The sequence below is a fragment of the Tenrec ecaudatus genome, chromosome 18, assembly GCF_050624435.1.
Source record: "Tenrec ecaudatus isolate mTenEca1 chromosome 18, mTenEca1.hap1, whole genome shotgun sequence".
In the NCBI taxonomy this organism is placed as follows: domain Eukaryota; kingdom Metazoa; phylum Chordata; class Mammalia; order Afrosoricida; family Tenrecidae; genus Tenrec; species Tenrec ecaudatus.
Genome location: NC_134547.1, coordinates 15604239 through 15676327, shown reverse-complemented (window position 1 = coordinate 15676327; position 72089 = coordinate 15604239). Strand labels below are relative to the sequence as shown.

At 44.1% G+C, this 72089-nt stretch overlaps 1 non-coding gene and 2 pseudogenes across 1 annotated transcript; 1 reads left to right on the top strand and 2 right to left on the bottom strand.

Annotated features, from left to right (window-relative positions):
- Window positions 1–26254: 26254 nt before the first annotated feature.
- LOC142432854 (U6 spliceosomal RNA) lies at window positions 26255–26362 on the bottom strand. The gene has a single exon (XR_012780957.1). It is a non-coding gene; the product is annotated as a U6 spliceosomal RNA (small nuclear RNA).
- A 17204-nt stretch (window positions 26363–43566) lies between these two features.
- On the bottom strand, window positions 43567–45414 carry LOC142431609 (large ribosomal subunit protein eL13 pseudogene; annotated as a pseudogene).
- Window positions 45348–45464, top strand: LOC142432931 (small nucleolar RNA SNORA42/SNORA80 family; annotated as a pseudogene).
- Window positions 45465–72089: the final 26625 nt, after the last annotated feature.

The following is a 72089-nucleotide window of genomic DNA, read 5'->3' as shown; positions in this document are numbered from 1 at the left end:
ATGCAGGTCAGAGAGGCCTGAGAGCCTTAAAACAGAGGAAGTGGATGAGGGCAAGGAGGATACTACACACAACAAAGTGCCTTGCTTTCAAAGGTAGAAAGAGGGATTGCAGAAGGAGATTTAGAAACCAGACTAGCTTTTCCTGTTCCTGTATCAGAAAGACCACCCAATGCAGACAACCCACAGGGCTGTCACTCTGGTGCTTCCCCCTTTGAGCTGCTAAACAGGCAGCTGCAAGCTATGGGCCTGATCCCCTTTCGTGATCAGCTTGCTTAAATCTCTAGCTGATGCCTAACATCGCATCCCTGCAATTGGAATGCTTTGACGAAGGTCCGCCCCTCTCCTTCAGACTTCTCCCAATACTGAGACACAGGCTCGCTGGAACACACAGCGTGGTATCCCCATAGAGATAGATCACTTCACGGGCGCTGTTAAATTCGTCACAGTGGAAGCACTATTGCAGGTTACTGAACAAGCATTTTCACAGGTACTCGATGTTTGTGGGCGGGCTTGGGTAAAAAAATCATACCATCAGGAGAGAAACAATCCAGTTATACTGCTATACAGCAGCGGATGGATGAGTCCTATATAGATTTTGTGCCCCAATTAAGGCTGCTCCGCACAAAAGTGTCAGAAATTGCAAGCAGCAGATGCTGTACACCCATACAGGGATCTGGGCACGCTTTTAGACTATCTTAAGATCTGCAGTGGAATGGGATCTGAGACGTGCAAGGTGGACCTCCTGGCTGCCGCTATGGCCACCTACACCAGGCCTAAAGGGAAATGTTTTAGCTGAGGGGAGATGGGTCTTTTTCAGCGCAGGCCAATCAGCCTAGCCCGGAAAAGCTAACTGTGGTCAGCACCAGAGCATGGGCCACGACCGCCAAGGTCAGGTTCCCAAGAACCCGGACTTTGCCCCCACTGCAGGAAGGGAACTCATTGGGCACAAAGCTGCCACTGTAGATTCAGCAGTAAGGGACTTCCATTAGCAGATGCTACCCAGCAGGGAGATAGGGAACAGAGCTTGCTTGAAGCCCCACCCGGTGGCTCATGGGAGGCTCGGCTCAGACCTGACTCAATACAGGAATCCTTAAACATCAATCACACCGATCTCCCAGCCTCACAGCAAGGGGCAGGACCTAACCAAACTTGCAAAAGCCCAGCCTTTGTTCTCACTGCAGCATGTTTGACTTGCCAAGAAAAGGCTCAAGAGTCTGTTAATATGCCTAGAAAGAGCTTTTGTCAGGAAAATTTAACCCAAGTCCTCAAGGCATTCAAATGGATACTGGAGTTCTTCAAAGTTGTGAAGAAACGCTAAAGCCGTAATTAAACCAGAAATTATTAAGAGTGATACTTGGGGCCCACGACCTAAAAGAACCATAGGGCATTTATTAGGGAGATCTAACCTAAATGCTCAAGATGTTCAGATTGTTAATGGAATTATTGATCAGAACTCTGAAGGAAAAATTAGTGCCGTGGTTACATCTGATGTACCATGGTTTACAAAGAAGGACGATCACTTAAGTCAATTATTTTTGCTTCCTTGCATTTCTAGAGTTAAAATATGTACCTATCAGGAAAGAGCACCTGATGAGTCTGAGCACCCTATGAATCAAGGGATTGCTTGGAGTGCTGTTGTGGGGAAGCAACAGCGCCCCCACATGGAATTAGACATTGAAGGGAAAGGGTTTTTCAATTCTGGATCTGGGGTCACATCCTTAGGGCGTTCATGAGGGCCTAAGACTGGCCCACTAACTTCCCCCACACCCATCATGGAGGCAATAAGAGAAGTTCACTAACACAGAACATTGAAGAATGGTAAACTCCTAAACCGGTAAAAGGCCTAAAGGGAAATGCGACTTAATTAAGCCTGTGGTCACACCTGTAAACTTGGGGGAACAAGATCTGTTTTAGAAGTCAGTTTCAAAAACAGCTGGACAAATTTATTAAGAATTTTTTCAATCTTTCAAATTATCCTGAGTGTGTTCAGAAAATGCAGCCGTTCTATCTGATGTCCAGTTTTTTTAAGCTCCCTCTACAGCCAATGAGCTCTCTTGGTGCTCTGAGAGCAAGGAGCCAAGATTAACAGAATAATGCAGTCTATGACAAGTTTAACAGGTTTAACCCAAGCAAGTTGCCCGAGATTTCTTAGAGTGCCTTAAAATCTACATTGTTAAAACAGAAGGGGGAGGAACTGATGCCAGGGGCTTAAGTGGAGCGCAAATGTTTTGAGAATGATGAGGGCAATGAATGTACAGATGTGCTTTACACAATGGATGTCTGGATAGATTGTGATAAGAGTTGTATGAGTCCTAATAAAATATTTTTTAATAAAATAAAAAACAGAAGGGGGAGATGAAGAAAAATTAGATGTATGACAAACTTCAGTTAGTCTTTTTAACCAATTTTTTTCCTCTTTACTGAAAGCTTCTAACACAATTAGGACAGATAAACACATCTTCACTTCTACAGAAAAAGCTGATCCTAAAGAAGCCCCAGGAAAATGGAAATTGGGTTTGGATCCAGCTCCACTAATCACCTGTAGGAAGGGCTATTAGCTTATGTGGGGGGAGGCCAGATGCTCACAGGCATCTTCCCTGAAGGCAGTCCCTGCCAGACTGCTGTCTCCCCACACCACAGGGGTGGGACTGCTCCCTGCTGCTAGAGACAATGGATTAACACGGTCTCTATCAGTTGAGCCAGGGAACAGGTCAAACTGATCTGTGACATCCAAAGTTAGGCTGTCATCCTGTACCTAGGATCCGCCCATCTTGCCACATGTACACCCCAAACCTTCTCTCTCTCATGCTCTATAACCTTACTATGATCTTTACTTAATCGCTATACATTTGTGCCTACCAGACCCGTAATGATGTGTTAGGGGCTGGCTTCCCCCGACACACTTAGGTTTTGGTAAGAGAAAGCAGATCCACTCACCTTAGAAGGGTGAAACCACATGTGGAGAAAGATGAAAGTCAAGGAATGGATAAAGAAACCACCCAATCGTAACAATGATTACCAGCCCAAAGGGAGGGGCTATTTGTTCATGCCTTCACCTGCAAAGAAAACAAGTGGGTTTCTCTTCAGCCAGCAAGACCCAGAAGAAGGGCAGCTGATGCTGGGAACTGAAAGTAGAGAGGACAGCCCAGAGACCTCGGTCCTGTGGCTGAAGTGATCCAAGCGTCAAGAAGACCTTGGAAATACAGATTGCTGAGACATTTCTATCATGGCTGGTGCTGCCTCAGAGACGTTTGAACATTGTATGCAACCGTAACTGCACTACAACAACAGACTGTTCATTTGCTGAATAATCGGGCTGTGGACTTTTAACGTTAATTAATGGTTAATATGGAATGGAACATTGCAACTTTCCTGTAACCCTTATTTGTACAAGGTAACCTTACCTGTGTGAGTCTGGGTACCTTAGAGAAACAAATCCACAGAAACGCATATGTATAAGAGAGTTTTATATAAAGGGTGAGTGTATATTAAAAAAGTATCTCAACCCAGTACTGCCCAAGCCCATAAGTCCAACATTAGCCCAAATGCCTGACACCAATCTACAAAGAGCCCCCAATATCAAAAAACACACGCAATGACGCCGACTGCAGGAGGAAAGCCAAATCAGTGAGCATGTTAAGCATCTCAGCGCTGGCAGGGGTCTCCACACGGCTGCTCCAGCACCCAGGGCTGCATTGGGGTAGGTTCATGTGGCTTCTCCTCAGGGATGTCTTGCAGGAAGTGAGCCTTGGCAACTGAAGCAGGGAACTGGCTAAGGCAGCTGCACCCTGGTCCAACCACCAGAAAGCAAGAGATCTGAGAACTAGAAATGGGGAGGCTCACCAAGCCATTTATCCCTCCACCCTTCAATTAACCCCACATGTGTTTATAGGCCAGGTTGACTCAATAAACTTTAACTATCTCATTACCTCTCTGGGCTTTGATTAGAAAGATTTACAGAAATTTTTTTCGTTTGTATTTATAGGCATTTAAGGGAAACTTTTCCCTAGATGTGATTCAGCCTTAGTAGGGAAATGTTAATACATTTAAAGACAGGTTGAAGTCATCCCCTAGTTCTGATGTAATTAAACAAGTGGAAGATCATTTGGAAGGCATGGCCAAGTGCATGGTTTAATTTTTGCCCTTGCAATCCCAGGCTGCTTCTGTAGAAAGCTAAGACATGAAAGAAAATAATGTCGCCTCAATGGCTCTTTTGAATTTTATATATATATGGAATTTGTGAGGAGCAGAGAATGGGGTGCAGATGAATCCTTTATTCTCATAGATTAAGAAGCCTGGATGACTGGGTTTCTGGGGTTGAGGGAGACCTTCACCCTTGTGAGTTGAAGATGGGTCCTAATCACATTCTCATAATTAATATTGTTCCCCACTATATCCTCTCATAATAATGCTACCTTATAGTTACCTCTTACAAGCACATGGCTAATTGCTATCTAGCCTGCACCTTTAACTATAGGAGCAGACATGCTCTGAAGACAGCCATTCCCACTTACCTGCCTTGGGTGCTGGTGATAGGTTACTCTGCCTTTGTACTCAGGGACCTTTAGGGTTAGGGTACAGTCCACTTTGTTATGTATGTGGTAACCTGTAATTTTGGACTGGAGTCAACTATGTTAACATGAGTCAATTAGAGATTGTGGGCGTGGAGACTTCAGGGTCTTCATTTGCTGCTGGGCCTGACTCAAAATAAAGAGAAACAGCTGCAAAAATCTACTGGGAACTTGGGATGCGCAAAGTATGACTCTAAGAAAATTGGAAGTCGTCAAAATGAAATGCAATGGATAAAAATCCATATCCTGGGCATTACTGAGCTGAAATGCACAGTTATTGACCATCTGGAATCACAAAATCATGTGATTTCCAATGACAGGAATAACACAATCAAGAGGACTGATGTGGCACCCATTGCTGAAAGGTACACTGCAAAATGCACCCTGACGTGCAATGCTGTCTGTGATAGGATTATCTCTATCTATCTTCAAGGAAATTAAATCAGCACAACTATGATTCAAATTTATACTCCAACCACGAAACCGAGTGTTTTAGAGATTAAAGAATCCAACCAATGATTTCGGTCAAAAGTTGATCAAACTTGTAATCAAGATGCATTGATAATTATGGTATTGGAATGCAAAAGTTGGAAACAAAGAGGAAGCAACAGTAGTTGGAAATATGTTCTTGGTGAGGTAAATGAAGTTGTAAATTGCATGACAGAATTTTGCAAAACCAACTACTTGTTCAGAGTAAAATTTGTTTTTCAACAACATAAAAGGTGACTCTACATATAGGTTTGCACAAATGGAATACACAGAAATACAGTTGACTACTTCTATGGAGACAGACCCCAGAGACGCTCAATATCAGCAACTAAAACTAGACCAGAGCCTTGCTGTGGAAGAAATCATCAATTTCTCATGTATAGGTTCAGGATAGAGCAGAACAGAATTAAAACAAATCCATGAGAGCTTAAATACAACCTTAAGTCAATCCCACCTGAATTTCAAGGACACCTCAAGCCCAGATTTGACTCATTGAACACTCAAGGCAGAAGAAAAGATGGGCCATGCAAGGACATTGAAGCCATTATTCATGAAGAAAGCAAAAGGTCGTTAAAAACAGAGGAAAGAAAGAAAAAATGAAAGAAACTGAGTGTCAGATGAGACACTGAAACTTACAGTAGAACCCCAGACCTCAACTGACGCTAATCTCTTCTAGAAAGAGCTTAGAGATGCGATGCAGTCGAGTACCGAATCAATTTTTCCCATAAGAAACAACTGAAAATGGATTAATCTGTTCTCGATCACCAAGTTTTTGTCCTAACCTTGCCTTTTATAGAAAACATTACACAGAAATTTCAAAGTAAATAAGTTCAGAGTTAAATAATATAATTTAAATAAGAAACCCAACATTTTTAAAAGTGTTTAACAACTACAGTATGGCCCATACCTTGAGCTTGATGAGGATCTGGATTTGTGGACACAGATGTGGAGAGGAGGGATGGAGAGAGAGCCATTGTTTGGAAGGGGAATCCCCTTCTATAAAATCAACTGGTAGCTCTTTTTCATGAGATTTTTCCCTTCTTTGCCTTTTTTCACTAGGACCTGGCTGGCTTTCTCTAAAAAAATTTTTTTAATTAAAAATTTGTATGTATGGATTGTGATCAAAGTTGTATGGGTCCCTAATAAAATGTTTTTAAAAATTAAAAATTTGTCTAATATAGTCTGCTGTTGGCGTTTCCTTAACTGTTTTCTAAAAGGGTTTATTTTACTAAATTAGCATCAACAATATCGGTAACACAGTTAACCAGTTCTTTATCATGATATTCTTTTCAGAAAACTCTTTCTTATCACCCGTGGTTTGTATCTAAAAACAGTACAAAAAGCCACAAAGACTAAGAAAATTATAGCAAAACTCTTGAAACACAGCCACACAAGGTTTAAACAACTCTTACTAACAGTGCCAACTAATGCCTAGTGACTGAAACACGAACTAATTTTGTTTACAAAAATCACGTGCGTCAGGTCGGATTCCGATGTTTTGTTTGAGCTCCGATGAAAAATTTTCTGGACATTTCATGTCGAAATCCAATTATCTTGAATGCTGATGCAGTCAAGTACCAGGGTTCTACTGTACTCTCAGTTGTAGACAGGCTAAAGCACATAGGAAAAAGGATGAAGTAAAAGAGCTGAATAGAAAATTCCAAAGGGCAGTTGGAAAAGAAAAAGCCAAATCTTATAATGAACTCTCCAAAGCCCTAGAATTAGAAAATCAAAGGGAAGAACAGGCTCGGCATATCTTAAAGTAAAAGAACCCAAGAAAAAATTCAAACTTCCAATTGTTATCTTAAGAGAATTGAGGGACAAAATAGTCAATGATCCCTAAAGCATTAAGAAAAGATGGAAAGAATACACAGGCACTCTGCTAAAAAGGGCTAGTGGACAGTCCACCATTTCTGGAGGCTGCATATGAGCAAGAAACAATGGTGCTGAAGGTAGAATTCCAATCAGCACTGACTGCATTAGCCAAAAAAGGAGGCTCCGGGCATTGATGGAGTATCAACTGCAAGTTGATGAAGCACTGCAAGCACGTCCCTCATCTATGCCAAGAAATTTGGAAGACAGCTGAGGCAAACTGGCCAAAGTAACTCCATTTGTTGACTACGATTACCTGCCCCCTTTCCCTTCCCTTCTCAGAAACCTCCACTGTTGATTGATTTCAGAATGTACTCATGAGTACTTGGATACAGGACATTGCAATTAATCTTGCTATTCTTTAATACCGTTCCATTTTGATGTTTCTTATTTTCAGTTGTTTGGTTTTTTGGTTGTTTGTTTAATAATTGTATTAGGGGCTCATACAACTCTTATCATAATCCATACATACTTCAATTGTGTAAACCGTATATGTACATTCATTGCCCTCATCATTCTCAAAACATTTGTTCTCCACCTAAGCATCAGCTCCTCATTTTTCCCTCCCTCCCCACTCTCCTCTCCCTCATAAACCCTTAACAATTTATAAATTATTATTTTGTTATATCTTGCCCTGTCCGACACCTCCCTTCACCCACTTTTCTGTTGTCCGTCCCCGAGGGAGGAGGTTATATGTAGATCCTTGTAATCAGTTTCCCCTTTCCAACCCATCCTCCCTCTACCCTACCAGTATCGCCACTCACATCACTGGTCCTGAAGGGATCATCAGCCCTGGATTCCCTGTGTTTCCAGTTCCTATCTGTACCAGTGTACATCCTCTGGTCTAGCCAGATTTTTAAGGTAGAATTGGGATCATGATAATGGGTAGTGAGGAAGCATTTAGGAACGAGAGGAAAGTTGTATGTTTCATCACTGCTACATCGCACCCAGACTGGCTCATCTCCTCCTTGAGGCCCTTCTGTAAGGGGATGTCCAGTGGTCTACAAATGGGCTTTGGGTCTCCACTCTGTACTCCCCTCCTCACTCACTATGATATGATCTTTTGTTCTGATGATGCCTGATACCTGATCCCTTCAACACCTCGTGATCGCACAGGTGTGCTTCTTCCATGTGGGCTTTGTTGCTTCTGGGCTAGATGGCCGCTTCTTTACCTTCAATCCTTGAAGACCCCAGACACTATATCTTTTGATAGCTGGGCACCTTCAGCTTTCCTCGCCATATTTGCTTATGCACCCATTTGTCTTCAGCGATTGTATCATGGAGGTGAGCACACAATGATATGATTTTTTGTTCATTGATGTTTGATAACTGATCCCTTCAGCACCTCGTGATCAGACAGGCTGGTGTGTTCTTCCATGTGGGCTTTGTTGCTTCTGAGCTAGATGGCTGCTTGCTTACCGTCAAGCCTTTAAGACCCCCAGACGTCAGCTTTCTTCACCACATTGCTTATTCACCTGCTTTGTCTTCAGCTGTTGTGTTGGGAAGGTGAGCATCATGGAATGCCAATTTAATAGAAGAAAGTATTCCTGAATTGAGGGAGTACTTGAGTGGAGGCCCAAGGTCCTTCCACCACCTTAATACTAAACCTATAAATATAGGCACATAGATCTATTTCCCATACGCATACATAAATATATTTGCATATGTACATGCCTTTATTTAGACCTCTATAAATGCCCTTTGCCTCCTAGCTATTTCCTTTGACTTTCCTCTTGTCCCACTATCATGCTCAGCCTTCATTTGGGTTTCAGTAATTCCTCTTGGTTACATTACCCTTGATCATGCCCTACCAGGCCTCCTACACCCTCCTCACCACCAATTTGGATCCCTTGTTGTTCCCTTGTCCCTGGGTTTGTTAACACCACTGCCTTTCCCCCCACCTCCCCCTCTCCCATGTTCTCCCGGAACTGTCAGTCCGCTGTTTTCTCCTCCAGATTGTTCATCCAGCCTATCTTATTTAGACAAACCTGCCATTTTGATGTTTCAATTAACCCATTAATGTTGTTTTCTGCTTCTGTCCCTAACAAAAATGTGCCAAGTAACTTTTACAGTTTCAGTCTTCATAAATTCACTGATAATTTCATTTGGGGCTGCAGCTTGGGGAAACACTTTTTGTTTCCCGGCAGCCCAACTAGCTGAATAAAAGACTCTTCTAAATTTCAAGGCATTATAGTAGCTGTCATTTATTTGAACCCACAACATTTTGGTGAATTGACCGGGAAGCCACTGTATCTTGACGCCTCCACCCTGCTGCTTATCCTGGAAGCATGGCACCTCTAGAGGGATAGTCCTGATGAAATTCCAGGGCCCAACACTATTACTTTCCAGCCAGGATTGACGTGGGAATTCAGCTTTAGTCTCCTGCCTGGACCCTCCGGAGCTAAGTCTGGCTGTGGGACCAGTCCTTTGGTTTGACTAAGGAAGGGAAATGGATATGGTCTTAACTCTCCCCCAGTTGCTTCCCATCGGATGACACTTAAGTTTGATAACTTGTTAAGTTGGCTGCTTGTCTTTTTCAGGCCATCTCTTAACACGCTTAGTACCTTGGTTTGATTAGCCATGTCTGTTTGTCTTTTTGTGTAACTTGGTTAATTTGGTTGTATTTGTGTGTGTGTGTGTGTGTGTGTGAGAGAGAGAGAGAGAGAGAGAGAGAGAGAGAGAGAGAGAGAGAGAGAGAGAGAGAGAGAGAGAGACTTGGTTAGTCTGGTTATTCCTTTGTGTGTGTATGTGTGTATCCTTATGTCCCCACCACCACCACCCAACTCTTCTGTCATTTTATCTTCTTCCTCTCCTCCCTCTCAGTGAATGACTAGATGTTTGAAAAGAAAGCTTCTCTTAGTTGTTATTTTTTTATGCTTTTTATTGGCAGGTTTAAATTATTGGCTAAAGTAAATGAATTTCAGTGAGGATTAAACGCTTTTGTTTTATACCTTTGAGACCGCTTTGTGTGGTGTCTTTTCAGGGACAGTGAGTGGTTTTATCCACAAACCTGGGATTTAGACGGACTCAGTGAGTGAATTGTTGATCTAACCTACCAGGCTGACTTGAAGCAATTTAAGCCTTGGGAAGCGGATGTCTTTGTGCTTTTGTTTTTATTGTAAATATGGGTAACTCTTGCACAAAAGAAAAAGACTTTCCTTCAATATGTGCTGGGAAACATACAAGAAAAACAGCTTATACAGGAGAAGTCTGGTTGGGTTTTCAGTTTTCCTGGTTTTCCATTCTCCTGGTTTAATTTCCTTTTCTCCTAATTCTCTATTTCTCTCCCTGTGGTCTTTCTCTTAGCTGCCGGTTAGTTGTGCAGAGTGTACAACAGGTCAGAAACTGACACTGACATTGTCTCATGTTTGTAAAATGTGTGTTTTATCTGCTTTGCGGTGTTGGTGAAAATGGATTGCCGCCATTGTAAAGTTCTGTGTCAGAGATGTCCCCATCGTTGTTGCAGGACGTTAAGTGGTTTCACTCAGAGGTTTGGGTGCGTGTATTTTTGAATGGGTACCTGAACTTTGCTTCCAAGACACACTTTGTGATTCCAGCACAATGTAGGTGTTTTGGTGTTGATGTTGTTAGTCTTCTTCCCCTCTGGTAACTGTTATTTTGACACGTGTCCACCTCTGGTGTGGAGTAAAGCTTGCCCTGGTTTGGTTTCTGGTAACTGTTTATATTTTAACTTCTTCAAAGGGGAATTAACAGTTTATATGTTTACTTCTTTGGAAGGGAATTACTGTATATCCTCATGCATAAGTCATGTTTTTCAGCACATTTTTAATGCAGTTTTTGTGATAAAACTAGGTGCCTTGGCTTATATTTGGGTCAGCTTATACTCAAGTATATACAGTAACAGTTTCTATTTTCTTTTCTTCAAAAGGGAATTAGCAGTTTATACTCCAAAAACAAGCACGCGTGCGCACACACGTGTGTGTGTGTGTGTGTGTGTCCAATTAAAGCTCTAACTTGAGGTCAGGCAAGCACCTGAATAGTTTCACATTCATGGAACTCTTTGTCTGCACACCATACTGAGAGGGTGAAAAGTGAATTCCAATGATGACTCTTTGAAGTGCCTGTTTCCTCCTTCCCCTTGCAATGTGATCCCATTACTCTGTTAAATTCTCCGACTGATGGTTCCTGCCCCTAAGAAGGGAAAGCGTCTCCAAAAGGTCTCTCTTGGCTTGTTCTGTGTCTTTGGGGCTGTTAAGTATCTCGGACTTTCTGTACAATGGCTTTTCCATGCTGCAAAGCACTCTCTCTGTGCTTACTAGTTCTTTTGTGGTTCTTCTGGGTGTTCCCTATGACACCCTGGGATCCCTTTGTGAAATGGAGAATTCTCTGCAGTGGCCCCTAGCCCCTCCTGCCTGCCTTGCCTGAGTCTGTCTGCCATGGCCTCTGTCCATGCGCTCCTTCCTCCCTCGGGCAATGGGCCCCCTTTTCTCACCCATGGAGAAAGAGCTTCCGCAGAGAGGAGAACCTGGCTTTCTCTCCCCTGTAAGCCCATAGCAGGGCTCCACAGGGAGCTCCTGTTTTGCCTCCGAGAAAAGCACTTCCAGGGATGGGAGATCCCGGAGGCAAACCTGTGTGTGTGTGTGTGTGTGTGTGTGTGTGTGTGTGTGTGTGTACATCTCTTTTTCAACCAGTGTGTTAGTCTGGGTAGACTAGAGAAACAAATTCATAAACACTCATATAGGTGAATAAGAAAGAGGTTTATATACAAGAGCAACTGTACAATAAGAAAATATCCGAACCCAGTCCAGATCAGGCCCTTAAGTCTGATATTAACCCATATGTCCAATACTAATCTATTAAGTCCTCCTCAGACTCATGAAACACATGCAATGATGCCACATGCAGGAGGATCACAGGCCAGTGGGTGGGAAGTCTCGTGGATGCAATGGCAATGTAAGCATGTCAGTGCTGGCAGGGGTTTCTATGTGGCTTCTCCAGGTTCAGGGTTCTGGTTGCATCAGGGTAGGTCCATGTGGCTCCTCCTCAGGGATGTCTGGCAGGGAGTCAGCATTGTCAGTAGAGTCTCCAAGGAAATGAGCTGAGAGAGAGAGAGAGAGAGAGAGAGAGAGAGAGAGAGAGAGAGAGAGAGAGACTGTCTACCGCCTCCAACGAGGAAATCCAGCAGTTCCCAGAATTCTCGGGAGAAGGCCATGCCCACACAGAGGCCTCATTGGCTATGACCTGATTGACAGACTAGACTCCACCCCATTCACTAGTAATCCTCTCAAATTGACATCAGATTATGTAATTACCACAGCCAACAAACCGAGAAAAAAAAAACCTCAAGCTTTAATTGGGTTATTGAAATCTGTGTTCCAAAATCCTACTTGAAAGGATTGCTAACAAATACGCATAGTTTTATTCACAGCTGAAGAAAGAAACTCTATCAGCCAGGAAGCCCAAAAGGCTATTTGGGGGCTAACTGGTGGCAGTGTAGAAGGAAATAAAGACCGATTGGGAAAAGCATTTTCTAAAAATAATCCCCACTGGGACCCCAACACTACGGGAGGGCTTTGTGTGCTAGAAAATTTTCTCTGGTACTTATAGGCTGGGTTATAGGGGCAGCCAGGCATCCTATACATTTATCCAGAGTAGGTGATGTTACCAAGGATCCTCAGGAATCCCCCAGCCACTTTTCCAGAAAGGCTTCTGTACATATGATCCTCATTTAACCCAGGCAGTATAAAATATAGCTACAGGGACCCCTGAATATCCTGATCAATTCCCTTACATTGATGTGTGGCTTAACCTCCTTGAGAATCCCCCTCCTTGGTTAAAGAATTGTGCCAAACAGGCAAAATTGCATGTTATGTTAGCTGCAAAATCACAAGCACCGAGACATAAAGTTCCAGCGTCAGCTAGTGGGAGAAATCGTCAAGCTGAAAAGCAAGAGGGAAAGCACAATGATTGGTAATAGGTTTTTGTGTTTTGTTTTGTTTTTGTTTTGTTTTTAAAGAAGAAAAATAATAGTTTTGTCTTAAAGTAAAATGTCTGCTTGTACCAAAATAAAATAAATTAAATTACTAAATAAATAAAGCTTAGAATATGTAGTAAATTGTAAAAGGCTTTTTTAAAAAGTAAACTTTTATACCAAAGGCTCAAGTAGAAATAAAATGTTTTGAAAGGGGAGGGAGGGGGGAAAAAAAAGAGGACCTGATGCAAGGGGCTTAAGTGGAGAGCAAATGCCTTGAGAATGATTGGGGCAGGGAATGTATGGATGTGCTTTATACAATTGATGTATGTATATGTATGGATGGTGATAAGAGTTGTATGGGTCCCTAATTAAAATGTAAAAAAATAAAAGAGGAGAAAAAAATGATTAGGGCAGGGACTGTACAGATGTGCTTTATACAATTGATGTATGTATATGTATGAACTGTGATAAGAATTGTATGAACCCCTAATAAATTGTTAAAATTTAAAAAAAGATTAAAAAAATGATTAGGTCAAAGAATGTACAGATGTGTTTTATACAATTGATGTATGTATATGTATGGATTGTGATAAGAGTTGTATGAGCCCCTAATAAAATGTTTTTTAATAAAATAAAATAAAATACAAAAAAAAGAAATAAAATGTTTTGAAAATTATGATGGCAACATATGGACAAATGTGCTTGACACAATGTATGTATGTATGTATTGTGATAAGAGATGTAAGAGCCCCAAATAAAATGATTTTTTAAAATAAATTTTAAAATAAACTTTATTTGCCTTCATTTACAATACTTTCAAATAATAAAGTTAAAAAGAAAGGGAGAACCAATCTCGGGGATCTTACATGTAACCTCCTCTCTGGGGAATGGGCAACAGGAAGGTGGGTGAGGGGAGACAACGGGCAGTGTAAGATAAGATAAAATAATAATTTATAAACTATTAAGGGTTCATGGGGGGGAGGAGTGGGGAGGGAGGGGGAGGGAAAAAAAGGAAAATGAGCTGATTCCAGGAACCCAAGTGGAAGGCAAATTTTGAGAATGACGAGGGCAATGAATGTATAAGGGTGCTTAACTCTATTGATGTATGTATGGATTGTGATAAGAGTTGTATGAGCCCCATTAAAATGATTTTTTTTTAAAAAAACAATAAAATGTTTGAAGTTTTTTACACCTTAGATGCTGGAGCAACTCCATTTTGACTAAACCAACATTCTGAATTGGTACAGTTGCTCTGAAATAAATATTGCATTCCTCGTTTAAATCAAATAGCTCTTAGCGTCACCTGCACATGTCCAGCATGCACACAAGTTAAGTAAAGGTTGCTTACCCTGCCTTTCCAGGTGCTAGAATAGAGTGAGAGACAATATGCCAGAGGACTTCTCCTTGGTTAATGTCTTTTGTTATTCCCTTCTAAAATAAAAATGTAAATGTTAGGCTAAGGAGATAAAAGGGCCCCTTGAAAATCTCCTGAAGAAATTGTGGGTCCTGGTCAAGGTGTCTGATGAAGGTCCCTGCCCTGACTTCATGCAATCTAAGGCCTAAGGACATACTTCATATCAATGAAATTGTTTAAATAAGAATGAAAACAAAATAAATAAAAATTACGTTTAACTGTCTTAAGAATTAAGTTGAGAACCTGGCTGTACTAAGATTATACTGTTTGTTTTTGACTATTGTTATTGATACAGTGATTAATAAAAATAATTTATTGGGAAGTAAAAATAGAGAGTTTGTAAGCCTACTTGCCTTCAGTCATTAAAATTGAATCTTTCAAGGGGTTAGGATATGCCTGCAAAGAAGGCTCTGATAACGGTAAGCCCCACCTAGTGCCTTGAGCCCTCTAGACATTTGCAGACACTGGTGAAGATGGCTGTTGGCAGATTGAAGGAAAAAAAAGAAAGAAAGGAACCCTTTTGGCTTTTAAAATTTTTTAACAAGTGGTTTGTGCCTGAAGCTGGACAAATGTAGAGCAATGAAGGAACACTCCCCTCTAGAACTGAACGTTAAAGGGAGTCTTCAGGCAGCCTGGAATGCTTGTTTGGTGACCACCTGGATCCACTTGTTGAGTAGAAGTGGGAGAAATTCAACAACAATGAGACAGGTTGCCTCTGGCCACTGACACCCATGGACTCGGTGCACAAGAACTAGAGGGAAAGACAAGAGTGGGTTGGCTGGTCTGAAGTTCATGCCCTAGCCCAAGGGGTCTAGGGTTATTGAGAATTTGTGACGGTGCACATGGTCAAAAGGTGAGGCAACCAATGAGCCGCCTGATGGAGCCAACTAAGGTAGCCCACATTAAGGTGACTAGAGGCTGACCAGATGAAGATAAGATGGTTGAACCTGTGAATTGGTACATATTGCTGGTGACTTTACGGACCGCCTGTCCTGATTTGACTTTGCTTATGGATGCAGACGCATAAGGTGCCAACCAGAATGAAGATATTTCACATAAAAGAGCATGCTTATCTTCTCAGTATAGAAATTGGATACCCAAAATTGGGGGAATAAAGGCATAAGGTAGCTGGCTTGCAAACTTTCATAGACGGAAGAACATATTCCTACAATTATGCTGTAGGTGTCCACATAACAACAGCTGTTGAGTTTTAAATGTTTTATTTGTTTATAAAATATTATGTTTAAATAAGTTTGGCACATTTCATATTGTATGCATTTTAGTTTTATCCTGTTAGGACTATTGTTCTTGTTTTTTAAATTATATACATTGCTAAAGAGTTATGTAAATATGTCAAATTAAACCGACAACGACCCTTCCTTGTTCCAATGCACCTGTTGGAAAAAGATTCATAATCATGATTTGCTTAAGTCCCTGCAAACCTTACAGCTTGTCCAGCACCAACTCCACAAATCCTTGGGGAAGGCAGTACCCCAGCCACCAGCAAGCAGCCTCCCTGTGCACCCATTCCAACCCGGTGCCTGTGTCTCAGTAAAGCAGTTCATGTTCACTGGGCGTATGCCAGGTTGGAAAGGGGCCTCACGTCACCCTCTCCACGCTGACCGCAGTCAAGGTGAACGGACTTGCTGCCTGAATCCACCACTCACATCTCAAGGCTGCCCCGCCCAACGCAGAATGAACGATTCACTCTTGGGTAGAAGACCCCCTTAAACTAAGACTCTCTCGGGCTTCTTCATACTGTTATCTCAGTCTAAGTTTTCTACATCCTGTAATCAAACTATTGAAATATGTTACAATGAGTCACAAGTGTATTTTGTTTGTTTTAATTTTTTATTAAGCACTTATTGGGGCCTCATACAGATCTTATAACAATCCATGCATCAATTGTATCAAGTACACTTGGACATAGGTTGCCATCATCATTTCCAAAACATTTTCTTTGTACTTGAGCTCTTGGTATCAGCTCTGCTCTTGTCCCCTCCTTCTCACACCCTCCTACCCTTGTGAATCCTTGTTATTTCACACCTTACACAGTCCATTGTCTCCCTTAATCCACTTTTCTATTATTTGTCCCCCCCCCCCCCCCCCGGGGATGGGTGTCATTTAATATCCAACCTTGTGACCAGTTCTCCCTTTCTCCCCCATTCCCCCACCCTCCCCCTACCCTCATGGTGTCACCACTCCCACTACTCTTCCTGAGGGTTTTATCTGTCCTGGATTCCACGTGTTGAGAGTTCTTATCTGTACCAACCTGTACCAACTCCAGTCTAGCTGGATTTGTAAGATAGAAATGATAGTGGTGGGAAGGAAGCATTCAAGAACTAGAAGAGTATGGGTCACAAGTGTATTTTAAGGCTCCCCCACGCACACCAAGAAACATGGTTTTCTTGATTTTTTGGCCTTACTACCTGCTTCACTACTTATGTGTTTAATGACTAGGTGTTGCAGGTTCCACAGTCACAGGTATCTCTGCACTCATCACCCACAGTCATGACTCAAAGGGCCTCTCCAGAATAATTAATACAGATATTAACAGATTAGAAGCCACCATTTTAAGATTGTCAGAGCAAGTTGAGTCCTTAGCCAAAGTAGCCTTTCAAAATAGATGGGGTCCTCATTTACTGCTCCTTAAATAAGGCAGATTATGTGCTGCCCATGAAGAGGAAAGGGGGGGGGGGGGTGTGCAGGAAACTTCCTTTTGTCAACAAGAGTGTAAAGAACAGGCAGCACCCAAAAAAAGGTGTCTACAGGTAACTGGTATCAAAGATTGTTTAATTGGTCTCCCTAGGTCACTACCTTAATTATTGACCTTCTCAGTCCTCTAATACTACTAACACTAGGACATTAAATTGGGCCATGCATTATTAATGCCTTTATAAAGTTCATCCAAAACCGTAAAGCTGTAAAGCTTATAATTTTAAGGACCCAATATACAGCCCTAAATGCAGAAAGAGTTGTTGATGAATCAACTATTTGATTTCTAAATAAGGACAGTAAGGAATGAGGCAAACTAACCAAAGTAGCTCCAGTTTGTTGACTGCTAGATGACCTGCCCGCTCCCCTCTCCCATCTTAGAAATCCCACTGTTGGTTGATTTCAGAATGCACTCATATGTGCCCGGAATCAGGACGTTGTTATTAATCTTGCTATTCTTTAATCTTGGTCTTTTTGATGTTTCAATTAATTCATTAATTTTGCTTTCTGCCTCTGTCATATACAATGGCTTACGTCCCTAACAAATGAGCCAAATAATTTTTTGCAGTTTTTGTCTTTATAAGCTCACCGCTCATTTCACTTGGGGCTGCATCGTGGGGAAAGATGTTCCATTTCCTGGCAGCCCAGCTAGCTGGAAAAAAGACTCTTCTAAACGTCAAGGCATTCTAGTGGCTGTCATTTATTTGAACCCGCAACACAGCCACCTGCACAACCAACTGGAAGAGATCAGTATCTGTGCCCATTCCAGAGAAATGTGACCCAACCGAATGCTCCGCCTATAGAACAAGATGATTGGTAACTCGTGCGAGTAACATTTGGCTTAAGCTCACCTAACAACGGTTACAGCATGTGATAGTTAGGTTTATTGTGCCAACCTGGCCAATAGGAACATATGGGATTAATCAGTTAGCAGTTGGTTCGAGGGCAAAGACAGAAATGGCTCTGCAAGGCCTGCCCCATCTCCCTTGCTCTCTGGTGATCAGAGCGTTCTGGAGTGTGCTGCTGCTTTAGCTAGTTCTCTGCCTCAACCCCTGAGCCACACTACCAGGAGGTTAGAACAAAAGTGGGGAGATGAGAGGAGGAAGAGGGAACCAATCCCAATGATCAAAACATAACCACACACACCTCTCTCCCATACAGGGGTGTAAGAAGCCATGGGGGAAGGAAAACAGTGATTGGTGTAAGTCCGATATGAAAATAAACCATAATTTATAATTTATCAAGGGGTCAAAAGGGTGGGAGGGACAAAAGAGGAGCTGATACCCAGTGCTCAAATAGAAATTGAATGCTTAGAAAATAATGATGGCAACATATGTACAAATAGGCTTGACACAATGGATGTATGGATTGTTCTAAGAGCTGCTTGAGCCCCTAAATAAAATTATCTATTAATAAAAGATAAAAATAAACATGCAAAGTGAAAACAAAATAAAACAGAATCTTCAATCCAAAAGAAGTGGGGGGAATACACACAAAGAAAAGCTTAAAATTAGGGTTGGGGTTAGGGTTAGGAAAAGAAAAGCTTAACATTGATCCGAAGGGATAGCTGTTGATAATGCATTAAATTTTAACCTATACATGAGCATTGATCAACTTGGCAATGGACTCTGCCTGATAACAAGGCTATTCACACGCCTGGTCAATAGTCAGAGGGGACTCGACAGAGCCTTCACCCAGGGGGCCCTGTGCAAAGGGATTCTGGGCGTCCCCTGCCATTCATGGCCCTCTGCAAAACGGTGCTCAGAATTTAAGTTCTACTACAGTTTGCTCTTCCAGTGTCGGACTTTATCCTTTAAAATGTTTATTGTTAACCAAAGCACATAGAAAGCACAAAACAGAGAGTCACGAAGGCTACCAACAATGAAAATATACAACAAAGACACACAGAAAATATTGAAAACCAGATGAAGCACAAGGTGTTTTCAAAGGGAGATCAAATGACAACGCTTTAACCATTCAAGTCAGATTTATCATTTTAATCTCCTATACTGATCTCTCCCATACTCTGTTATCTGTGAGGCTGCTCCCATGCCTCAGTTACAGAGGGAACTCACCAGAAGCTTATTCCCTTCGTAGATCCTGAAAATGTACTTTGTCCTTCCACTATCACCCATAGCCTTCTGCACACCAGAATCTCACGATGTAAGTTCTGATACCATTCCCTCCTTCGGATTTCGATGAAAACGTTTACAATCTTGGATCACGATGTTGGTGTGCTTCTTCCATGTCGGCTTAGTTGATGTGGCTGCTGGTTTGAAAACAAACCTCGAAGACGCCAGATGCTCTTCTTTCAGATAGCTGGGTATGAGCTCATTTTTTCACCACACTTTGCTGTAGAATTCATACCTTCCGTGTCTCCTTCTTGAGGTTAAATATCAAGCAGGGCCATGTCATAAGAACTAGTTGTTCTTAGATTGGAGCTCAGATAAAGTGTGAGCCCAAAATCTGTTCCTGAATCGACGTTTCTTATCTGCCTCTGGTTTACCTTAGCGACATCCTTGTTATCTATGTACAGAATCTTATCAAGCACCACCCTGGAACATGATGATCTTCTATGTATCATTCACTAGCCCATGGTAACAATTTTAAAACTATGCTTTCCAATGGATAAAGGAAAGGTACAGGTAGAAAGGGGAAACTGATCACAATGATCGACATATAACCCCCTCTCATGGGTGATAAACAACAGAAAAGTGGGTGAAGGGAGACAGCGGTCAGTGAAAGACATAAAAAATAATAATTTATAAATTATCAAGGTTTCATGAAGGAGGAAGGGTGGAGGAAAGGGAGACATGAGCTGAAACCAAGGACTCAAGTAGCAAGAAAATGTTTTGAAAATGACGGCAACATACGTACAAATGTGTTTGACACATGGATGGATGTGTGGATTGTGATAAGACTCTAGGAGCCCCCAATAAAATGATTGAAAAATAAAAGAAAACGATACTATCATTGCCGACACTGCCCTAGGACATCAATTATCGACAACTCATCAAAACAAACAAATCTGGGCAAGGATCGATTGGGGAGTAGTCCTGGTGGGTTGTTCTGACCCGAGGACACACAGTTCACTGAAGCTGTCCTTCTCACCAGTTGTCTCCGGTGAACTAGCTGGCCTCTGGCTTAGCTTCTCATTCTCTTAGGGCTAATAACTGCCTCTTCCTTCCATACCGCCAAATGACCACTGCTTTCAAGAGTGTTCTTCACTCTGGACAATGCCCACGCACTGCTCAAAAACAAAACAAAATCAGCTCCTATGGAGAGCGCTCTGTTCCATGACCTGCCTCTGCTAGCAAGCCAAACCTCTGAGGTCGATCTCCAGAGCTGTGGGCTGAGGACTGGGGCCAGTTTCTCAAAGGGACAGTTCTCTTTAACAAGCACAGCTTTGGGCAAAAGTTGCCTCTGATCCCCAAGGCTTGGGTTTTCCAGTATGGCCATTTAGACCCTACAATCAGCATGGGCAAAGATCATTAGAACCTCAACTGGACTCTAGCCCTTTGCCCTTTCTCTAGGCCCTGAACTAAGGAAGAGCACTCCTGACATGGCAGCCATACCTGCCTGACATTTAGCCTCTGCCGCCCAGCTGGGATGATGAGAAAGGCAGGTGAACTGCCCTGTCAGTGACCTGCTGTTGTTCTTGATTGAGAATGGTGAACAGAGGCGACCCTAGCTTTGGACCAACACCCACTCACTGTAGACTGAGCTATGGGGGATGAGGATGCCATGGGTCAATTGCAACACGCTCATACTCTTCTTTTGGAAACTTGATAAGTAGTGTGGGTTTCCCCACCACACCGAGGCAAAACACTAAGGGCATGCAACAGAACAGCAAGGGGAACCGAGCAACGACATCCCAAAGGAATACGGAAAATAGACGTTGGGGCCAGGACATCGCACCCCATCAGACTCCACCGGAAAACACTCCTAAAGGTCAGCAAACAGACCTTGAACTATTTACAGGCTTTTCTTTTTTGTGTGTCATTGGTTTTTTTGTTGTTGTTTTGTCTTGTTTTCATTGTTGCTTTGTTTTGCTCTGTCTTGTTTTTGTGCATATTATCTCTGCAGGTCTATCTAGGTAAGATTGGTGGGATAAACAATCTGGAGGAGAAAACAACAGGACCGATGGTTCCTGGGGGACATGGGAGAGTGGGAAGTGGGGGGAAATAAATGGTGTTAACAAACCCAGGGATAAGGGAACAACAAGTGATCCAAGTCGGTGGTAAGGAGGGTGTAGAAAGCCTGGTAGGGCTTGATCAAGGGCAATGTAACCAAGAAGAATTACTGAAACCCAAATGAAGGCTGAGCATGATATTAGGACAAGAGGAAAGTATGAGGAAATAGAGGAAGGAACTAGGAGACAAAGGCCATTTATACAGGACTAAATACAGGCATGTACATATGTAAATATATTTATAGATGACAATGGGGAAATAGATATATGTGCCTATATTTATAGGTTTAGTATTAAGGTAGCAGATGGACATTGGGCCTCCACTCAAGTACTCCCTCAATGCAAGAACACTTCATTCTATTAAACTGGCATTCCATGATGCTCACCTCCCTGACTTGATCGCTGGAGACAAAGTGCGTGCATAAGCAAATGCAGTAAAGAAATCTGATGATGCCCGGCTATCAAAAGATATAGTGTCTGGGGTCTTAGAGTCTTGAAGATAAACAAGTGGCCATCTAGCTCAGAAGTGACAAAACCTATATGGAAGAAGCACACCAGCCTGTGTGACCATGAGGTGTTGATGGGATCAGGCATCAGGCATCAAAGAACAAAAAATCATGTCATTGTGAATGAGGGGGAGTGCGGAGTGGAGACTCAAAGCCCATCTGTAGGCAACTGGACATCCCCCTTACAGAAGAGTTTTGGGAAGGAGATGAGCTAGTCAGGGTGCAGTGTAGCAAAAATGAAACAAACAACTTTCCTCTAGTTCTTAAATGCTTCCTCTCCCTACTATCATGATCCCAGTTCTACCTTACAAATTCAACTAGACTAGAGGATGTACACTGGTATAGATAAGAACTGGAAACACAGGGAATCCAGGACAGATGAACCCCTCAGGACCAGTGGTGAGAGTGGTGATACTGGGAGGGTGGAGGGAAGGTGGGGTAGAAAAGGGGAACCAATTACAAGGATCTGTATATAACCTCCTCCCTGGGGGACGGACAAGAGAAAAGTGGGTGAAGGGGGACATCGGACAGTATAAGACATGACAAAACAATTATAATTCATAAATTATCAAGGGTTCATGAGGGAGGGGAAGCAAGGTGGGAGGGGAAAAATGAGGAGCTAATACCAAGGGCTCAAGTAGAAAGCAAATGTTTTGAAATGATGATGGCAACAAATGTACAAATATGCTTGACACAATGGATAGATATATGGCCTGTGATAAGATAAAGATTTTAAAAATAAATAAACTCCAAAGCTTTAAAAAAAATTGTGTGGTTTTAAGTAGCTTTCTCTTCCTTGGCTCTCCGCCCTTGGGACATGCCACTTCCAGAGACTGTAATGTTATTTTTCTTTAAAATTTTTCACCACCGCTCATGGTTTTCTGAGGAGTGAGTCTGAGAGCTCCTCACGCAGCCATGGGAAGTTGACACACGTGGAATGAACTAGTGTACATGCTGTAACATAGATGGAGCTCAGCATAACTTGCTGAGTGAATAACGAACGTAAAAGTAGTATGATTCCAGATATACAAAAATCATAGAACATGCCAATAACTCATCTAAACTAAAGACCCCTGATTGCAGTGCCCAGAAATGTGAGAACAGCCAGGGTAGTGTGTCCAGGAAGGGTTACAAAAACATAAGGAACTTGGATGGGGGAGTGATATGCATATTTATGATCTTCATTATGAAGTTATCATGAATGTACATGCGTGTCAAGAATGAGCTAATTATACTCTTTCAATGAGTGTAGTTTACTGGAGGTCAATTTTACCCCAATAAGTCTGTTTAAGTGTTTAATGAAGCGAGATATGAGGTTTCTATGTTCTCTCTTGTCTTACAGGAAGAGTAGCCAGATTGTGCCTTCAAGATAAGAATGGTGGGATTTTGTCTTACATACTTTGGACACGTTGTCAGGAGAGATCAGGCCCTAAAGGACACTTTGCTTGCCAAAGACAAGGGGCACCAAGAAAGAGGAAGGCCCGTCACCAAATGGATCCACACCGTGGTTGCAACAGTGGACTCCATCGTTATAACTCTGTGAGGCCGGCGCAGGGCAGAGCATGTTGCAGGCAGTGCACACGTCTCTGTGTGTCAGCATTGAACCGACAGCTTTTAGTAACAAGTAAGCCCTCCATGCAACCGTCACCACATAGTCACTGCTAGGCGAAATGATATTTTTTTAAACATTTTATTAGGGGCTCATACAACTCTTATCACAATCTATACATATACATACATCAATTGTATATAGCACGTCTGTACATTCTTTGCCCTAATCATTTTCTTTTCTTTTTTTTTGCATTTTATTAGGGGGAAATTATATTTTTAATAGAAAGTTTTATTGGGACAGGATCCAAATATCATAAAATCCAATAGTTCAATCCTATCAAGAAGTGTTGTACAATCATTCCCCAAATCAACTTCAGATAATCATCTTTTTTTCGTGTACTCCTTGTTATCAGCTCCGTACTTCTCCCCAGCCTCCCCCAAGTCTTATAACAGAACCGTTCAGCCAGTTACTGTCTCTACAGATTCACCCATCCTGGAATGCAGATACAGAAAAACATATGAAAACACAAATAAAGAGTCAAAAAAAAAACTAACAAAATAAAGCAGAGGAAAACCACCGTTGGAAAGAAAACAGAAAATGTTTTTGTTTTGTTTTTTTTACATTTTATTAGGGACTCATACAACTCTTATCACAATCCACACATATACATATATCAATTGTGTAAAGCACATCCGTACATTCTTTGCCCTCATCATTTTCAAAGCATTGGCTCTCCACTTAAGCCCTTTGCATCAGGTCCTCTTTTTTTTAATTTTTTAATAGCATAACTTTACCAATGGATCAAAAAGGGAGATCAAATGATAAGGTGTTGGATTTAAACTGAGTAACCTGACAAGTGTTTCTTTTCCTGCCAGGGCCTTGGGGAAGAGTTCCAAGTCTCTAATTGATTGAGCGATGCAGCCAGGCATGCTGAGGCCCTATCATTTCACTCCATGAAATTTTAATGAACAGAAATTCCCTAAATTCTTTCAGAGCCAGTGCTTTAAAGATTGTTCCCACACACCGAGGGGAATGGTGGGGTGGCCAGGGAAGAATTTCTCCACTACCATTCAGGAGTCACCTTGCTTCCTGGGATTTCGCTCCTGACTTTCTTCCCATAAATTACAAAGACTTGGTTTCCTCCGCGGTCATGAGATGTTCTGCCGGCCTTGAACATGATCTGGCTGTCAACGGTAATGACCCCTTCCAGTCAGTCCCACAGAGCACAAACTCTCTCCCTCCTCTTTCTCTCTCTCTCACTTCACCCTTCCCCCACTCTACCCCTGCTCTCTCACACGGGGTCCCTAGCCCTGTTTCTGGAAATCTTACATCCCTCTCTCACCTTGCTTTCTGCCTTCTCACCTCTTTCTTCTCCTTCCTTAATGCCTCTTCCTCTTCCATGTCTTCTCCAATCTCCCTTTCTTCTTTGGATAACTCTCTCCACCTTTTGCCCTTTGTCCCTGATTCTCTTTCCTTCTCTCTTCCCCCTTCTTTGGTAGCTCCTGCTTCTCCCTCTTCATTCCACCCCCTCCCTTCCATCACTCTGAGTCAAATCCACTCCATAGCACCCAACACCACACCCACCACCTTCCCTTTGTCATCCGCTCTCTGTCACCTTGCTCCAGTGCTTCTGTTCTCTCTCTTCCCTGCTCCCTTCTCTCTTGTCTCATCCCCTTCGTCCTTACCTTGTTATGAGTCACAACGCTTCCATGCTTGATCCCGGTCGTAGTTTGTTGTGAGAGAGCACCATGAGAGTCCTAACATGCTCCCTTTTTTTACACAATCGTGTATTTTCTGGCCTTTGTAGATAAAGGGAAAGACACAGGCAGCATAATCTGGAAAGTAGAAGGAATGAGTCAGAAAGCTGACCATGGATAGATATTTCTAGTCATATCTAGAAGATGGCGCGCGAGATGGGGCATTTAGGGCAGAATGAGGATTGTCTCGGGCTTCTCTTCTAGAACAAAATTATAGATGTCCACCCCTTCTACCAAGAGCCATGTGCTCCTCAAATGAGAGGAAACACAACACTCACCCGCCATAGTGCAGGATTTCCATTTCCCAGAAAACTCTGCCGTTAGGGAGCACCAACTGAATAATGAATCTTGTATAGTGCAGTCATGATACGTTGACCCGTCATAAACGAATGGGAAAACACAAGCTTCTTCTGGGGGGGAAATGCTTATATGTTATTCTCCTTCTTGGCTCACCAAGATTTGATACGCCTGCAGCAACTCTCTCTCGCAAATGTCTACCAATTTAGCCTAGCATCATTCAAAGTCTTCTTGGACATTGTCACATTTCAGAGATGGAAAGGTGACTATGAAGTCGTCTCCGCCCTCTAATATCAGGTTCTTTCCAAAGGGCTTGGTGTTCAGTGACTGTCAGGGCTCCAGGAATTGGCTGGTCTTGGCAGGCCACACGAAGTAACCGATTTTTTGAGGTATAAGTTTTATAACATGTTTTTACCTGCTCAATAAACTGATATAGCTGCTTCAGCAATACTTGAACACTGGGCAAGAAGCATAACTGTAAACACAAGTGATGTTTTGTTATTGTGAGTAAAACTCTGCTTCCTGTGGGAGGCTGGCGATTTCCTGAGCCCGTCACATGCAACATCGCTGGTCGGACTTTGACCTTAGAATGCAAGTTGCATGTTTCCTCCAGCAAGAGAGAACTGGAAGAAGAGAACAAAGCTGAAACAGAACAAGCGTGGGTTGTATGGAGAACTGCTGGGCTGGGATTCTTTCCCGTCACAGTTTGTACTTCGTGTGTGTTTGAACAGATATGCTTAGTGATGAAAACGACAAAACAATAACAAAGAGAAGAGAAGCTTACTTTCCCCCTTTTTTGAACAGCTGTATCGGCATTTAATTTACCTATCTTAGGATTCAATAGTTCAATCATATTAGGAAGAGCTGTGTACGATCATCATAACAATCCATTTCAGAACGTTCTTCTCTTTCTTATATTCATTGTGATTCGATTACTCTCTCATTTCTTTTTTTCTTAATATGGAACGCTTCACAAATTTGCCTGTCGTCCTTGCGCAGGGGCCATGCTAATCTTCTCTGTATCGTTCCAACTTTTAGTATTTGTGCTGCCAAAGCGAGCACTGCTCTCTCATTTCTATGTCACGAATATTTCTATCTCTTTTCTATACTGACACGCAGGACAAAACCGAGCCTCGGTGGTAATGCGTTAAATTGTAGGGCACCCCTACGCTTCCTGCTATTTCAAATATCAAACTCTTCTTAAACTTCAATGAATAGAGTTATTTGCCCTTCTAAACTGCCCCACTTTGTATCGAAATGAGCACGTAGAGGCAGCAGTCTTGAGCGTTATTGGTGGGTAAGATCATAACCCTTGGTTGGAATCACATTGATCTAGGTTTCAATAGCATAGTTTTTCTCGTTTCCATTAAGTAAATGTGCCGTGCTTAGGAGAAAATAAATAGCAGCCGCGTTTGTCATGATCAGAATAATCCCTGCTATTGCAGATCAACCCATGTTGCATCCAATCTCACCTCCTTCTGCACGCCCCTGGTGCAGCTGTAGCAGCAGGCAGGCCCAGGCACAAAACAGAAACGTTCGCAAATGCAGTACCATGGCGGGTGGCTTCCCTTCCTGGGGCCAGTGATCTGCAGGATCTGCCCTTTTTTTATAACCGAAGAACCCTATCACCACTCCCCTCCACCATGATTACAATCAATCCCTCATGTAAAGTGCTTGTCCCATTAAACTCAAGAACAGGAAGCACAAGTTGACCTCCCAGATCAAATTTACATGATGTTGACAAGCATTTCAAGGTCTCTGAGCTCCAAAGTCAAGTTAAGATCAAGGGGGAAATGTTCCAAAGTCTTTTTGAGTTCCAATGGTTCGTGACTAAGCAAAAGGAAGCGGAAGATTTTTTTAATTGCCTCCTTTCACCTAATTAAGATTAAGATTCAACACATCCGGAAATTATGTCCCTTATGTGCATTCATCAAGAGGGTAAAACAAGAGCCCATAGATTAGGATTTTTTTTTATCAATGACACATAAAACAAAGGCCTAATTACCAAATATACAGAACTCTACAACAGCTCAATAAGAAAATAACAAATGACACAATTAAGAAATGGGGAAAAAACATAAACAGTTCAACAAAAATGAAGTACAGATGGTTAACAAACACATGAAAAAATTCTCACCATCATGAGCCATCAGTGAAATGCTAAGGAATACCACAATGAGATACTGAAGAAAACTAACCAAAGAAACTCCATTTTTGTTAGCTGCTAGATAACTTACTCGCTTCCCCCTCCCATCTCAGAAAGCTGACTGCTAGTTGACTTGCCTGCCCCCAACTTCCCTTCTGGGAAATCTCCATTGGGCATTAATTTTAGAATGTACTCTTGTGTTCCCAGGTTCAGGATGTAAAAATTAGTTTTGATTATTCTTCAATATAGGATTTCTTTTTATTGTTTTTCAATATTGTTCCTTTTGATGTTGTAATCTGAATGGTGACACTTAAAGCAGCTGGGAATTGACATCCCATATGATCCAGCAATATTACTATTAGGCATAGACCCCAAAGAAATAAAAGACACAACATGAGTGGATGTGTGCTCTCCCATGTTTATGGGAGCACAGTTCACAATGGCAAGAAACCGGAAGCAACCCCAAAGACCAACGGCGGAATAATGGAGAAAGAAACTATGGTACATAGACAGGATGGAATATTATGCATCCCCGAAAAAGAGTGGTGAAAGCATGAAACACTGCATGACATGGAAGAACCATGTCCCCAAAAAAGGGGTAGAATGTCTGCCTACCGGCCATGAACCATACATCACCCCCTTACGTGCACTTTATGAGAACCACTTCAAAAGAAGAGACCTCACATTGGCTGGGATCCCTCCTTCAAGAAGGGGGAAAGAGAGAAGACCGTGTACTTGATGCCACACAACACTGAGACAAGGCTGTGACAAAGCAACAGGCCTTCCAAAGGAATGAGAGGAGAGCCTCGCTGGAAAATTAAGTTCAGACCAGGAGAGGGGAGCATCTACTGCCATTTCCGTTGGTGGGGATGGTGGGTCATAGGGAGGCGCAACCTCACATGGGATGGGATGGTAATAACTGCAGGGAGCCTGAGGGGAGAATGAGCCTGGGTCTATGTTCCTGAATAGACACTTAGAATACGTTTTAATGCAATGCTTCCCTTGCATTCATATGACAGGTGTGAATCTGATAGGCAAGGATCTTCCCTTGTAAGAAATGTTACAAGAAAGTTTCCCTATGCTCAATGTAAACAGCGCTCGATCAAATTAGAAATCCATCTGTACAAAGCAGCAATTCATGGATTGCAACTCGCTGTTGGACTGTACTCATATTAACTCCTCATATCAACAGGACCTTAAATTCTATGCCACTGCATGGGGCACTAATCCACCCAAGGGGAGGGTATTGGTTATATCTCCACAGGGAAAATGGGACCAGACTTCAACCCAGTGCCGCAAGGTGTGAATGCAATATCCCGGCGTGGAGTAGGGCCCAGCACCAAAAATTAAGTGGATTCCTGCCCCTCCTCCGAAAAGAATTTATTTCAAAGGATGACATTGATTCTGCAGCTCCGGGAGATGGACATATCTGATCAGAGCACACGGGAGCAGATGAAGGGGCAGGAGGAGACAGTGGAACACAGCCTGGCCCACGAGGCCGTGAGGATGATGTTCCTGAGTAGAGCACCCAGTCCACAGAGAGAACAACATGGCTGGCCCTACTATGAGACATGATGCCCCTCAGTGACTAAGGGCGATACAGGGGACAGCACCGGAGACACAGTGTGGGAATTGCACCTGACCTGATCCCACCACACCGAGGCAAAGCACTTGGGGAGTGCAGCGGAACAGCAAGGGAATGGAGTGGCAAGGTCCCCAGGGAATGCTGAAAGTGGACTTTGGGGCCAGGGCGTGGTGCCCCAACAGACTGGACTGGAAAACACTCCTAAGGGCCCGCAAACGATCCTTGAACGAACTACAAGCCTTTCTTTTGTGAAGTGTTTTGTTTTGTTCTTTGTCAGTGGTTTGTTTTTGTTGTTTTATTGTCTGGTTGTATACTGTTGCTTTGTTTTCCTCTGTCTTGTTTTCGTGCATGTTAGTGTCTCCACAGGTCTGTCTGAATAGGGCAGGCTGGATGAACTATCTGGAGGAAAAACAATAGGACAGACAGTTCCGGGGGGACAGACAGATCTGGGTGGGGGAGGGGGAGGAGGGTAAGGAAGTGGTGTTAATAAACACAGGGACAAGGGAACAACATGGGACCAAAATGGTAGTGAGGGGGGGAGTGACAGGCCTGATGGGGAATGATCAAGGGTAAGGTTGCGTAGAGAAGAGGTATAGCTGTAGCCCAGGTGGGGACGGAGCATGGTGGTGGGGCAGGAGGAAAGTCAAGGGAGAGGGAGGAAGGAGCTGGGAGTCAAGGGGCATTTATGGAGGTCTAGACAAAGACGTGTACATGCAAACATATATATGAGGATGGGGAAATAGATCTAATTATCTACATTTATAGGTTTTATATTAAGGTGGCGGAAGGACCTTGGGCCTCTACTCAAGCACTCCCTCAATGCATGAACACTTTCGTTTATTAAATTGGTACCCTATGATGCTCACTCTCCCAACACAACTGCTGAAGCCAAAGTGGGTGAACAAGTAAATGTGGTGAAGAAAGCTGATGGTGCCCGGCTATCAAAAGAGATAGTGACTGGGGTCTTAAAGGCTTGAAGATAAACAAGCGGCCATCTAGCTCAGAAGCAACAAAGCCCACATGGAAGAACACACCAGCCTGAGTGAGCGAGTGATCCCAAAGGGATCAGTTATCAGGCATCAAAGAACAAAAATCATCATATCATTGGCTGCACACCTCCATGATAGGATCGCTGAAGACAAATGGGTGCATAAGCAAATGTGGCGAAGAAAGCTGATGGTGCCCGGCTATCAAAAGAGATAGTGTCTGGGATCTTAAAAGCTTGAAGATAAACAAGCGGCCATCTAGCTCAGAAGCAAAAAAGCCCACATGGAAGAAGCACACCAGCCAGTGCGATCACGAGGTGCCAAAGGGACCAGGTATAAGGCATCATGAAAAAAAAAAAAAAAGAATATGTGTGTGTGTGTGTGTGTGTATATATATATATATATATATATATATATATACACACCACATTGAATGAAGGGGGAAGTGCAGAGTGGAGACCCAAGGCCCAAGTGTCGGCCACTGGAGATCCCCTCATAGAGGGGTTTAGGAGAGGAGATGGGTCAGTTAGGGTGCAAGGTAGTACCGACGAAGAGCACAGCTTTCCCCCAGATCCTGGATGCTTCCTCCCCCCAACTACCATGATCCGAATTCTACCTTGCAGGGCTGGATAGGGCAGAGGTTGTACACTGGTACATATGAGGGCTGGAGGCACAGGGAATCCAGGGTGGATGATACCTTCAGGACCAAGGGTGTGAGGGACGATGCTGGGAGAGTGGAGGGTGAGTGAGTTGGAAAGGGGGAACTGATTACAGGGATCCACATGTGACCTCCTCCCTGGGAGAGGGACGGCAGAGAAGGGGGGGAAGGGAGACTCCAGATAGAGCAAGATATGACAAAATAACTATGTATAAATTACAAAGGGCACATGAGGGAGTGGGGAGCGGGGAAGGAGGGGAAAAAAAGAGGACCTGATGCAAAGGGCTTAAGTGGAGAGCAAATGCTTTGAGAATGATTGGGGCGGGGAATGTATGGATGTGCTTTATACAATTGATGTATGTATATGTATGGATTGTGATAAGAGTTGTATGAGTCCCTAATAAAATGTAAAAAAAGAAAAGGGAAAAAAAAGAAAGAAAGAAAAGAAAATGATTAGGGCAACGAATGTATAGATGTGCTTTATACAATTGATGTATGTATATGTATGGACTGTGATAAGAGTTGTATGAGCCCCTAATAAAACGTTTAAAAAAATTCTATGCCACTGGATAAATTATTGATATTAACAATACAATCGTCTTATACCCACAGGGGAGATTGGCAATGTTTTTCTCTGTTTCATTTTTTGTTTTTTTTGGGGGGGGAGTGTGTGTGTGTGTGTGTGTGTGTGTGTGTGTGTGTGGTGGTTTGGGTTTTTGTTTTGTGATAATATGACCACCAAAGTAAACCAGAGTCATTCATAGACAAACAGATGGATTCTGGGCTCTCTCAATTCTAGCCCAAATCCAAGAACAGATAGTTCTAATAACATGACCCTGCTCAATATTTTCCTTTATGAAGAAATCACTGAAGATAAGAATACTAAAGCAAAGTGTGGTGAAGAAAGCAGATGGTGCCCAGCTATCAATTGGAATAGTGTCCGGGGTCTTAAAGGTTTGTATTCAAAAAAGCAGCCATTTAAGTGAGACATCAACTAAGCCCACATGGAAGAAGCACATCAGCCTATGTGATCCAAAAAATGGCAATAACAAAATCCAAACAGGGTGAAAGGAAAAGTATCAGAGCTTAAATTGTGACCATCTAATTTGTGGAATGCTATGGAGGACAGAGGGAGCCAAAATCTATCTGACAATAGTATCCAGTCTGGTTAAGCCTCTGGCATACCCCCTCTGACCACAGGCAGAGAATATGAGACAGAGATTATTTTAAAATTGATTGTGGTGGATTAAACCATGGTATAATATGATACTTGGTCAGTTCACCTCCCTCTTGATCCAACCTGAATTTCTTACTTGTTCCACGACAGAAACTTCTTCTCTGGCTTTTAAAAATAATATTGGTGGTCTTTTCTTTCTTACTCTTTATTTTTATCATAATTTTTTTTCATTCTGTTTCATTTTGCTTTTATTTTTATGGTTTCTATTAGGTTTCTCAGATTGTAAAGCACAGAAGTAGTGGATGCATAGAGACAATAACAGATGCAATGGTTTATTGAGGATGGGGGTAGGGAGGATGAGGAGAATTGAAGAGCAAACAATGAATGTGGGAGGGGGAAGAGCACTAGATATGATTGTGATGATGTATATACAATTCATTTGGGGGGGTTTAAGATCATTTTACTGGGGGCTCTTACAACTATTGTTACAATCAATACATCAGTTGTATCAGACATATTTGTACATATATTGCCATTGTTCTCTTCTGGGCATTTACTTTCTATAAAGCCCTTAGGATCAGCTCCTCTTTCCTTCCCTCCCTCCTATCCTCCTACCCCCATGGCCCCTTGATAGATTATAGATTGTTTTTATTTTCATCTTTCACACCAACCGCTGTCTCCCTTCCCCTCAGGTTTCTGCTGTTCTTTTCCCAAGGAGGGGGGTGCGTGGTCATGTGCCATTCATTGCGATTGGTACCCACTTTCTTCTGGTATCACTATTCCCATTCCTGTTCCTGGGTTCTATGTGTCATGAGCTTTATCTCCTGCCTGTACCTATATACACGCTCCCCGACCAGGGGAGCAGCACTGTGCAACTCTTCTTGATATGATTGAACTATTGAATTATAGGACCTATGGATAAAGGGCCAGTAAAACTCTTTAAGGAAATAATTGTACCGACCAAGTTTCCATGCATATGTCTAGATATCATACCATAGACAGCATTATACTTATAGATCTTGAAGTGGGTTTGGTTTTTTTTTTTTGCAATTATGAAGATACCATTCCTCTTCAATTTGTCATTTCCAACATAGGAAACCATATGATTTTCTGATTCAAAATTCTCACTATCAGTCCATTTCAGCTCACTGATGTCTGAGGGAGGAAACCTGGTCGCCTCACGGTTGCACGTTGAGCTGTTAACCTGAAGATAAGTAGCTCAAAACCACCAAACAGTCCTCAGGAGAAAGATGAGGCTTCTCCTGCTAGAAACAGTCCCGAGACCCACCGAGCAATTTTACCCTGTCCCATAGGATTGCTATGAATGGGAATCAATCAATGGCATCTCATTCCGTGTTTGATGACTTCCAGTTTTCCCAGATTCATACTTTGTACGTTCTATGTTTGCATTATTAATAGATATTTGCAGCTGTTTCTTCTTATCTTGAGCCATACCCATCAGCAAATGAAAGCCTCAAAGGCTTTTAGTCCATCCGCATCATTCCGCTCTACTTCCTCATTCTGTTTTGAGTGCCTTCTGACCTGAGGGACTCTTCTTTGGGCACTCGGAGGCAAAATAACCAAACAAACTCCATTTTTGTTAGACACTTTGCCTGCTCCCCCTCCCATCTCAGAAAGCTGACTGCTAGTTGACCTGCCTGTCCAGACTTCCCTTCTGAGGAAGCTCCACTGGTGATTGATTTTAGAATGTACTCTCATGTTCCCGGGTTCAGAACGTTATTAGTTTTGACTATTCTTCAATATATTATTTATTTTGATTATTCTTCAATGTTGTTCCTTTTGATGTTGTAACCTGAATGGTGTGGTTAATCTTGTTATGTTCACCGGGATGTTATAATCAGTCCGAGTAGTGTTTCCTTTTTGATAATAGATGTACCCTGCAATGCTCACTTACTCTAAAGAATGCAAACATTAATTTTGCTGTCTACTTTTGTCACACTTGCTCGCTCGATAGGAAAGCTTCTGGTAAATGGATTTTTGCCTTTATAAGTTGGCTATTATCTCTGTTCAAGGCTAGAATAAAAAAAAATCGCTTTTAGATTCTAGCAGTCCAGATACAACCATATAAAGATGCTTCCAAATGATCAAAATATTATAGTGCACATTATTTACCTGAACCCACAACAACGATAGCTGATAATGTTCTGCTGCCATTCATCAGGTTTTCGTTGGCGAAACCCTTCGAAATGGACAGCCTACTCCTTCATTGTGTTAGTATGGGTGCTTTGAAGCAACAAATCCACAGAAACTCATGTATAGGAGAGAGTTTTATATCAACGTTAAGAAAACATCTCAACCCAATGCTGTCCAAGCCAACAAGTCCAACATTAACCCACGTGTCTGACAGCAATCCACAAAGTCCTCTCCATCTCACAAAACACACACTATGACGCCGACTGCAGAAGGAAAGCCAAATCAGTGAACGTGTAAGCATCTCAGCGCTGGCAGGGGTCTCCACACGGCTGTTCCAGCACCCAGAGCTGCATCGGGGTAGGTCCATGTGGCTTCTCCTTGGGGATGTCTTGCAGGAAGTGACTTTGCCAGCTGAAGCAGGGAACTGGCTAAGGCAGCTGCACCCTGGTCCAACCATCAGAAAGCAAGAGACCCGAGAACTAGAAAGATGAGGCTCACGGAGCCACTTATCTCTCCTCCCTTTAATTAACCCCACAGGTGTTTATCGGCCAGGTTGGCACAATAAACTAACTACCTCATACATGGTCTGTCCTTAGTCTGGAAGTTCCTCTGAAAGCGGTTCACCTTAGGTGATTCTCCTGGTATTTGAAATACTGGTGGCCAGGCCTCCAGCATCACAGCACCATGCAGGTCACCACAGTACAACACACTGACAATCAATCAGTGGTGCTAAGAAGTATCCTTTCTGGATCGACATACAGTATTAGGAATAACTGTAAAACATGAGAACAAGTTCAACAACCAACAAAAGGTTAAGCTCCATTTTTAAACAGGCACCATCTCCAGGAAAATTGGAATCATTCACTAAGGTAGAATTTTGTTAGCCAGGGGCTCATGGTGCTCCTAAGTATTTGAGAGTTGGTATGCTGGAGGCCAAGTGCAGCAACTGTGTCAATCTGTCTCATTGAGCATTTCCCTCATTTTCCCTGACCTTTGACTTTACCAAACAAAGAAGGATGCATACCTTCCCCAAGAAGATAAGGGATTAAGGACCCTTATCAGCTGAGTTTTTAACTTTTAGATAGCTGACAAAATGTTCTGTACACAGAGCAATGATTTCATTATCACGTGTATTTTTATGTATCTTTTAGTCCTTCTAACTCCTATCTGCCTTCTGTCGCCTGTCTGTCAATTTGTGTACTTGGCTCACATGTTACTAAGATGCTGAACAGATATGACGCTGGTGTTTCAAATGCCAGCAGGGTCACCCATGATGGACAAGTTTCAGGAGAACATCTAGACCAAGGTAAAGGTGGAAGAAAGACCTCCTGATCCACTTCCAAAATTTTCTAATGAAAGCTTGATGGAGCACAGCACACTGCCTTGGGGCAGAGCATCAGAAGGGATGAATGGCTAGGGGGAAGACATCATGGTTGGGAACACAGAGGGATAGTCTGTGGGAAAAAGAAGGATTTCTCCCAAGCTGTCTCCCCCAAATATATGCCAAACAGCTGCTTGTGAATAACCATACCCTTGGAGGTCATCAGAAGTAGGTCAGGGGTCATTCTCCCTAAGAGCTATCAGCCATCTAGAGCAAGCAGCCACCACTGTTTATCCCACGACAAATAGGGCCCACTCTCTTCTGATAAGGATAGTAGTTGTCTGCTTCCTTGTGGGAGACCCCAGACATGTCAAGTCCACCCAAGGATGACTAAGGCTAGGCTGCCATCTTGAATCTAGGGTCCACCCATCTTGTCACATGTATACCCCCAAGCCCTCTTCCTATTGCGTGTATATCCCTAGACCACCCCACTCTCATTACTGTATTACCTATTGGACAGCCCCTTCCAGTGACGTATGTCCTCACCTGTAATTAGGGGGCTTGCACATCCCCAGAGACTATAAAAAGCCTGGGCTAGCATTAAATCTCTCTCCCTCCACGTGGAACATCTAGTAGGGCAGAGGTGAGCATGCTACCATGAATTGTGACTGACTCCATTTATTTCAATACTTCACTTCTGTCTCTCATGCTCTCTATAACTTCACTATGATCTTTACTTATTATCGCTGTACAATTGCACCTACTGGACCCGTAATGATGTATTAGGGGCTGGCTTCCCCTGACAGATAGTCAAGGGTCAGAAGACCTTCCGTGAGGTGTATTGGCACAATAGTCATAGCAATGGACTTGAACCTGCTGGCCCTTGTGAATATGATGGGAGATGTTCTGCTCGGTTGTAAATAAGGCTGCCTTGCGTGGAAACTGGCTCAATGGTAACTAACAAGAACAATTTCTATCTTTCATCTACTTTCAATAGAGCTCGAATATTCTTTCCTGGATTGGTTGGTTGCTAGGTAGTGGGCTATGGTCTCCTAGAGAGCAAATATTTTTGGATTCCCATCTGGGGGTCTTCAGGCCTCAATAAAGAAATTTGTATCTAATAAATCTTCATCGAACAACTGGATGAATGCCACATTTTAGGGGACTGGGGAGGCAAGATACACCTCCATTCTCAGAGCATAGACTTTTAGCTCTTGTGTGTTTTCTTTGCAGCTCAATGTATCCAGCCCATCCCCAGATCTGGGGGGGCAGAAAGGGCAGGCCCCATTCCATACTTTTGGAAGGAGTGTGGATCCCACACATGCTCATCTGAGACGTGGTGGCTGGTCACTCAAATAATCCTACTCACTGTGGGAATCCATTATGTCCTCAATGGCTCTACACCATTTGCTACTTTTTCCTTTGAACTTGGATGAACATTTCTCCAAAACTTGTACAGAAACTTTTCCAGACGCATGGAAAAGTCTAATGATAAGGGCAATATACATCCACCTAGCCTCCGATCAGATGTAGCAATTGTTAGCTTTTTATCATATTGGCTTCTTTCCTCTTATTCCACTCGTGTTGTTGTTGAATCTTTTGAAAGGCCGTTGAAAACAGCCTCACCCGTCACCCATAAATACTTAAATGCGTCTTCTAAGAATAAGAACCTTCTTCTACATAATCACGTTACCATCATCACACCTTAGAATCTTTTGGTTTTGTCTTGTTTTTAATCATTTTATTGGGGGCTCATACAACTCGTCACAATCCATACATGCATCGATTGTGTCAAGCACATTTGTACATTCATTGCCCTCATCATTATGAAAACATTTGCTCTCCACTTAAGCCCTTGGCATCGGCTCCTCATTTTTTCTTAAAAGTCTCTGGGAACCTAAGTGTGTTGTTAAAAGGAGTGTCTCGCTTCTGATGTTTTTAATGCAAAACGCAGCTGTTCTTTGCAACTAGCTCTTTACCTTTGGGAACAGAAACCAAGGGTTGTTTGTTTATTTTCCAATTAACTCACTGCCCATCGAGTCAGTAACGGCTCAAAGAGACCCTATAGGCCAGGATAGAGCTACCCCTGCAGGTGTCTGAGACTGTTACCCTTTACAGGAGTAGAAAGCCCCATCTCGGCATTGTAAAATTAAGACAGCAAGAAAGCGCCAAATTGTCATGATCTAACTCATAGTGGGCACCAGGAAATTCCTGCAAACCAACTTTCCTCAGCAAGTAATGTGTTCACCTGTACAAAAATTCATGTACTGAGAATTTTTATCCATTGTGCAACCACAGGTTGCTGATCAAGACTTGCTTCGGGATGTATTGCATCTACCATCTTTTTGTGCTTACCAACATTAAATAATTGTGTCGTAATCTCTAGCCAACTGCAGTCAGCTCCCTTCCTGAAGGTCCATCTCAAAGGCCTTCCCTAATGTGCACCTCTGCGATGGTACTGAAACTCTGAAAAGCTGGTGTTCTCCTCTTGTGACGGCTGCTGTTCGTTCTGGCGCATCCGTTTTGATTCATTGCAATCCCATGCACAGCAACACGAAACACAGACATGTGCCGTCCTTGTAACTGTTCCTGTGCTGGACCCCAAACTCTGCTTTGCTTATTCAACAGGCTTCTCTGGTGGTCTTTGGAAGGTGTAGGAGACCCAAGTATGAAAACACTACTGAGAAGAAAGAAAGAGAGAGAGAGAGAGAGAGAAAACAATACTGTAGCATGTTTATTTAAAGGGAAGCATTCTCACCATATATGAAAACTAACTCCAAATGGAAGTTCCGAGAACATGAAAGTCTTGGGAGAAAGCATAGGGGTGGTGCTTCCATACCTAATTTTTAACAACAGATTCTTTATTTTTTTAACCGATGCTTAAATACAGCATCTAAAGCACAAGCAACCAAAGATGAAATAGTTAACTATTTAAGACTTGTTCATCAAAGGATTTTAACAAGAAAGTGAAAGGATGGTCTCCAAATTAGGAGAAAAAATTTGGAAATCTTATGTTAAGAAGGGCTTGATATCCAGAATATGAGGGGATACCCAATAAATGCCGGACTTTTTTTTTTTCAAAGTTGTGTATTTGTTTTTACAAACAACCTTGTCACCTTCAAAGTAAGCTCCATTACGCTTGATACATTTGTCAAATCTGCAATCTCATTCTTGGAAACATTTTTCAAACTCATCTCTTTGGATGGCTGACAGCACCTCCCTCTTTTTTTTTTCTTCACCTCTTCTCTGTCCCCAACTCGCTGTCCTTTCATGTCCCTCTTCATTCTCAGAAACAAAAAGAAGTAGCATGAAGGGAAGTCAGGTGAGTAAGGTACATGGGCCAAGAGAGGCATGCTGATTTTGCCAAAAACTAGCACACTGAGATGACTGAGTGAGCAGATGCATTGTCGTGGTGGCAAAACCAGTCCCCGGTCTACCACAAATCAGCTCTTTCTTGTCACACACTGTTATGCAATCTTTTCACACCTCTAAATGGGAAGCTTGATCAACAGTCTGACTTGGTGGGATGAACTCCAAATGCACTATGAGTGGACATTTTCATCCCTTCTGGAAGCCAACAGGCGTCCAGAATGAGGTTTGTCATCAATCGACATTTCACTTTTTTTGAAATGAGAAAACCACTCATCTATTTGAGTTTTTCCCTTGGTGCTGTCCTTGTACCCTGTGTTCCACATCACCACCATTTCTGGGGCATTTTACCTGAGCAGGAACCAAAATTTCAGAGCTACACGCTGCTCTCTTAAATAGGCCATCACAAAAAATAAGGTTCGAGGGAAACTGCTTTTAGGAAAAAATTCACGGTGACCAGAGAACACCTTCCCAGGGGATGCCACTGGGTGCACTAACTCAGAATGAGTTGCTTAATGCTCACCTAAGAGACAAAATGCTTACAGGAAAGCTCTGCTCTGCCCGGTGCAATTCATGTTTGGGGGTGGGGTACCCCTCACATATATAAAGAAATCTTACAAATTAACATCAAAAGACAACCCAATGGGGAAAATAAGATGGGAGGTGGGTGGGTAGAGAGTTGAATAGACATTTCATCAAAGAAGAAATCCACATGGCCAACAAGGACAGGAGAAGGTGCTCAACACCATGCATCACTAGCCAAGAAAGCAAAGCAAAGCAAAATCATAGGGTGGCTATGATTTTAAAGAGGAGAGCAATAGATGGGGAGAAACTGGAATGCTCCTTCATTGCTGGTGAGATCATAGAATGGTAGCATCACTGAGGGAAACGGGCAGTTCCTCGAAAAGCTACACATGCAATGAGCACCTTGTTGCTAGTAGGCACCACAATGTCCGTGCTGTCTCGTAGCCACCCTGTGTACTGTCCATTCCTCTGCACTGTGCAGCGTACTTCAAATCACCAAAAATGGGGAATAGCTTAACTGTTCACAGACAGATGAATGGATAAACAAAATGTGGTATAGACATAAATGGAATATTACTCCATCATAAAGAAAAATGAAGTTCTATTACAATAGAATTAGCCTTGAAACATTAAGTGAAGTAAGTCATCCACAAATGGACAAATATTGTAGGATCCTACTTATATGAGACATAGAGAATCTTCAAGTGCTTGAAGATAAACATTTATTAATAACAGGAGAAAGATGGGGCTTTCTACTCCTGTAAAGAGCTACAGTCTTGGGAAATCACAGGGACAGTCCTACCACTGTGTCATTATGAGTTGGCATCAACTCCATAACAGTGAGTTTGGGTTTTGAGTTTACGAGGGGTAGGGAAGAATGGGTGGGAGGGGGAGGCATGATGCTTAGAGGACACTAAGCTTCTGTTAAGGATGCTGGGAGAATCTGAGGGAAATTAAGAATGATGGTTGAGTAACACGGTGTACAGTACCTGTAAAAACTGCTGAAATGGTAAGTCATTGTGTTAATTATATATTTACCACTTAAAAAATAAATGAAGAGGGTTTTTATGGTTTTTTGGGGGGGAATATTGAAGGATTCAAATGACAGAGAATCTGAGATTGGCTTCAATAGAATATAGAATGGAAAGTCAGTGATGGTATATAATAGATCAATTTGACCATAAATTGATCACTGTTGAGCGAGTTGATGGTCATCTGAGATCCACTGTCCTGTTTTGCTCTGTAATATTAATATTCTGTAATATTATGACTCCATCCGGAAGACAAAATAGCACTACTGTATTTCAGATTGTCTGTAATACTTGCATTTTCTTAGTGTGTTGCTTCAGCTACCACACTGGACATAACCTTGACCCTCTCTCCTTCTCCCATCTCCTACCCAATCCATTGATTGTACCTCGAAAATATCTCCACGTGTCATCACCTCTCCTGCTCCCTCCCTGGTCCAAACCACAACCATCTCCTACCAGGATGGTTGCAAAAACTAATTATCTCGATGCCTGACCGTTGCCATCTCCCACCTCATTCTTTTCCCAAATCAGCATCCAGAGTGATCCAGCTCGACAAGTGTGTCAGTCTTCTCAGAAACCCGCTGTCACTCTTGGTCCTGCTCAGAGGAAAAGAGGGGGTCCTTACAATGACCGACGAAGTTCTACACCCTCTGTGCCAACACTTGACTTCTCTGGTCTCATCCCTTGGCTCCTTCTACTACAGCCATGCTGGTCTTCTTCCTGTTCCACCAACTCACTAGACACACACACACACACACACACACACACAACTCAGGACCTTTGCACTCACCATCCTTCTCTTTCATGTTGAAGTCTTTCAGGTCTCTACACAAATGTCTCCTTCTCTATACGGCCTCTCAAGACCACCCTGCTTCAAACCAAAGACATCCTTCCCCACCCAGACATTTTCTCTTGCCTCTCTTCTCTCCTCTGGATTTACCCACCATCCAGTATTGCGTCTCAGTGCTGAGAGCTGCTGGAACGGAAGACCACCACGTGGATGACTTCAGAGAAAAGACCTTTGTTCTCTCACAGTCCTGGAGGTTAAGAATCCAGATCTGGACTTCCTTCTGTGAACCCCTTTCTTAGATACCAGTGACTGCCTGCGACCTTTGGTGATTCTTTGCTGCAGAGAACTGCGTGATGACGTCTTCCCCTCTGCGTCTCTGTGTCTGCTCTTTCTATAAGACACCATTCTACTCTGGTACCATCTCATTAACTCACGAAGAAAAACTCCTATTTCCTAACCAGGGCCTATTTCCAGCATGATTTTTTTAAGAAGGGGTGTGGGGGGATCATAATTCAATTCAGACCACATACCATATGCCGTACTTGCTTGTCATATTTACAGAAATCCCCAAGAGAAAGGATTGCATGTGGCCACCAGAAGACATGTATGTGACTGCTCGTGGAAGCTCTGCTTAACAATAATGAGAAAGAGTTCATCACTAAGTTGGCGGAAGGCCCCATCTGGGAGTATAACGATTACTCTGGCTGCTAACCACAAGGTCTAGAGTTCAAAACCACCAGCTGCTCCAGGAGAGAAAGATGGGGCTCTCTACTCCCATAATGAGTTACGGTCTCAGAAATTCACAAGGGTGGTTCTCCCTGCCCTCTGGGGTCGCTCTGAGTCAGCATTGACTCCATGGCTGTGGGTTGGGTTTTGTAGTTCCGGATAGCAGATAAACATGGTCAATATCATTCGTGTCCCTGAACTGCACACACAGAAAATGACAGGTGTCTTGTTAATTTATTTCACTACAATAAAAGGTTTCCTGTTTATTTGTTTGCTTGTTTCCTCATTTATCAGTGGAGAAAGATTGTGTACTCAGAAAACAAAGAGCCTGGGCCTGGGTGGGGGTTGCCATGTAATGATGCCAGACTCACCTCAGAACAGTGGAGCCTGGCAAGGGGAAGGCTCCGTTCCCAGCACCTCCACTTCCTACTGTGTGATCTCAGGAATGTTCCTTAAGTTCTCTGTGCCTCGACTTCAGTGGCCGCATCTGTGCAGTGGAGACACCTGCCTTGTAAGCTTGCTGTTCCTGGCTTTAGGTCAATTAATTCCTAGGAAGCTCTTAGAACCTCGCCTGGCCCAGTCAGAGCTCCGGGTCATTGTTATGTGAATCAATATTCAGAGATGTGCTCTCGGTAGCCAGTAGAGGAAGGCCTGCCATTCCATTTCCTCGGGAGCCAAATGGGGACAAGGTCAAGGAGCCAGGCTGAGTTAGAGGTGCAGGTTCCAGTTCTGACTTTTCCGTGTTCTTGCCCAGCACCGGGTGGCCTACTCACACCCACCTCAGCCAGTGCTGGTCCAGCTCTGGGGCCCAGAGGGTTTCCTGAGATGCCACATGGCGAAGTGTGTTTCTGTAGGTACGAAAGGCATGTGCTTCAATGTGATGGGCTGAACGGTGCCCACCGAAGATGTCCACATCCAAACCCTTAGAATCTGTGCCTATGTTACCTTACAAGGCAAAGGGAATGTTGCAGATATAATTAGATTAGGAATCTTGAGACACACACATGAATCGTGCACCATTATCTGGGTGGGCTTGAGATAATCACAAGGCTCTTCATAAGATCGAGGTGGGGGAGGGGGGTAAGTAGCAGGGAAAGAGGTATGACAATTACCAGTGGAGGCTGGCGTGTGATGTGACCCAGAGTCAGGAATGCAGGTATCCAATACCCACCCAAGGACCTCGAATTGATTCTAACTTATGGTGATCCTGGGGCACTCGTGGCGTAGTGGTTAGCAATGGTTTGCTAACCACAAGGTCAGCAGTTCGAACCTGCCAGCTGCCAGTTGGAGAAAGACAGGGCTTTCCACGCCTGTTAACAATTACCGTTTCGGAAACTGATGAGGGCCATTCTACCCTGTCCTACAGGGTTGCTCTGAGCTGGCACCGACTCCACAGCCGTGAGTTTTGTCTTGGTTTAGAGTCTAAATCTTTAGGGGAGCGCTGATGAGTTTGAATCAGAGACCTTGCCGTTAGCAGTTCAGTGCTTACCCAACAGCCACCAGGGTCCTTCACAAGAGGCCAAAAACCCCAAAACAAACCCACGACCATCGAGTCAATGCCAACTCAAAGAGATGCTCTAGAGATGCTCTAGAGCAGCGGGGTCGAACGACCCTTTCACAGGGGTCGCCCGATTCATCACAGTAGCAAAATGACAGTGATGAAGTAGCAACGAAAATAATTTTATGGTTGGGCTGGGGGGGGGTGATCACCACAGCATGAGGAACTGTATTAAAGGGTCGCGATATGAGGAAGGTTGAGAACCACTGCTCTAGAAGGTTTCCAAGGCTTTGTAAATGTTTACTGTCCCTGGCAGACACAACTGTACTTCTTCCCCACGTCCTCCCCTGCAGCCTCCTTGGCCCTCTTTGCTGGGATGTCAAAGAGCCAGGTGCTGGCGCAGGCCCTGCAGAGACTTAATAAAGGCCTTCAAGTCCTACTCTTCTTGCGAGATGACCATGGCCTTCGCCTTCTTGCAGACGTCTCTGATGGGCATCACAGGTCCACTCAGCTGCGTGGCCACTTTGGGTTCCTCCACAGAGCTGTCTCCCTTCCTGGGGGCCCAGGGTTTCCAGGGGAGGAGGATGGGCTTGGAGCAGCGGTACTCCTTCAGCGGCTGCCCATTTGCCTGCAGGGACTCGATGCACTTGTTCCGCCTCCAGGGTCCATGGAGATGCCGATGGTGCGGGCCACCGTCTTGTGGATTCCCGCCATCCTCAGTTCTTCCAAGCTGAAGGCCCGGTCACTTCGGACTTTGGGGTGATGGCGCACTGTGGGGCAGCGCACGATGGGCGGGGTGGGGCCGCACGCGATGCGGTGGCCTTTGGCTTGTCGGGCCTTGCACCTGGGGATCTTTTGCGCTGACTGGTTGCACCACATGGACACAAGCCGCTGCCCATCCTTGTGTAAGTGGGGCTTCAGGATCATGCCCTGCCGGCTGGGCGCCACGGCTACCTCCAGCCCTCCTCCAAGTGGGAGGGCCAAGCGAGAGACTATAATTCTTTATGGGAGTAGAAACCCTCGTCTTTTTCCCTCAGAGCCACTGGTGGTTTCGAACTGGGGACCTTGTGGCTCACGGCCCAATGTGCAACCACAATGCCACCAGGGGACCTAGAATAGAGGATACAAATGATCATATATTCACACAGCAGAATACTATACAGCAATGGAAATGAAAAACAACTACAATTACATACAGAAACTTGGAGAGATCGCACAGATGCACTGTGGAGTTCAGAAGCCAGGCGCACACAGAATATGATTTCATTTACGTAACAGCCAAAACTCATGTGCTGTTGGCAGTCTCCCTCTGGTGGAGAAAATGCGTAGAGCAAGCGTGTTAGTTCAGGTTGACCAGATTAACAGATCCAGGGGCACTCATGTACATAGAAGATGCAGTTTTATATCAAAGAGTAATTGTATATTAAGCAAATGTTCCAGCCCAGTCCAGATCAAGTCCATAAGTCCAACATTAGCTCATATATCCTATACTAATCCATAGATTCTTCTACAGACTCACACAGCACATGCAATGATGCTGAAAGCAGGAGGATCACAGGCCAGGAGGTGGAAAGTCTTGTGGAAGCATCTTACAGCTCTCTATGGGGCTCCTCCAGCTTCAAGGTTCTGGCTGCCATCAGCATAGCTTCATGTGGCTTGTCAACAGGAATGTGCAGCAGAGAGAGTGTGTGTCCCACCTCCAGAGAAGAAGACAGGAGTTCCCAGAATCCTCAGGAGAAGGCCATGCCCACACAGAGGCCTCATTGGCTATGACCTGATTGACAGGCTTGACTCCACCCCTTCTCTCAAGTTGACAGGAGATGATGTAACCGGGAACACAGGGGAGATTAGCAGTGCAAGTCCTGCTCCCAGAGAATCGGAGATCATAGTGTGCTCAGATTGCTGTGAAAAGGCAGTCAGCCGTCCATTCAGGGTGTGTACCCTTTTTTAAGCATGCATTATGCTTCAGTAAGAAGGTGCTTTGTGTTCAATAAGCACAAAAAATATATATTTAACATAGGTCACACTCTTGCTTTATAAACCAAGCCCTGGTGGCATGGTGGTTAAGAGTTGGGTGCTGTGCATGGGTTTGGTCCCATGGGCCTCTCATAGTGTCCCATGCCAAAGCAAACTGTTACCCTGAACCATTGCCTGGCTTTACCCTGTGGGCTTCAGGCACTGAAGAGGGTTGCACACTGAAAAAAAAAAAAAGAGTTGGGCTGCTAACCGCAAGGTCAGCAGTTCAAACCCACCAGTAACTCCTCGGGAGAAAGACAAAGCTTTCTACTCCTGTAAAGAGTTACAATTTTGGAGACCCAGAGGGGCAGGTCTGCCCTGTCCTATAGGGTTCCTGTGAGTCAGCATTGACTCAATGGCAGTGTTTGGTTTGGGGTTCTGCCTTATCGGAAGTCCCTTTCTAAGAGGTCAGCAGAATTATGCAGGGGCTGTAGCATCCAAAGAAATGATCTGTGCCTGTCCAAGGGCACTCATGAGAGGGATTCAAAAATTTAGGGAGAAATTCCATTATCGTTTAATTTTATTTTTTCATGAATATGTTCAAGTCCCACATAAACACGCATCCCTACATAGCACAGTGCCCACATAATACACACATATTATCCACACACATATATATACCTATGCATTCTCTCTTTCAACGCCTTTAAATTTCAAAACTCTCTTCCTCGTATGCACCACCATATTCATGGATATATTTTCAGCAAAGGTAAATATACATATGCAAATATCCTCTGTTAAACCTACGTATATTTGTGGGTATGCTCCCCTCTCCCGCCCATATCTGTTCAGCCTGCATGTCTAGCCAAGCATCGACTCGCCAGTCCTGGTAGACGGGCTTGTGTATATAACAGTGCCTTCCACTTCCAGGGTCTTCCCCTGCTTCCATCATGTTTTGCCAACCTTCGTCTTAATGTGTGTTCCTTTCCCCTCATCCGAGTTAACTAGCACTTGTCTGTCCTCTTGTGTGAGGCTGGGTTCACTAAAGAAACAAATCCAGTGACACTCATCTATGTGTAAGAAAGAGCTTTAGATCCAGAAGTGATTGTCGATCAAGAAAGCATCCCAGCCAGTCTAATTCAAGTCCATAAGTTCGATACCAGTCCATAAGTCCCTTCTCAGACTCACGCAGACACATCACAGGCTGATGGGTGCAACGTCTTGTGGATCCAATGGTGGTGAACGCATCTCTGTAGGTCTCCGAGTGGCTCACCAGCAGAAAGGTGAAGGCAGAGTGAGAGAGAGAGAGGTTCCCAGGACCTTCCTTATGAGACGGTCACACTCACAAGGAGGCACCATCAGGCTCCTTCTCTGCTGCACATTCCTGCTGACAAGCCACATGAAGCTATGCTGATGGCAGCCAGAGACCTGAAGCTGGAGGAGCCCCATAGAGAGCTGTAAGATGCTTCCACAAGACTTTCCACCTCCTGGCCTGTGATCTTCCTGCTTTCAGCATCATTGCACATGCTGTGTGAGTCTGTAGACGAATCTATGGACGAGTATAGGATATATGTACCTGATTGACAGGCTAGACTCCAGCCCTACATTTTGATACATCTTGAAGTTGACATGAAATTGCGTAACCACCATACCGCTAGTTAGTGATTTCTCCTCCTTCCTTTCGCCTCCCATCCCTGGTAACCATCAAAGAACGTTTATGTTCCTGTGAAAGCTTCTACTTCGCTTTTTGCAATAGTGGTCTCATGGAACACTTGTCCTTTCGTGATTGACTAACTTCAGGCACAGTGTCCTCCAGGTTCCCACATGCTATGAGGTGTTTTGCAGATTCTTGGAAATGCTTTCCATGAATGTTACACAGTATTCCGTTGTATGTGTACAGAGGTTTATTTCTTCATTCTTTGGCCGGTGGATATTTAGGTTGCATACATCTCTTCCGCTATTGCCTATGGTGTCAGGACGAGCACGGTTGTACACGCATCTACTCACACTGCAGCTCTTTAGTTCCGTCGGGTATAGACCAAGTAAAGGGATTACTAGATCATATGGTATTTCTATTCCTCACTTTTTGAGGACATGCCATACCGCTTTCCACAATGGTTGCACTGTTTTATGATCCCACACCCAATGTACAAGAGTTCCAGGACCTCCACACCATTTGGCAGCATTTGTTGTTTTCCATGTTTGTTTGAACTTTGTTATTAATGCTGCGGTGAGGTGATATCTCATTGTTGTTCTAACCTGCATCTCTCTAACAGCTAAGTGTTGGGGCTAACTGTGAGGTTCATGGTTCAAACCCACCAGAAGCTCTGCAGGAGGAAGATGATGTGCTCTACTGAAGACTTACAGTCTCTGCAGCCTTGCATAGGGTTGCCGAGTTGAAATGGAGTCAGTAGGCATATGGTTGGGTAACAGCCAAGGACCACAAGCATTTCTTCATGTTTGTTGGCCCCCTGAATGCCTTCTTCGGTGATGTGTCCATGTGTGTCAAAGCTCCCAGTTGTCTAAATTGTCTTCTGCTTTTTGTGCGTGTTCAGTTATGTCTCATAGTTTATGTATGCCATGTATTCTCTCTCTCTCAATGTTCATTGAGACCCTATAGGAGAGGGTGGGTTTCCAGGACTGTGACTCATTATGACAGTAAACAGACTCCTCTTTCTTCCCCAGAGCAGCTGGTGGTTTCTAACTGGTAACACCTTGCCATGAGCACTCAATGCTTAATGGCTGTGCTCAGGGCTCCTATGGCATGTATTAGGAATCTTACATGTGTCCCTGTTTCCATGGATGATTTTTATAATTCTAGTTTTACATTAGGGCCTTTACTCCATCTTGAGTTCATTTTTATATATGATGTGAGATATGGTTCCTGTTTCATTCTGCAAAGGGACATCCAGTGGGGGTGGGGGGTATCATTTTATTGGGAGCGCTTACAGATATTATAGCTATCCACCATTTAATTAGATCAAGCATAATTGTATAATTGCTGCCACCATCGTTTTCAAAACTTTTTCTTTCTTCTTGAGCTCCTTAGTATAAGCTCCTCGCTATCCCCTCCCTCCCAACCCTACCTGCCAGGAACCATTATTATTACGATTTTTGCCTTATCTTACAACGTCCTATGTCCGTTCACTACAATTCTGTTATTTGTTCCCCTCAAGTGGGGTTGTACAATCATCATTGCTATCAGCTCCCCTTTCTCCCACTACTCCCCACCCCCATCTCTTCCCATCCCCTCAGAGAATCATTACTCCCATTACTATTTCTAAAGGGTTTATCTATCTTGGATTTCATGGATTAAATCATCTTAATTATACAAATGAATGTACACAGGACTAACAAGATTAAGGAGGTAAAACTAAGAGCATAATAGTAACGGGGGGAATATTAAAGAGCTAGAGGATAGTTATGTGTTTCATCAGTGCTATGCTGCACCCTGGATATATCATCGCTTCCATGTGGCCCTTCTGTGAGGGGCTGTGGACATCCAGTTTTGACAACTCCATGTGTCAAAGAGATTGTCTTTTCCCCATTTAATGTGTTTGGGTTCCTTATCAAAGGTCAGCTATAAGAATATGTGTGGTTCTCATTTGTGAGCCATTTGTCTGTATAGCAGTACTAAATTGTTTTGACTGCCGTGGCTGTGTAGGAAGTTTAAAGATCAAGAAATAAAAGATAAAATAATAATTTATAAACTATTAAGGGTTCATGGGGGAGGGGGGACCAACGAGGGAGGGGGGGAAGGAAAATGAGCTGCTTCCAGGAACCCAAGTGGAAGGTGAATTTTGAGAATGACGAGGGCAACGAATGTATAAGGGTGCTTTACTCAATTGATGTATGTGTGGATTGTGATAAGAGTTGTATGAGCCCCAATAAAATGATTTTTTTTAATGATCAAGAAATGAGAGACCTTCCCCTTTGTTCTTCTTCAGTAGTGCTTTGATTATCTGGGGTCTTTTCCATACAAAGTTGGTGATTAGTTTTTCCGTCTTTCTACAGGATAATGCTGAAATTTTTATTGCGGTTGTATTATATCTACAGAATACTTTCATAATATTAAGTCTTCTTATCCATGATCATGTTATATTCTTCCATTCGCTTCCATTCATGAAGGTCTCTTTTGGTTTTTGTTTGTACACGTTTTCTTTGTACAAGGCTTCCCCCCCCCCCCGGTTATTTTTATTCCTAAGTATTTCATCAGTTAGATAGCTAAGGTTTCATCAGTTAGATAGCTAAGGTAAATAGTATAATTTTATTGATTGCCTTTCGATCTCTCTTTGTTAGTATAAAGGAATCTGAATTTTGTATGTTAATCTTGCACCCTATCACTTTGATGAATCTTTCATTAAAGTCCAACTATTTTCTTGCTGAGTCTTTGAGATTTTCTATGTAAAGAATTATATCACCTGCCAATAGAGGGGGTTTTACTTCTTTGCCAATTGTGTCACCTTGCCTTTCGTTTCTGGGTGACTAAGACTTCTCACACAATATGGAGTAGGGATGGTGATAAAGGACATTCTTGCTCATTCCCATCACAAGGGGAATGCTTTCAATTCCTCTCCATTGAGAGTGATGTCAGCCATTGATTTTGCATAGATGCCCTTTATTCTGTTAAGAAGCCATTCTTTACTATAAACACATGGGGTCACTATAAATAGAATCAACTTGACGGAATAGATTTTGCTTTGGGGGTAATTCTGTCCTATATTAAATCAGGGTTGACCTTTGCAGAGTGTGTGACTTCCTGGGTTAAATCCTCAAAGTTACCGTCACATCCTACTTGGATTCGTGAATTATTTACTCTGGGGGAAGCCAGCTACTAGGTCAGGAAGATAATCAAGCATTTATGGAGAGATGCACATGGCCAGGAACTGAGGGCTCCGGCCAGCAGTCAGCAACTTGCCAGACATGTGAAAGAACGACCTGTGCGTACACTCTCCAGCCTCGCACCATTTTAAGGGCCCCAGAGGAGTAATGGTTACCTGTTGGATTGCTAACCGAAAGATCAGTGGTTCGAAACCACCAGCTGCTCCTTGGAAAGAGGAGAAAGAGGAAGCTGTCTACTCTTATAAAGAGTCATGGTCAGGAAAATTCCCATGGGCTCCCCTGTCAAATAAGGTCGCCACAAATTTGAATCAACTCTGTGACAGTGAGAGAGTCATTAAGACCATGAAAGGAGACTTGGTGGTGTGAGTAACATATCGGGTTGCTAATCGAAAGATCAGCACTTCAAAACCACCAGCCACTCCATGGGAGAGAGAGACTTTCAACTCTTGTAAGGAGTTACAGTCTTGGAAAACCACAGGGCCAATTCTACCCTGTCCTACAGGGTCTCTGAGTCAGAACTGACTCGATGGCAGTGGGTTTGGGGTTTAAGATCATGCAAGGTGTACGTCACGGTTGCCTCCTTTCACCATATTTATTCCATCTGAAATGTGAGCAAGCTGGACCATATAAAAGACAGAAGGTAGGCTCAGTAACAACCTGTGATATGCAGATGAAACAAGCTTGCTTGCTGAAAGCAAACAGAATTTTTTAAATCATTTTATTGGGGGCTCATACAACTCTTATCACAATCCATATATACATCAATTGTATAAAACACATTTGTACATTTGTTGCCCTCATCATTCTCAAAACATTTGTTCTCCACCTAAGCCCTTGGCATCAGCTCCTCACTTTTCCCCCTCCCTCATGAACCCTTGATAATTTATAAATCATTATTTTGCCAAAGCAAAGAGAATTTTAAGTCCTCACTGATGAAGGTCAAACACGACAGCCTTCAGTATGGATCACACGTCAACATAGAGAGAGAGAGAGAGAGAGAGAGAGAGAGAGAGAAAGTCTCACAACTGGGCCCATCACAATAAGCAGAAAAGACTGATGTTGACAAAAATGTCATTTCACTTGAATTATGGTGTTGGTGAAGCATATTGAAGAGACCAGATGCTTGCAGAAGAATGAACAAATGTGCCCTGGAAGAAGTGCAGCCAGCGTACTCCTTGAGGAGAAGATGGTGAGTGTGTCGCATGTACTCACAACTGGAGCAGTTGCCGACCTCATGAGAAATGGAGACAAGATTGAAATGGGCCAGGGTTTCATTCTACTTGGATCCACAATCAGCACTCTTGGAAGCAGCAGTCAAGACATCAAGCCACCTGAACCAGCCCAGCAGCTGTTGGGACAAACTTGGGTTGGCTTTCGGCTTTGTGAGAGCAACGTCTCAGCCGTTGCCTGCATTCTCTGCAGCAATTCCACATTTCCACCCTGTCCACCCCTGACTAGACTCTGTTCTTCCCCAGCTGTATCATGAATCCCAGTATGAAGCAGGAACGAGACAAACACCAAGAATAGCCTTATCCCAAGAACAGCTCAGAAGATGATTCGGCCTTCAGCTGATGGGTCTCTTGTTGGAAGAGAATGTGAGAAACTCCACCTTCTCGATATTGGAAGGAAATAGCAGAAGACGTGAAGGCGGGCTCTCTGTGATACACTTAAGGAAAATGAGGACCTTCCCAAGGCAATTGAAGACAAGGACAGCAAAACTGCGCGTCTGAAGAAAGAGAATGCAGAAGGAGCAGAACACGTCGAGTCTAAGGCAGAGGTGAGCGAGAGACTGAAGGGTGACCCTCTGGATAACTTGGAATCCTCAGCCAGTCAGGCATTCGAGTCTGAAGAGGAAATGGTGAGGAAGTGGATGTCTCAGATGTTAGCCAAAGAAATTCCCTATCAGACTGACCTGTTTGACTCCTGGGACCCAGTTGTTCGAAAATACAAATACTGTGTATTTTTACTCCCCGGTTTATGTAAATAGCATTTTTTCTCTATTTTTTGGCATGCCTTGTATACATGATACATAAACATTAATACATAAACCCGCTGTACTGGGCAGCACCTATTTTGAGTGGTAAAAAGCAAAGATGTCGCTTTGAGGCCTCAGGTGCACCTGATCTAAGTCATGGGATTTGTCAGTCACAGACGAGCCTGGAAACACCACACTGGGTGAAATGAACCAGACACGCACAAGCACCCAAAGATTGTCTGATCACATTTACTTATCTAGAATTGGGAAATGCATAAAGACAGAAGTGCATTCGTGGTGACCAGCGGAGGAAGGGGGAGGAAAGTGGGATGCTGAGGTTTCGCGGACATGGGTTCTCTGTTTGGGGTGATGGACAAGCTTTGGAACGGACGATGGTGCTACACAACATGGTGGATATCATCCACACCATGGGACGTGCGGCTAAGCTAGCAAACTGTAGGTTAGATATATTTTATCACAATTCTAGAGCAGACAACTCGGCATGCTTGCAGATGTGCAGCCTCTTCAGCCTCCTAGCTTCTCATGGCCCATAAGCGCTGGGTCCTGAGGACAGGTGGGTCACCGCAGGTGAGCAGCCCCCACCCAAAGTGACTGTAAGAATGACAGCCAGGGGAACAGCTAGAGACCAAGTCAGGCACCTCAGCTGAACAAGAGTTGGAAGGATGGAAATCGGCCTCGCCTCAGTTAACCCTCACCGCAGACCACGGTGCTAGGACGTGTTCCCTAATCTGCTAAGGTCACCCCTCCCCAGCCTACTCTACTCCGGACATTTCTGGAATCTTCCAGGTCTGAGTGTTTTTACGAGCAGAAAAGGTCCTGAGAAATCAATTTGTGCAGACCCTGAGAGTTCCCTTGCTCCTGAAATGGAGATAGTCATAGCTCTGGCTCCAAAGGGCTGTTGTCATGATTAAGTGGTTTGTGCATCAGTTGCAGGGAACCAGATGGACCCCAAGCTCGTGAGGCCTGGGGATTAGACAAGCACTATGGGAAAAGCTTTTGAAATGAACTTGAAACCTTGGGGTGTGTGAAATCCCTACTTGCATTTTTGTTTTTACCACAACTCCTGAGTTAGTTAGTTTATTGTGCCAACCTGGCTGATAAACACATGTGGGGTTAATTGAAGGGCGGAGGGATAAATGGCTCGGTGAACCTCGCCTTTCTAGTTCTCTGGTTTCTTGTTTTCTGATGGTTGGACCAGGACGCAGCTGCCTTAGCAGTTCCCTGCTTCAGCTTGAAAGGCTGACTTCCTGCAAGACATCCTCTAGGAGAAGCCATGTGGACCTACCCCAATGCTGCCCTGGGTGCTGGAGCAGCCGTGTGGAGACCCCTGCCAGCACTGAGATGCTTACACATTCACTGATTCGGTTTTCCTCCTGCAGTCGGCATCATAGTGTGTGTTTTGTGAGATGGAGGAGGACTTTGTGGATTGATGTCAGACATATGGGTTAATGTTGGACTTGTGGGCTTGGGCAGCACTGGGTTGCAATGCTTTCTTGATGTGCACTTAACCTTTATATAAAACTCTCTCTTATACATGAGTTTCTGTGGATTTGTTTCTCTGAACTACCCAGACCAACACAACTCCCTACCATCAAGTCGATGCTGACTCGTGGAAACCCTGTAGGACAGAGTAGAACTGCCCCTGTGGGTTTCCAAGACTGTAAACCTTCCAGGGAGTAGAAATCACATCTCTGTCCCAGGGAGCAGCTGGTGGTTTTGAACTGCTGGCCTTGCAGTTAGCAGCTCAGCATGTCGCCACGACACCATCAGGGTTCTTTCACAACTGAGGTAATGGCAAAATAAGAAGACTATAGAAACTAGATTTAAAAACAAAAGTTGTTAAGTCACCGGCAACTCTTTGGTGACCCATCTGTGTCAGAGAAGAACTGGGTTTGATAAGGTTTTCCACAGCTAATCTTTCAGGATTCAATCACCAGGCTTTGCTTCTCAGGGGACTCCAGGTGGACTTGAACCTCCAACCATTCCTTTAGAAGCCAAGAACGTTAACCATTCACCCAGGTACTCCAAACTCAGACTCACTGCCCTCGAGCCCACGCTCACTCATGATAGGAAAGGGCAGAACTGCCCCGTGGGTTTTTCTGAGACGTTAAATCTTTTTCTTTTTTAAGATCATCTTATCAGGAACTCTTGCAATTCTTGTTACAATCCATCCATCGATTACATCAGGCATGTTTGTTCATATGTTGCCATCATTCTTTTCTAGACATGTACTTTCTATTGAGCCCTTGGTATCAGCTCCTCTTTTTATCCATCCCTCCCCCTCCCACACCGTCATGGCCCCTTGATAGATTGTAAATTATTATCATTTTCATATTGCACACTGACCACCATCTCCCTTCCCCCCATGTTTTTGGTTGCTCTTCCCCCTGGAGAGGGCTCTATGATTATGTGTCAATCATTGTGATCGGTTCCCCTTTTCTCCCTTCCTCTCCCCAGCTTTCCCTGCCCTTCTGGTACCGCTATTCCCCCTCTTGTTCCTGGATTCTGTGTGTCGTGAGCTCCCATCTCTCATCTATACCTGTGTACATGCTCTGGTCTAGTTTGAATTGAGAAGCAGCACTGGGGTCATGATAGTGGGGGGTGAGGAAGCCTCAAGGAACCAGAGGAATATTGTATGTTTCATCAGTGCTTTGCTGCACCCTGGTTGACTCATCCCTTCCCTGTGACCCATCAATGGGGGGATTGTTGCATTGTCTACAGATGGGCTTTGGGTCCCTACTCCAACACCCCTTGTTCTCAACAATATGTTTTTGTTTGTTTGTTATATGTCTTCTGATGCCTGTTACCCAGTCCCAATGACTCCTCATGATTGCACTAGCAGTGTTCTTCTTCCATGTGGGCTTGTTGCTTCTCTACTAAATGGCTGCTTGTTGAACTTCAAGCCTTTAAGATCCCAGATGCTATATCTTTTAATAGTCAGGCCTTCTTTACCACATTTGCTTATGCACACATGTTGTCTTCATCAATTGTGTTGAAAGGGTGAGCATCTCAGAATGCGGATTTGTTAGAACAAAGTGTTCTTGTGTTGAGGGAAGGTATGAGCAGAGTACCTCAGTGTATTGTCATATAAATATATGTACATAGGCCAATACCTCTATTTTTGTGGATTAATGTGTTTACATATGTACACACCTATGTTTATACCTCTATCCATTGCTTTGCTTCTTAGGTCCTTCCTATTTCCTTTTACTTTCCTTCTGCCCCACCATCACTGTCCCCCTATTTCTGCCTCTTAGTACTTCCTCTTAACTAGTTTGCTGTTGCTCCAACACCCCCATGATCTCTAGCTCCTCCTTGTTGTTGACTCTAATTCCCTAGTTGTTCCCCTGTCTATGGTGCTGCCTGCTCACCGTATCCTTCCCCTGCCACCCTCTCCCAACAAGTCCCCCATCTCCCGGGACCATCAATCCCACTTTCTCCTCAGGCTTGCTTCCCATGTCTGTCTTATATAAGTAAGAAAACTGACTGACAGTGGTTTTCAACCTTCCTAATGCTGTAACCCTTTAATACAGTTCCTCATGTTGTGGTGACCCCCCCAACCGTAAAATTATTTTCGTTGCTACTTCATAACTGTCATTTTGCTAGTGTTATGAATCGGGGCAACCCTTGTGAACTGGTTGTTCGACTCCCAAAGGGGTCGTGACCTACAGTTTGAGAACCACTAGACTATGACATAGACCAAACAAAAAGAAAGCAAAAAAATTGAAAAAAGAAAAGGAGGGGGGAAAAGAGAAGATATATATATATCTCTTTGCTGACCTTCATGACTATCTCCCCACTGGTCATGGGGGGACTCCGGGAGTTGCCCCTCCCAACCTGAAGTCCATTTTTGCAGTTCTTCGGGGGCTTCTTAGCTTTGCTTTGCTCTAGTTGCTGGTCTGTTATGTTCCCCTCTTGGTTCACTCCACTGTGGGGGTGTTGTAGTCACCTAATCTGGTGTCAATTAAGGATTAAGAGTGTAGGGGTGGAGTCTAGGCTGTCAATCTGGAGATAGCCAATGAGACTTCTGTGTGGGCATGACCTTCTCCTGAGAATTCTGTTGCCTCCTTGGAGGCAGAAGAAATTAATCTCTCTCTCTCTCTCTCTCTCTCTCTGACACTCCCTTGGAGACATTGCAGAAGACAAGCCACATGGACGCAACCAGACCACGGAAGCCGGAGAAGCCACAGAGAGACCCCTGCCAGCGCTGAGATGTTTCCAATGACACTGGACCCAAAGACTTTCTACCCACTGGCTTGTGATCGTCCTGCATTTGGCTTCATTGCATGTGTTTCATGAGTCTGAAGAGGATTTTATAGATTGGTATCGGACATATGGGCCAATATCAGACTTATGACCTTGGACTGGACTGGGTTGGCATGTTTTCTCAATGTTCAATTGCTCTTGTATATAAACCTCTCTCTTATATACATATGTGTGTCCATATATTTGTTTCTCTAGTCTACCCAGACTAACACAGAGGGGTTCAGATCATACTACCTCGCTGCCCTGTGACCCCATAATTGTCCTGTTGCAGTCTGCCCAATTAAGGGAACAACATAACCGGAGACATTAGATCTTTAAGGGAGCAGACAGCTTCATCTTGTTCACGTACTGTAACTCAACCAGTGGGTTCGAACTGCCAACCTTGTGGTTAGCAGCTCAGTGCATAGCCTGCTACGCCACCAAGGCTCTTCCAGGTATTCCCAAACAAGAGCAAGCAATGTCCAAGCATTCACTCCTCATCAGTCACCAAATAGCGATGCCTTCAAAACTTCGACAACCTTCCCTCAGACAGTGGCCCCATGGAAAGAAATGCAGGTACAAGTCTTTACTCAGCCACCTTCTCCTGCTTCCCCCACACCAACCCTGTCCATCCTGAGCCTACACAAGAGCTCTGTGGGTTCCTCTCTGGATGGCTTCTGACCTCCCATACCTAGAAGCTGAGCTTAAGAAACTTGATCTGATGGAAATCCTGGGCACTTGTATCAATGGCCTGGTCCATCACCCTTCCCTGTATATGTGTCTTTCGCCATCACGTTTTGTAGTTACCTGACGCTGGACTTGACCATGTGACTTGCTTTTTTGAACAGAATGAGGTGGAGGTGACAGCATGCCAGTTTCTAGTCTGAACCTCAATCAAGAGGCCTTGCATCCTTGCATTGGTACTTCTGCACCTCCTTGAGAATGAGCTATTGAGAGACGTATGGAGCAGGTCCATGTTTCCCCAGTCACTCCAGCTGACACTGACTGAGATGAGCTAGCAGCTACTCCAAAGACATCTGAGCAAACACAGTTGAACCCAGAAGGACCACCCAGTTAAATTGTCCACACACACACACACACCTGTGAGCTAACTGAATGCTCCTGGAATAGTGGGGTCACTTGTACACAGCAATAGTACAGCAAAGCACACTGATATAAGAACGGTAAATACCCTTGGGAGGAGCGGGGAGGGAGGGGAAAAAAAAGAGGACCTGATGCAAAGGGCTTAAGTGGAGAACTAATGCTTTGAGAGTGATTAGAGCAAAGAATGTATGGATGTGCTTTATACAATTGATGTATGTATATGTGTGGATTGTGATAAGAGTTGTATGAGCCCCTAATAAAATGTAAGAAAAGAAAAGAAAGAAAATGATTAGGGCAAAGAATGTACAGATATGCTTTATACAATTGATGTATGTATATGCATGGATTGTGATAAGAGTTGTATGAGCCCCTAATAAAATGTTTATAAAAAAAATAAAGAACGGTAAATACCCAATCAAACTTCCTGGATTTAAATTCTATCTCTACCATTTGTCAGCAGCGTAGCATAACTGCCATCTTCCTTAGGTGCCATTGAGTCAGTTCCAACCCGTAGCAACTGTACGCACAACAGAATAAAACACTGTTCCCCCCTTCACCATCCTCACCATTGTTCCTGAAGTCAATCCATCCCCTTGAGGGCTGTGTTATTCTGGGTTGCCTAGAGAAACAAATTCATAGTCACTCATATGTGTGTGGTAAGAGTTTTATATAAAAGAGCAATTGTACATTAAGAGAACAACCCAGTCCAGATCAAGCCCATAAGTCCGATATTAGCCCATATGTTTGATACCAGTCCATAATTTCCTCTTCAGACGCATGCAACACATGCAATGATGTCAAGTGCAGGAAGATCACAGGCCATCAGGTGGAAAGTCTTATGGATCCAGTGGCAGTGGAAACATCTTAGTACTGGTGTGGGTCTCCAGAACTCCATGTGGCTTGTCAACAGGAATGTCTTGCAGGGAGTCTCTGTGTATCTCTCCTCTGGTCAGCTATTTATCTCCGTGGTGCCTCCAAATGAGGTCAAGCTGTAACCTGACTGACAGGCTGGACTCCACCCCTTCACAAGTTGACAAGAGATGATGTAACTGCCACAAGGGCCTTCCTCTTTTTCACTGCCCCTCCACTTTACCAAGCATGATGTGTACAAACTGTCATCATAACAGTCATAACTCAACACATTTATTCCATTTTCCATAAGCTTAATATTTACTGACCTCCTTAAAGCCAGATGCTCCTTGCAAGTGAGGATGGCAGGACTTTGTCTCACATGCACAGGACCTGGTGCACAAGACAGTTGGGCCTTTTATGTGCCAACGTGGCACCCGTAAAAAGATATGGGTGGTGTCTAGCCTGTCAATCAGGTCACAGCCTGATGGTACCTCCTGGTGGGCACAGCCTTCTCAGGAGGATCTTGGGAGGCCTCTCTCTCTCTCTCTCTGTCTGTCTCTCTCTCTGCTTTCATGTGAGGAGACACACACAGAGACGTGTGCCAGCCCTGGAGATGCTTCCACAACCATTGGAGCCACACGACTCTGCACCCGCCAGCCTGTGATCTTCCTGCACTCTGCATCTCTGCTTGTGGCTGCATGTGTCTGAAGAGGCATTTATGGACTCGTGTTGGATATATGGACTAGTATCAGAATTATGGACTTGATCTTGACTGAACTGGAACTGTCTTCTCAAGATACAATTGCTCTTTTAGATAAAACTCTTCTTATACATATATATATTTAAAAATCTGGATTTGTTTCTCTAGTCTACCCAGACTATCACAGTAGTCAAGTGTTTCAACCACTGACTGAACCACCAGAATCCATTTGCCATGATGAAAATTCCCCCATAAATACAGTAGGGAAGAGTAGTGTCAAGCGAGCAGTGTTGCCTGGGGGAGGGGAATACTGAAACAGGATGACTCAGAAAGGCCTCCCAGAGAAAGCATCTTGGGAGCAAGGATCGTAAGGAAGAAGCCCACCACCCAATCTGCTACTGCTCTCATTGTTCTGCTTCCTCTGGTTCTGCCATGTCTCTGCCACTGCTTCTCATTAACTCTGGGGTTCACGCTCGCTCTGGCTCTCAAAAAGGGTGATTAAAACAATCTAGGGAAATGGCTAAGCATCTGCCCAGGATTGAAGTGTTGACTTTTACAGCTCACCAGCTGTGAGGGCCAGGAATGCATTCCTTCATCTAGCTCTTGGAAGCCTCATTGAGAAGGACGGAGCCAAGGAGTTCCGAGAAGACACCAAAAGCTGTGTTCCCAGTCAAGGGACAAGAGCAACTCTGCTATGGGACAGAGATTATTGTAAACTTCATCACGGTGGAGGAGCGGTCTCATGAGACATCTGATCAGTTGGCCTTCCTCTTGAGCCACCTGAATTTGCTCTAGGTGTAAACGCCTCACTTGTTCCGTGACAGAAATTTGCTCTCTGGCTTATTTTAATATTGCGAGTGGTGTTTGCTTTATTTTATTAGTAGCAGTTTGCTTCCATTCTGTTTCATTTTGTGTTTGGGTTTTTTGTTTGTTTGTTTGTTTGTTGTGTGTTTTGTTTTTTACGGTTTCTGTTAGGTTTCCCAGTTGAGGAAGCACAGGAGGAGGGGATGGACACAGACAACAACGAATGCGGTGATTTATGGTGGGTGGGAATTGGGGGGTAAGCAATGAATGTGGGAGGGTGGCGAGCACTTGAACCAATTGTGATGATTTTTAAAGCGACCGAACTACGGAAATGTATGGCATATGAATTTCGTATCAGTAAAACTATTTTAAAAATTACTCCCCCAGGCCAAAACAGTCGTGTCCCAAAACTCCAGAAATATTTACATAATGCTTTTGCCAGAACTAGGTATTGCTATTGCACCATCCCTACCTCATCCTCAGAATATACGAGATAAGCCTATTTAAAGGTGGCTTATTTTTAAGCTAATAATAATGTAAAGACAGAAGGCTTTTTACTTTACTGTCCTCTCCCTCCAAACTCATCTACAACTGCGCCCATCTCCACCTCCCTCTGGCTCTGATCTCTCCCTAGCAATTACCTTTCACTCTATCCATGCCTTTCAGCTAGGGACTTCCCAAGACTCTGGTTGAACAGTGAACAAAATAGACTCAGACTTTGCCCCCAGAACATTCCAGAGCACGCTGTTTAGAATGAATAAAAATGGTCTCTCTTTTTTTTAAGCTCATACTTGGCAGAATAGGAAGTTGACAGTCCCTATGTCTGCCTCCCTGATTTTGCCTTTGACACTGACTGACTGACAAGCCCCAACCCGAGCTACAGGACAAAGTCCCAATGCCCAAGTTCTCTCCCAAATGGGGTGGACCTATTTCCCCAGTCACCTCCCTTCTCCCTCCCACACGAAACTCTACCCCATGTCCTGAACAAAGAAGTTCTCTCAAGGCTCGCTGGCCCTCCTCCAGCACCCTCCTCCAAAGACTACCTGGAGACCCGGGCGCAATCCGTCCGTCAGTGTCTCTGCAGAAGCTTTTAGGTGAGCGTTGGTGTGTTCTCTTTCATTTGCCAGGTGGGTACAGCTGAGTGTACAGAGAGCTTCCCCCACCCCTGCAGTGTTTCTCCCAGTCACCTGGGGGGTGCCTGTGAAGCTTCAACTTTACCTGGTTGAGAACCAACACAAAGGTCTACCAGGTGCTCTTATCCCTTATTAAGATAATTAGGTTCAAATGCTTAGGTCGGTGGTTCTCAACCTTCCTAATGCCGCAACCCTTTCTTACGGTTCCTCATGCTGTGGTGACCCCCCCCCCCCCAGCCATAAAATTATTCTCGTTGCTACTTCATCACTGTCATTTTGCTACTGTGATGAATCGTCATGTAAATACCTGATAGGCAGGATGTATTTTCATGGTGACAAATGGAACATCATGAAAGCATCGTGATTCATCCCAAAAACAATGTCATTATCTATTGTGAAAGATTTATTGCTAATGACAGATCAATGAAATTTTGTCTTGGAGCATGGTGTAGCATGGGTAACAGTCTTCATGCCGGGTACTCACCTGTGGGCAGATCTGAATGTGGGCGGATCCTCCTGCAGACAGATAGAGGAGCGAGGTCTCGCTTCCTAAGACCATCAGAAAGATGTGTTTTCCGAGGGTCTTCGAAGACCCCTGCAAAAGGGTCGTTTGACCCACAGGTTGAGAACCTCTGGTTTAGCTACTCATTCCAACACCCCGAAGTAACATTACTTCTCCAGGCCTCTGTTCCCACAAGGTCTTCAGGTGGATTAAACTGATGATTACCAATAGAGTGATTGGAGCTGGGTCAGACATTAGCAAATTCTCAGTGTGTGGGGGGCTTGCCGTATTTCACTTGGGTCTCAACAGGAAACAGAAAGCAAACACAGTCGATAATTTGGAGGCCATTTGAAAAGTATGACTATTTACACAGGGGGAGGCAGGCAGATAGGAGTGCACCTGGCTCTAGAAAGGTGAGAAGTTCTACTACCTCCCAGGCCTCCAAGGATGAGGGAAGATAACACTTACCAGAACCCAGGGAGCTGGGAGAGGACCTTCTGCCAGGAGCTGTGGTCAGGTCCAAGCAGACTCACCTTAGAGAAACGGCCGGAAAAATAAATATCCTTCCCTCCATCTTTTGCCCATGTATCCCATTGGCCAAAGGCAACCAGAAGCTAGCGTTCAGGAGAGTCTGCGGTAGTTCACACTGATCAGCCTACCAAGGCACAAAGCATAGCAGGCAAAGGTGGAATGTGGCTCTTCTTTACCTATATTCTGAGGTAATTCCTGACAGAAAGATCCAGTCCTTGAGAAAATGATACCCAGAGCAGTATTGTATCATCCTCATCATGAATGATTACTGCTAAGTTGCTCACTGTGATCGCTGAGATCCTCCAAAGTCAGGTCCCAACCTCTGTCCCCACCCCTCATCCCATCCTTCTTGGATACTTCTCTAAAACTCAGGGGCTGCTTGAGAAGAGAGGGTGAGAGGACCCTGTGCAGTGCTCTGGTTCACAGAAGGCATCCGGGCGACATATTTCTAGGCATTTGGCAGAACCCCCGAAGTGTACACTGTGTGGTGGTGTTTCTGCTGCTCAAGGAGTTCATAAACAATTGGCCAATGAGAAGGGGGCGGGGCATGTTTTCTTACAAGCAAAACCAACCAACCAAACACCCCAAAGACTGGAGCTATTTACACAAGCTGAACTGCAGCAGCATAGAACTTTTCGTGGTGACAAAGGCGTGGATGGGGCTTTAGGGGGGAGGGTGCTTCACTGTAGTTCATAGAAATGTTCACAGAACACATTAGCTGCTCGGTCAACAGTGTATATCCATGGTTTCATGACATTGGTGGTGAACCCCTCAATGGAACAACCTTCTCCCCACTTCTTCCTTGGATGCCGGGTTTCCATTCATCCTGAGGTGCACCAGATCCAAAACACAATATGTTCTTTTTTCATGAATCATTTGATTGGGGGTGCTTATACTTGTAACAATCCATACATCAATTACATCGAGAACATCTGTGCATATGTTGCCATCATCGCTTTCAAAACATTGTACTTGAGTCCTTGTAATCAGCTCCTCTTCTTCCCCCCTCCCTCTCGAACCTCTCACCCTCGTGAGCCCTTGATAAATTATAAATTATTATTATTTTCATATCTTACACCGTCCATTGTCTCCCTTCACCCACATTTCTGTTTTCATCCCCCTGGGGTGTGTGTGTGTGTGTGTGTGTGTGTGTGTGTCTGTGTGTGTGAGAAAGAGAGCGAGAGAGAGAAACCAGAGTCTGATAATATCACAGGTCTGTAGGCACAATTGTACGGCGATGATATATAAAGATTATAGTAAAGTCGTAGAGAATAGGAGGGATAGGAGAGAGATCGTAAAATAAAGGAGTCAGACACATTTCATGGTAGCATGCTCACCTCAGCCCCACTTGGTGGTCCACATGGAGCTGGGAGACTAGAGGAAGAGAGAAGAGGGGTGGAGCACATCTTTACTCTTTGGGGGCATTTATATGTAGCCGTTAGTCATGCATATTCAGGAGTTACATACGTCACAAGGTAGGTGGTCATCACAGTAAGGTCCCTGAGCTCACAGGTGAGGAAACCCAATACCTGCATTGGGGGAAGACGTGAGGAGGATGGGTGCCTCGGCAGGAGGAGATAAGACTGCTTCTGCAGGGAGATACAATCAACCACTTGCTCACTGTAAGGCAGCAGAGCTGTTAGGGGAGAATCTGTGGGAATGATGTTTAAAGCAGGATCATGTACTTGGACTTTATCTCTAACTTACCAAAGTGGTGGCTTTCCTACCATGTAATACTAGCTTTCCAGATTCCCTCCGTACAAGTCAGGTAATAAGTCCCAGTCATATTTTCCACAGTGTTAGTTTCCCGTGTGTGTGTTATACATCGATCATTGTAATCAGTTCACCCTTTCTCCCCCTTCTCCCCCACCCCCTCACTTTCCCCCTACCCTAGTGGTATCGCTACTCCCATTATTGTTCCTGAGGGGTTTATCGGTCCTGGATTCTGTGGGTCAAGAGCTCTTATCTGTACCAGTGTATGTTCTCCAATCTAGCTAGATTTGTAAGGTAGAACTGGGGTCATGATACTGGGGGGAGAAAGCAATAAAGAACTAGAGGAATGTTGTGTGATTCATCAGTGCTATACTGCACTCTGGCTGGCTCATTCCTTCCTTGTGACCCTTCTGTGAGGGGATGTCCAATTGTCTACAGATGGGCTTTGGGTCTCCACTCTGACACACAAACCCGCCATTCGCATCGATGATTGCTTGTTTTAGGTCTTCTGATGCCTGATACCTGATCCCATCATACACCTCATGATCACACGGGCTGGTTGCTTCTTCCATGTGGGCTTTGTTGCTTCCCTGCTAGATGGCTACTTGCTTAACTTGACAACGGGAAAAGGATCAGAGCCTCAACTTCAAACACCCAATTTGCAGAAGGCTGTGGAGAACGCCTGTCTCTGCTGAGTATTGAGTCAGATTAAGCTCTAGCCACAGGCAAGGGTCTCCAACAGCTTTACTATCAGTTCATTATGATTGTGATTATTCTGATTGGAACTTGGTACTTGGTCAGTTCACCTCCCTCTTGACCCAACCTGAAATTGTTCTAGGTGCCAGTAATTCTTGCTTGTTCCATGACAAAAATTTCTTCCCTGGCATTTTAAATATTGCTGGTGGCCTTTTCTTTCTTATGTAATATTCGTCCTTTTAGCTACGTATTATTATTTAATGCGTACCACTTTATTTTGTTTCTGGTGTTTGTTGGTTAGTTGGTTTCTGTTGGGTTTTCCAGTTTGTGAAGCACATAAGTAGATGCATAGAGATTATAACTGAGGCAAGGGTTTATAGGGGAGGCGGGAGAGGGGCTGGGAGATAGGAAAGGTGGGGGGGATTGGGGAATAAACAATGAATGTGGGAGAGGGGAAGGGAGCCCTAGAACTGATTTTGATACCAAAACTCATTTTTAAAGTAATGTAACCATTTAAAAAAAAAAGAAAGGAAATGTTCTAAAATCGATTGAGATAATGACTGTATAATTCTTATGGATATGAAATGTGGGTTATATGACAATAAAACTGTTTTTAAAAGAAAGGACCAAGGGAAAAGAGAAAGCCTCTCCAGGAGATGGATGAGCGTGATGGCTGCCATCATGGATTCAAACAAAGGAAAGATTCTGAGGCCAGTGCAGGACCAGGCAGGGCGCCCCCTGCTGTAATGGGAGGTCCCTACCAGTTACAACTGACTTGATGCATTGTATGCACACTTTGATGGTTAGGAGAACATGGGCTGATGACTGCAGCTGACTAAATGCATCAGAAAATTAAGAGGACGTGAAGCAAGTATTATCAAAATATTCATCATGGAATCGAGGTGATGGGGCACTGAATGGTCACCGTGAAGCCGCTTCAACTTTTCTGTAGGGTTGAAATTTTTCTTCTCTCTCTCTCTCTCTTTTTATTTTATTTTTTATGTTTGACATTTTCATCAAAGAATGGCTGGGAAAATTTTAAAAAGAAGATCAGAATTGGAGAGGGTATTGAGTCAGCAAAGAAAGATAAACTGGCTTGACATAAGAAGCCAAGAGAAAGAGAAAAAAAAAAAGAGTCTCTCTGGGACTTTCCACAAAAACCACAGCTATTCCCGACAGGGCCCAGGAGACATCAGACTTGGACAATGTCAAGTCTACAGGAGAAAAATACAGAGAAGAGGGAGGAGGGGACATCACTCCCACTTCTTAACATCCTGGTGAACAGCTCCGTTTATATCTGACCTTTAGTCACTAGCCATCTGCCATTTACTGAAATGCTCCTCTCTGGCCCCACTGAGCTGGAAAGAGTTGAAAACATAACCCCAGGCTTGACCTCATGGGATTTGAAGTCCAACCAAGGATACAGGCTCATTGCCCAGATAGTGATGGTGCAGTACAATTGTGGGGGAAGTCCAGGGCTGCAGGATCCTCATGGGAGGCACTTGACCCACATTGGTGGTCAGGGACGCTTCTTAATGGAAAGAGAAAGCAGGTGGTGGGGCAGGCAGAGTGGGAGGAGAGGCCAAGAAAAAAGGATTCCAGGCAGAAGAAGGAGTGGCACATGCAAAAGCTTGGAAGTGGACAGAAGCATGTGATGCTTACTGTGGATTGAAAGTTCAATGTCCTTGGATATGAATATCAAGACAGGGTGGTGGTGATGGTGATCATGGTGGTGGTGATGGTGATCATGGTGGTGGTGGTGATGGTGGTTAGGTGCTGTTGACTCATAGTGACCCTATGTACAACAGAACAAAACACTGCACTGTACCCTCCTTTCAAGTTTTCTGAGGTTTGAGCTCGTTGTTGGAGCCACTATGTCAATCCATCTCCTTAAGGGCCATCCTTTCTCTTTTTCACTGCCCACTCCACTTTACCAAGCATGACGTCCTTCTCGGGGACTGGTCTTTCCTGATAACACGTCCAAAATACGTGAGATGCACTCTCAACATCCTTGCCTCTAAGGAGCATTCTGGTTGTACTTCTTCTAAGACAGATCTATTGGTTCTTTTGGCAGTCCGTGTACTTCCAATATTCTTCTCCCGCCCCATCCTTCCAGTGCATTGATAACTTCTTTGGTCTTCTTCCTTCAATAGCCAACGTTTGCATACATATGAAGCAATTGAAAATCCCGTGGCTTGGGTCAAGCACACCTAAGTCCTCAGCGTAACACCCTTGCTTTTCAACACTTTAGACAGACCTGGTGCGGCAGATCTACCTAATACAATGCATCTTTTGATCTCTTGACTACTGCTTCCATGAACATGGATTGTGGATCCAAGCAAGATGAAATCTTTGAAAACTTCCAGTTTTCTCCATTTGTCATGGTTCTACCTCTTGGTCCAGTTGCGAGGATTTGGATTTCCTTTACATTGAGTTGAAATCCATCTTCATCAGCTATTGTTTCAAGTCCTCACTTTCAGCAAAACAGAGAATGCCAGAAAGATGTTTAAGGTCAATAAGACCACTAATTATGCCAAGGCATTCAATTGCATAGACCATAACAAATGATGGATAGGCTTGAGAAAGAATGGGAATTGCAGAACACTTAACTGTGTTGGTGCAGAACCTAAATGTGGAGCAAGAAACAGTTGTGGGAGCCAAATACTGCATGGTATAAAATCAAGAAGGGTGTGTGTCCTCCTGCCATACTGGTTCAATCTGTATCCTGAGCAAATAATCAGGAAAGCTGGATTATATGAAGAAGAATGCAGCATCAGGATTGGAGGGAGGCTTATTAACCAACCAGTGACAGCAGATGACACAACCTTGCTTGATGAAAAGGACAAAGACTTGAAATACAGGTGGGAAGAGAATAAAAAGAAGCATGGAGCAGGCAGCAGGATGCGGAAAGGGCAAATCATGCATGACCTTGTAAGCCAAGGGAGGGCATTTGAACCTTGTCTTCAGAATGCTGTGGAGTCATTAAAGGGCTAGAGGCTATGGGAGGATTTGGCCAGTTTTGCAAATAATTCCAATTCCAGAGCAAGACAAGGGGGTGGAGAGATGCACAGGCTGGGTTATGCTCCCTAACAAACAACTGCAGAATTCACTGGTTAAAACAACACAGGTGAATAATTCCTTCCTCATGCAACTTTCATCATGAGTCTATAAAGATCTGTCAACACCACCCTCATTCTAGGACCCCTTGAACACCACGTGGCAGGTTAATGGCCATCTCAGCAGAGGCAAAGAACACTGGAGGGAGCAGACTCTTCCATGCTCCACTTGGAAGGACCATTAATCACTTCTCTCGTGTCATTGTTCACAGGAAGTCACAGGACCATGTGTTTCTTTTAGACTTTGGAAGGACGACCTTCCTATATGCCTAGAACTCTAGGCGACATAGCTACTGGTGAACAGGAGCAATACCCGCCACAGACCATGAGCATGGAAGCAGTGAGAACAATGGGGAGCCCAGTCACCCAGACAAAAGATGAAGGAAGTAGCATTGACTAAGCCAACTGTCACTGAGTAAATTCTGACTGATACCTACCCTATAGTGCCGAGTACAACTGCTCTCGAGGTTTCCAGGGTTATGAATCTTTATGGGAGGAGACAGCCTTATATTTCTCCCAAGGAACGGCTGGGGGTTTAGAACTGCTAACCTTGCAGCTCAACGGGTAACCCATTACACCACCAGAAGACAGATTTGAGAGGCCTTCAGGAATTACCTAGAATTATTTTCTCTACAAGAAATTTGTCCTAAGTCGGGATTCTGGAAATAACCACACAAAAGTTAAACTACTTTCATTATTTAAGACCCATTACCCACAAGATGATACCAGCTCACTAACTCACTCACTCTCTCACTCACTAACTCACTCTTTCACTCACTCACTGACTCTCATTCACTCTCTCACTCACTCAGTCGCTCACTCTCACTCTCTCACTCACTCTCACGTTCTCATTCACTCTCACTCACTAACTCACTCTCTCAGAAAAGAGAAAAAAGAAGGGGAAAAAAGAAGAAATAAGATGATACCAGCTCATTGCAATAATGAACAACAGAGTAGAACTGCCCGTAGGGTTTCCAAGGTTGTCCACTTTAAGGGGAGCAAACTATATGCCTTGGGTTGCTCGCTGCAAGGTTAGTAATTGAAAACCACCAGCCACTCCTCGGGAGAAAGACGAGGCTTTCTACTCCCATACAGTCTTTCTACTCCTGTGATACTCTGGGAAACACACAGAGGCAGTTCTTCCCTGGCCTATAGGATCACTAGGAGTCAGAACTGATTCCACAACAAATGAGAGAGTACGTCATCTCAGGGCTCAACAGCCACCCATGGCGAGTGGACACCTTGGGGAACAGGGTGGCTGCTGACATTTGCACGAATTCCCTCTGCATGACAAGCCTACAAAGGAAGATCTGGAGGGACTGACTCCAGATTGGCAAACTAAGGAGGGGAGGACCCTTGATTTGAACTCAGACCAATGGGTTTCTTGCAAGTAGAAATGAATGGGATTCGCATACAGGTCGAAAGTTAGACTGAGTGAACCAACGCCCACTGGAACCCACCTCCACCCCCTACCAGAGATATCAGCACAGAGAGAATGATGGCAAGTCTTGAGGATAGTCAACAAGAAGCTCAGTGAGTCCCTAGCAAGAGGGCGAAGGTGGTAAAGAGGAGATGTTGGAAAAGATTGAGTTGTTTGCCTATGCATTTGGGGAAATCCCTGTGGGGGTAGCCAGCCCTCCACAAGGAATCATGGGTTCAGTAAGCACAATTGTATGATTGAGAAATGTAAAGATTATAGTAAAGTCATAGAGAATGAGAGAGATAGGAGAGAGAGTGAAATAAAGAAGTCAGACACATTTCATAGTAGCATGCTCACCTCCTGGATGGCCATGATCTCAACAGCCAGGTCCAGGCACAGCATGGACTGAGAGGGCAGGAGAGAGAACAGAAGAAAATAGTGATTTATAGCTAACCAAGGCTTATATCTACTTAGGGGGCATGATTACAGGTAACCACACACGTCACAGGAAGGGGCTGTACAATAGGCAATACAAGCAATAGGAAGGGGATATACAATGGATATGGGCATAACAGGAAGGAGATGAGGTAGGGGTGTACACATGATAGGAAGAGGAGGGACTAAAGGTATACATGTGACAAGATGGGCAGACCCTAGATTCATGATGGCAGCCTAATCTTGGTCATCCTTGAGTGGGCTTGACCTCCCTGGGCTCGCCTTCAGGGAAACAATCTACTACTATCCTGGTCAGAAGGGAGTGGACCCAACTTAGGGTGGGGCAGACTATACAGTCTGATTGCTCTAGATGGCTGATACTCCTTAGGGAGAATAACCTCTGACCTATTTTCATTGACCTCCAAGTGTATTCATTTATCTTATGTAGCAAGCAGCTATGTTTGGCGTCTATTTGGGGGAGATAACTTGGGAGAAATCTTTCTTTTTCCCACAATTCCCCGTGGAAAGCTGGGTGCCGACTGGAAGCTGTCCGCGTGACTGTCATTTCATCAAGGAATGAAACAGAAAGTTCCCGAAGAGTCAGGCAGGAGGGCTGAAGAGGGAAGAGCAGCTTTAATGGGAGTCTGGTGAGCCAGGCTCTGAAATGAGCACTCTGGTCTCTCATGTACTTGCCTTCCTTTCCAACCAGGTGGTGCAAACAGCTAATACGCTCGGATGCTGCATGAGAGACCGGCAGTTCAAGTCCAGCCAGAGGCACCTCCGCAGAAGAGCTTAGTCGCCTACTTCTGGAAAATCAGCCCTGGAAACACCTACGCCGGGCAGGGCTGATCTGACACCAGTTGGGCTTGGCTCACAGCTCTTGGTTCCTTTCCGAAGGAGGACCTTGAGACGCTGAGAAACCAGTGATTTGTCCAAGATCACACCGAGAGGAAGGATAAAAAGCCTTCTCCCATGCCCGACCTCAACAAATTCAAAACCAAACTCCCAGCCAATCGAGTTGATTCGGAATCATAATGACTCGTTTAGGACACAGGTAGAGCTGCCCCTGTGTGTTTTCAAGACCGTAACTCTTTGTGGGAGTAGAAAGCCTCACCTTTTCCCTGCAGCCCGGCTGGTGGTTTTGAACTGCCGACCTCGCTGTGGCAGCCCCACTACACCACCTGTGCTCCTCCGCCTGTTTTCTCAATCCCCTTCCCAGAGGCCGTGTGGGAATGATATTGGATCTGCTCGTTATTTCCTGACACACTTACAGGTGGTGTCTCACTTTTTAGACCAGCATAACAATCTTATCTTTGAGAGAAGATAGACAGACGTATTTCTTCTTTAAAACAAAACAAAAACGCCCATAAAGCCAAATGTACCCTTGTGAACTTAGTCAGTCCCCTCCCAAATGACCTTCAGCTAGTTTCTAGCTTTCTGTCCCTTACAGAAGCTTCTAGGGTTAGCACCCTTGGGTATGTTGACCTTCATGTTGCCCGGAAGATAAATTCCTTATGAGGATAACTGCCAAATGAAAAGCAATGTGTATTCGTCATCTTGGAAAACATTCCCAAAGGCCACTCGCATTCCAATCCTCTGCAATGACCGCCCATTTCCCAAAATGGTGTTTGTTTGTGTGTTTGGGGGGGGCTTTTTTTCTCATTGTGTGTTGTCCTGGTGACACCGTGGGTTATGTGTTGGGCTGCCGACTGCCAGGGCAGCAGTTCAAGCCCACCAGCTGCTCATCAGAGATAGTAAATGAGGGAGGTTGCCTGCGCCCTACAGCCTGTGAAGCCCACAAGGGCCATTCTGCTCTGGCCCAGAGAGTTGGAACTGACTCAGGGGTAGTGAGTTTGGGTTTGGTTTGAGCGCATTGTTGGAAAGCTTTGCAGCAAGAGGACATTCTGTGTATTACTTCAGTAATTAAAAATGAAATCAACCCATCATTAAATAAACCCACACTTGGGAAGGGGAGAAACCAGCCGAGCGAGTTTAGGAGGCGTGTCCTACCCTCCTGTTGTCACATCTGCATTTCCCAAGCACAAACATAGACCTCAAAGACCAAACGTTGAGGGAAAATAAGAGCAATAACACCGCAGCAAAGCAATTGTATCATGCGTACCCTCTATTGAAGGAACTCTCGTGGCGTAGTGGCTATGCATTGGGCTGGGATCCTCAAGGTTTGCAGTTTGAAACTACCAGTTGCTCCTCAGGCTTTATGGGAGTAGACCAGGCTTTGTGGAAGGAAAGCAGGCTTTCTACTCCCATAAAGAGTTACCGTCTCGGACACACACAGGAGCAGTTCCATCCTGTCCTATGGGGTCGTTATGAGTCGGTACCAACTGGATGGCACTGAGTTTGAGTTTCGAGTTTTTGCACCACACAGGAGCCCTGGTGGCAGAGTGGGTTATGCATTGGACTGCTCACCAGAAGGTGAGTGGTTCAAGCTCATCAGCTGCTCTATGAGTGAAACTGAAGCTTCTATACAGATTTATATAGGTTCAGAATTGATATCAGCAGTGGTGTTTTGTTTGGGGGGACGGTTGGTGGATACAACACACATTGTAAATGTGAACAGATTTTGTTTTACAGACTTGGAAATCCTTTCCAGGGTTGGACTTGACTTGATGGTAGTGGGGAGTTTGTTTTGCATTTTGTGTTTTGTTTTGGTTGGCGTGGCTACAACATACATTATAAATGTAAATGAATGATAATGTGATCTACCAAAGAGGCTGAGCAGAATCTAATCACGGGAAAATATCGGGCCATCACAATTTG